This window comes from Budorcas taxicolor, chromosome 4 (assembly GCF_023091745.1).
Source record: "Budorcas taxicolor isolate Tak-1 chromosome 4, Takin1.1, whole genome shotgun sequence".
In the NCBI taxonomy this organism is placed as follows: Eukaryota; Metazoa; Chordata; class Mammalia; order Artiodactyla; family Bovidae; genus Budorcas; species Budorcas taxicolor.
In genome coordinates, this window is record NC_068913.1 from 121,469,196 (window position 1) to 121,541,127 (window position 71,932).

General features: G+C 47.3%; 1 protein-coding gene across 1 annotated transcript; it reads left to right on the forward strand.

Moving 5' to 3' along the window:
• Positions 1 to 38,388: 38,388 nt before the first annotated feature.
• Positions 38,389 to 39,990, forward strand: LOC128046997 (ubiquitin carboxyl-terminal hydrolase 17-like protein 6). Its single transcript, XM_052639183.1, has one exon. The coding sequence runs from the start codon at positions 38,389 to 38,391 to the stop codon at positions 39,988 to 39,990; it is 1,602 nt and encodes a 533-aa protein (XP_052495143.1).
• The last annotated feature ends 31,942 nt before the right edge of the window (positions 39,991 to 71,932 follow it).

A 71,932-nucleotide genomic window follows, 5' to 3' on the forward strand; every position in this document is an offset into this window, starting at 1 on the left:
GAGGGACAATCACATTTCACCAAATAAAGAAGGCGAGACCTTTTGGCGATAGTTCATGAATCCCTCCAGCTATGTTCAACAACCAAGGACAGCATAGAAGAAAGCAGAATGTGAGGGAGATGGACATGGAAGTAAAGACAGTGAAGGGTCCTCAGGGCCCCCCAAGAGCATTGTTGGACTGAGTTGGAGGCCGGTGAAGCTAGAGTCAGAGGACGTGGACTGCCCTGGAAAGATGAAGAAACAAGGCATCATGATGCGGGGAAGTGAGCACAAGTTTAAGGTCACCAAGAGACAGACTTCAACAAAGTTCTGGGTGTGAATGAGGAATTTTCAGTACGCAAGCCTGAATGGTTGGCAGCTTCAAATAATGGGTGTGGTCCGAAGGTTGCCCTAGACCACAGTCGAGGCTGCCTGAGCGGCAGGAGCAGTCCCACTGACGTGGGCCTGACAGCCGTGACCTCAGGAGGGTGCGCGCTGAGCCAACCAGACCCGGGCTTCAGGACAAAGAGGCTTCTCGTCCTCAGTTTACCTCATGATACCACTGAGATGCAGGCTATGGATTGAAAGTCAAGGACAGTCTCTGACACCAGGACTTAGAGGTTTGCTCTGCTTAATTGTGCTGGCCTCATGACCCCACACTCCCAGTGGCCCTTAGGATGTTGCCATGCCAGTAACTCACAGATCAGGGACCTCCAGACGGGTGGGCTTGCTCACTCGCTCGGCCCAAGCGCTCTGGACTGAGCGTGACTGCTGGTCTTTCGCACCCCCGCACGCACCTCCTTTCCTCCAGAGATCTGGGTTTTGGGACAGGTCAGTGCAGACTCTGCTGCAGGCACGCACACTTGGCTTCTGTTTCAAAGCACCCAGATCAACTTGGTGACCCTGAGGGACCCAAAAAGTGTCTGTTAATCAGCTGGCAATCAGCAGCCCTGACCCTGATGAACAGCAGAGGGTGGCCAGGCTATTCCGGGAAGCCCGGCCTCTGCTTGGAACACTTGAGATCACAGATGCTCCCCATGTACAAGCACGCCAGCTCACTCCATCACTGGAGACTAACTGCCCTCAAACTGTCACTCCTTTTCCTGAATCATCAATTTTCTTGGAAAAAATAATTAGACCCATAAGAAGAAGAAAAGAAAAGAAAACAGTATGAAAGGCAAGATAAGCCAAAATGAGCAAAATGTTTCCAGTCAAAGAGAAGGGGAAGTAGGCTTTGTCAGCAACCCCTCAAAAATAACATGATTATGTTTTATTGCCCCCTTCTTTTTTTCCTGGCATTTCTGATGTAAATACTTTGTATACATTAGAGAAGTTGTAAAAAAGAATATTTCAGAGTGCTGTAGCTTCCTACTGGGGACAATGTAAGTCTAATCTTGCCAGCAGGCAACAGGCAAATTACTACACACACTCCAAGCTTTCTGTGATGCTTAAAAATAGATGCTGAGAAGAGCTTCTGAATGCTTCTTCTCAGGAACATAAGAAACGTTGAAATCATTATGTGGTCATTCAAAATATAGGCTGCCATATAATCCAAGCTAATAGAACTTGCTATGTTTATTTTGCTTTTAAGGCATAACCAGCATAAGCACATTCTGCTCTAATGGCTTGCCGTTGCTATACATAACAGGCATAAATAGCAATTTTGGAAACAGTATGTTTTCACTTGATTAACACCAAGGAAGAGCTCCAAATATGAAAATGAACTAAATGAAAAATGAGATTGACCTCTTCATGAATAAAAGATGTATATGTTTATGAATTTAAAAATGAGCCCTCAAAGACAGATTATTAAAGACTTTCATATTTATCATTATCTTCTGGATAATAAACCTGGAATTAAATTTAACTCCTATAACATAGAAATTCACCATAAAGGAAAGGCATTAATAAGAAAAATAATATCACACAAAATATCTGATAAATGTTTGATGGTTGCAGAATATAGCTTGTGTTGAGGCTTTTTTGTCTTAGAAATCTGTCAAGCTTTCTCTACTCAAAACACGCTGCTGAGGTGGGGAAAGCTCTCAATACTGTGCTTTGGGAAGTATTCCATTCAAGGAGGAGTGAGTCTCCTCTGTGCTCTGCACAGTGAGGGCTTGGGGGAAACCTTCCTGTCACGTCTCCTGAGCACCAGCAATGCGCACAGTTTAGATGCTTTAAACAGACACCAGACACCACGTGGGGAAACTGGCAGGGGCGTCTCCACAGGGCCCGGCATTCATGAATGCACCTTATGGTGAGAGGCAGAAGTGTCTGCAGATAAAGGGGTCAAGGTGTGGACAAGTGGCAGATGTGGAGAAAAGAGAGACAGAAGATTTGGGGTCCAACAGCAGGGAGGAGAAGAGCCCTGAGGCAGCAGAAGCTGCCGCTCAGAGTCCTGCGAGCTCCGCTGGGCTCAGGGGCTTGGGTCAGATGCAAGACCCATCTGGGAAGTTTTATTTTGAAAAGCCAGATCTAAAGTTTCAATTCCAACTTGCACTGATGAATTAGGTTATGCATATTTTTATATTGTCCACAGTTTCAAGCAATGAAAAATTTAAAAATATTACAGGAGCCATTGATTGAGCACTCATTCTGTGCTTTATGTCAGCTTTAAAGTCTATTCTCCCAACAATCACATTATCACATTTTGTACGGAGAACTGAGGGCTAAGAGAGAAGGAATACCTTGCCCAGTGTCGTGCAGGAATATTAATACCAAAATTGAGTTTGAACCCAGTTCTTCCCGACTCTGAAGATCACATAATTAAATGTGACATTATGCCAAATTATTTCCGTTCATAGATTAAAATATAATGCTATTTTTGGTCCTAAATTCAACCTGATTCAAGTCTCTAGCAATTTAGTCAGAATGACTATATTTCAGGTGTGTACATTATACTCACACACACACAGCAGAAGCCTAATTGCTCATCGTCTGGTATCTGCCTACACTTTTGTAATTGAGCAAAATATCTACAATCTGATTTTTAAAAATAAAGAAAATCCCACAGAAGGAAAAAAATGATCATTTTCCATATAAACCTTGATGGAGTTGGGTTTACTCCATGGTGTGGTAAAGGAAGACGTCTTGTTCTTTCTGTAAATTGCTTTCCAGCGTTCAGGGATCCTGCCTGCAGGGTAACCTTCAGATAACACCTCTCGGATTTTTATCTGCCATAGTATTATTATGGCACTCTTTATTTATAATCAATTAGGGGAAAATGTAAAGAATAATGTGCTTCAAATGTTTTTTGAAGTAGCGCCAAATCTTCACATATGTTCCTGGCAGATTACTCCTCTCTACAGAAGGGTATCAGCACACGGGACTTCCTCGTGTGACATCTGCAGTCACACTCCACTTTCCTGCTAACTGAAAGAGACTAAATGGCTACTTTTTGCCTCATGCTACCAAATGCACAGTTGAGAACAGAAGAACCCTTATTTTCTGATGCTGCTTTCAAGACATTGACGGCCTTGAAGAAAGTTCACTCAAGGCTGAAAAGTCCTTCCCAGCTGTGAAATGGGGCAGTCACCACAGAATTGCTGTGGCCTCTCAAATTCTTGCAAGGAGTTGTGTTCTCTAAATCTGCCACCAAGCTCAAAGAATCTTCATTCTTATAAAAGAAAATGTAAACAGTACAGGAAAATGATAAATCTGTTACTCCCTGAATCTGTCCTCACCATTAACGCACAGAATTGCTTCCGACTCAGCCATCCTAGTGCCCCTCCTCCAAAACTAACAATTTCCTTTTGGTAGGTCAGCTGAGCCCACGTGGCCGTTCACCAGCTACCAACAATTGTCTATGTATGTGGAAGCTACAGCATCTGATAATTGTTGCTGGAATTCTTGGTAGGAAATTTAACATGCCTAGACATTTCTGAGAATAATATGTATCAATAAGTTCAGATACAAAAGACCTAAAGAGATGCTTCCCGAAAGTAGACACACAAATTGCAAATAGGTCTATGAGAAGATGCTCAACATCATTCGCCATCAAGGAAAGGCAAATTAAATCCATGAGATTCAAATTTTACGTGCTTTAACTTGGCGAAAATGGAAAGGCCATACAAGTCTCAGTGAGAATATGGAGCACCTGGAGCCCTCATGCACGGCTGACGTGAGGCAGCGCCACTGGCTAGCGAGCCAGTTTGGCAGTCTCTTTAAAAGGTAACATGCTCCTCAGTTCAGTTCAGTCACTCAGTCCTGTCTGACTCTTTGCGACCCCATGGACTGTAGCACGCCAGGCCTCCCTGTCCACCACCGACTCCCAGAGTTCACTCACACGCTTGTCCATCAGGTCGCTGATGCCATCCAACCATTGCATCCTCTGTTGTCCCCTTCTCCTCCCACCTTCAATCTTTCCCAGCATCAGAGTCTTTTCCAGTGAGGCAGTTCTTCTCAGCAGGTGGTCAAAGGATTGGAGCTTCAGCTTCAGCATCAGTCCTTCCAATGAATACTCAGGACTGATTTCCTTCAGGATGGACTGGTTGGATCTCCTTGCAGTCCAAGGGACTCTCAAGAGTCTTCTCCAACACCACAGTTTAAAAGCATCAATTCTTCGGCACTCAGCTTTCTTTATAGTTCAACTCTCACATCCATACATGACTACTGGAAAGACCATAGCCTTGACTAGATTGACCTTTGTCAGCAAAGTAACGTCTCTGTTTCTTAATATGCTGTCTAGGTCAGTCGTAGCTTTTCTTCCAAGGAGCAAGTGTCCTTTAATTCCATGGCTGCAGTCAGCATCTGTAGTGATTTTGGAGCCCCCCCATCCCCCCCGCAAGTGAAGTCTCTCACTATTTCCATTGTTTCCTACTATACAGCAGAAACATTCCCCTTCTGGATTTTATAGATTTGTATATATATATGTCGTCCATGACTGCTCATTGCAGGATTTTTGTTTTTGTTTTTGGCAATAGCTCCAAACTAGAAGCAATCCAAAAGCCTGTAAACAGTGAATGGGAAGCAGATAGCTTCACTTCATATAGTGGAATGCTACCCAGAGATAAAAAGGAGTGAATCATTGATAGATGCTACCACATGGATAAACCCCAAAAGCCACTAAGCTGAATGAAAAAAGTGAAGCAAAATGAGTACATACTGCATGGTTCACTTACAAAACATCTATAAAATGCAAATTATGACTCCCCTAGAGGACATTTGTGGAGGACAGTGTTCCTAAGACTTATGCAGAACCAAGGGAATGCCCACATACTCTAACATGTTGCGTGCAGAAAGGCATTTGTTGAAACTTAAGGCCCATTCCTTATTTGTAAAGCATATTTTAAGCAACTCTAATCTCACCATCCCAAATATTACTCATCTTTCAAGCTCCAATCAAGCCTAGGATTCTTTCTAGTCCTGTCTTTAAGACAGGGAGTGCGCAATTGTTGGCCAGTTGCGTGGCTGCTTCCGTTTGGCCTTCTCCCCAGAAACGATGCTCACACCTAGGAGAGGTCCTGACTCCCAGGCCACAGCCTGTCAGTCCAGCCTGATTGGGACCAAATTCCAGTGTCCTCAGCATCTCTGAACACTGGCGTCTGCTCGGTGCTGGCCTCCCATGGCTGTTCTCTCAGGGCCCCGTGCGTCTGCTGCTCTGAGTAAGCCAAGGGCACACGAAAACCACACAGACTTTTGGACTCCCTTCCCTGGAGTTCTGTGCTCTCCCTTCCCTAAATCACAGCCACTTAGCACTGAGTTCTGGCCTTCATTTTTCTGTCCAGAGAGCCTGTGGTCTCCACGTGGGCTCCAACCCCTGTGCTAGAGTCTGGAAGATGTTCTCAGGGAGAAGCAAGGACGAATGTGAGGCTCACATGTGTGCTTCTCTCATCTTGGGGATCACAGCCTGTGTTTGTTGTCAAAAGCCTGCAAAGAGCAGCTTTGAATATTTAATTTGGCTTTTCCACTTGTTCATGGCAGGATAATAAGCCCAATAGCATCCATTCCATCATGGGCAGAGCATGGTGAGATCTTTTATGTTGAGAATATTACACTTGGAAACTAGCTGTAGAAATAATTTGTGTCTTAGGAGGACACTGTCTTCTCTCTCAGGGGTATTTTTTGGTTTGCTCAGCCATATGTCAGGTTTCCAGGGCTGAGCTGGGTCACAGCTAGGTGGTGGTAACCATTGCAGTCAGCTAGTTACTTCCAGTTCTCCTTGTTCCTGCGGGACTGATGCTGTAACCCTCTGGGCCCTGGACATCAGCACCCCCTCCAACCCAGGGGCTCAGCCCCACAGGCTGTCCCAGGGGAAGAAAGGCCTCAGAGCCTGGGCACTTCTCATGATTCCACCCTCTCAGGAAAGTTGTGTACACCGACCTACATGTACATCAAATGTTTGCATTGATTCAGCTTTTCTTCTCATCTTCAGCAGGGGACTGTCACGTGATCTAGACCAGGGCTTGGCAACCTTTCTGTGAATGGCCAGATGGTGCACGTCTGAGCCAGTGGGACACACTCACCACCACGCCCCTCGACTGTGCTGCGCAGCACCAATGCAGCACAGAAATGCGTGAGTGCAGCTGCGCTCCAACAGACCTTCACATGCATTCAGGCGTGGGCCGGAGGCCACTTTTCCCTTATCCAGGGGGCTGTTACCAAGGCCCCAGGTTTCTACCTTTGTTGGTATGGTCTCCTCATCTATGAATTAGTTGAGAAATGAACCGTGTTTCCTATTTCTCTGGCATCTTCTTTAAGCCGATGCTCAGAGGGACACACGCCATCTGTCCTATGGACACTGTTAGCTGTTCAGGAAGATGGGAGGGCGCAGGTGTCCAGTTGTGGCTAGAATCTAAGCTGAGAAAAGTGCTGTGTAATGGGAAATCAAGTTTAAAATGGTCAAGCCAAGATCTTTTTCGAGATTTTGAAAACTCAGGGATTAAAACTCTCAAGGGGTAATCCTGTTCTGTAGATTTGAACCAATTAAAATTCAAGAAGGAAGAGTAGGCATTAAAATGTACTATAAAGGTTTCTTATCAGAAGGCTTGAAACACATGCAGTCACGCATTCACCTTCAGCTGTTTGTAGTTTACTGGTTTAAGAGTTATCAGCTCCAATCAGATATCAATTGCATATCGAAAGACTGAAGTGCTTTCAGAGCTACTTTATAAGTGTGAATAATGTCTGTACTTCTTTCCTTGGATAAATTCAATGGTTAAAATACATTCAGACTACAAAATTGGATAGAAAAGATACTGTTAGTGCTGTTTATAAAGTGAAAGAGCACTAATGGGACATTTTGAAATGGGACCCGATAAAGTGGGTAAAATTGATATCTCTTTGAATCCAAAAAACGTTTACAAAATTTAAAAGCATTGAGCTAGCTTGGTATTGAAATATTTACCTAAATAAAAACAGCTATAATACAGTGAAAGTTCTTGAATTAATAGGAATCATTTTTTCTTGTCATCATAGTGATGAGGCAGAACATGGCTTGAAACCTAAATGCATTTTCAAACTCTAAATCCTTGCCATTTACCTTAATTTGCTTTTACTTAGTTTTGCTACTTCTACTTTGTAGCTTAAAATAAGGCTGTTGAAACTGTTAGACGCGTTTTATGTTCCTTTTTTTTGGCTATGAAAATGGAAAATATTAGAATAAAGTGATATCCAGCATTAGAGTTTGAGTGAATGCTCTGACACATGGATGTAATCTTTCTGCAGAACAATTTGTTGGGGCATAGCAAAAGTCTTGGAAAACTAATCATCGGCTCTTTAACCCAAATTTATTATTTCTAGGCATATATCCTAAGGAAACATCAAGAAAATTTAGCTTAGGTAACAATAATATTATACAACCATAAAATCATACCATGGCAGTGAGCTTATGAACCTGAACAGACCTTGTGTGGGTTAGTTCACTCTACGTCATCCTATGTCTTTATTATTAGACACAGAAATGGAAATCAGTTAGATGTCCAGACTCCCTTGCAGCTAGGAATCCACATATAACCTGAGGTCTGCCAAGAAAGTCCACCCATCTCGAACTGGATGCAGGAGGGAGTGATGGGAAGGGACACAGTGAAATGTCAGCAGTGTTGACACTTGCTTGTCCCTGAACTCACGTGGCTGGCTGGCTTCATAGGCAGCTTACAGAGAATGGCCAAGATCATCTCCATTCCAACTGCAGGATACTCAGGGTCCATGAGCACGTGGTGATCTGCATAGTCGGCATTCTTTTGACTGAAGCCAATGCCATATTCCATCAGCACAGCGGATAACAGAGTTACAGCCTTGCACCTCCAGGGAGGCTGTATCAGTGACTCAGTCAGGAGGTGGAACGTGGAAAGCAATCAGCTGTGCCCCACAGGCCTCAGTCGTATGAACAGCTCTGAGTCACCAGCTGGTGACAGCTTTCTCTTCAAGTTCACAAAGTGGAGTCAAAGTTTAAACCAGAGCAGGAGGCGGGGGGCAGTGCTCAGGAGAGGAAGACTCTTTGTGACAGACTCTAGTCACCAGCAAGCGACCCGACAGCTCCCCTCCCACCACAGCACGTGGTGCAGACCCTCTGCCTAGGCACCCGCGTGTGCCTGAGGGTGCGTGTGCATGCACTCGCGTGTGCGTGTGTGGGTTTGTGCACAGACACCCAGGCTCAATTTGAGAAGTGGTTTTCAACATTAAACTGTATAAATCTGGCCAGAGTTTCAGTTAATGATTTTTCTCTAGAGAGCCTTTCTGATATCTGACAATTTCTCAGAATACCACCCTCTTTACTGGGAAATAATGCAGTATGGAGGTATTTCCTCTTCATTACAAAAGCTGGATTTTTAAAAATAATAGTACTGTATATAAAACATAACTAGTAAGGACCTGCTGTATAGCACAGGGAGCTCCACTTAATATTCTGTAATGGCTTATATGGGAAAAGAGTCTAAAAATTAGTGGATATATGTATGTTGTTGTTCAGTTGCTAAACTGTGTCTGACTCTTTGTGACCCCACGGACTGCAGCACGCCAGGCCTCCTTGTCCAACACCATCTCCTGGAGCTGGCTCAAACTCATGTCCATCGCGTCGGTGATGCCATCCAGCCATCTCGTCCTCTGTCGTCCCCTTCTCCTCCCGCCCTCAATCCTTCCCAGCATCAGGGCCTTTTCTAGAGTCAGCTCTTCGCATCAGGTGGCCACAGTACTGGAGCGTCAGCATCAGTGCTTCCAATGAACACTCAGGGCTGATCTCCTTTAGGAGTGACTGGTTTAATCTCCCTGCAGTCCAAGGGACTCTCAAGAGTCTTCTCCAGCACCACAGCTCAAAAGCATCGATTTTTCAGCACCCAGCCTTCTCTACCGTCTAACTCTCACATCCGTCCACGGCTACTGGAGAGACCATAGCTCTGACTATACAGACCTTTGCTGGCAAAGTGATATGTGTGCCTTTTAACACACCAAGTTGGTCATAGCTTTTCTTCCAAGGAGCAAGCGTCTTTCAATTTCGTGGCTGCTGTCACTGACTGCAGTGATTTTTGAGCCCAAGAAAATAAAATATGTTCTATCTTCCACTTTCCCCCTTCTATTTGCCATGATGTGATGGGACTGGCTGCCATGATCATCCTTTTTCTAATGTTGAGTTTCAAGCACACTTTTCACTCTCCTCCTCTATGCTCATTAAGATGCTCTTCAGTTCCTCTTCACTTTCTGCCAGTAGAGTGATGTCATCTGCTTATCTGAAGCTGTTGACATTTCTCATGGCAATCTTAATTCCAGCTTGTGGTTCATCCAGTCCAACATTTTGCATGATGTACTCTGCATGTAAGTTACATAAGCAGGTATATGTTTATGTATAACTGATTCACTGTGCTGTACAGCAGAAAGTGACACAATATTGTGAATCTATTATACTACAATAAAAAGTTAAAATAATAACAATACTTAACAGTTGTTGGATGGATCCTTTGTATCTGAAGATGTTCCAAGTGCATACCTAATAATTTCTGCAGCATTAATAACAGCCTTGAAGTAAGTAGCATTATTACTCCCTTTCCAGATGAGAAGCGCCTCGCCTGAAGTCCAGACTTACTAAAAGGCAGGGCTAGTTTCCTCCCATATCTGGAAGGTGCGCTCCTCACTGTGACGTGCCCAAGCAGGGCATAAAGGAACACTCCTATACCCCACATGCTCCTTGTAGAGCTGTTTCCACCCTCAAGACCCAGACAGCCTTTCTCACAAGTGCTTCCGACACATCCTGAGAACAGCTCCAATTGGAGCTAGTTCCCCTCTTCCTTTCTAGATGGGACAAGGGAACGCCCACCCCCAGCCCCCCCGCCCCCGGCCTTCCTATCCCCAGGTCACTGGACTCCACTCCTCTGAGTCTAGGTAACCCTGACCTGGTAGATGTCAGGCCGCAACATGCCGAGTGGCCTCGCTTCACTTCTGACCACAAACCCTATGTGTTTTCCACCCCCAAGGCCACCGTCACCCCCCTACCTTTCCTGTGCTGGACTCAAGCAATGTCTTACTTTTATTTCACAAATGAAACAAGAGCAATCAGACTGGAAGCTTATCTCCCAACCAAGAATCTGCCATCTGGTTGTACCGAAGCCCACGTGGCCAGCCTGTGGCCAGGCTTGGTGGATGAATCTTGTGTCCCTTCAAGACAGCAAGCTCCACACACCTGCTCAAGGACATCACCACACTCTCTCCCACACCTTTCATCATCAACCATCGACTTTTTCCTTTAGGTAATTGTGTACCCAGGTGCTCAGGCCAAAAGCATTTCCCCAAATAAGGGAAATGCATTTCCCCTCCTGGCTCACTGTCAGGTCCTGGGGTGATGCTCCAGAGCCTGGTTTGGCCAGGTCGTGTCTCAGCAGCTGCTTCTCTGCCCAGACTGTGGATAAGCCTCCTGACCATGTGTCCTGTCTCCCCCATGGTGCCCAGAACCCCAATCCTGGAGCTGGCATCACAGCCCGGCTCTGCCCTGAAGGCGTCTGAATGATCCCCCTGGAACACTGAGGATAAAAATGCAGTCTTCGCTGAAGCCTGTCCTGACGTGCCGGCCTCCTCCCACCCCAGCCCCTGAGGCTTTTTTCCCGGCCTTAGAACTCTCCCCAAGCTCTGCACAAGATCACCTTCTCGAGCTCACTGTCTCCTCGGCAGTCTCAGGGATCCTCCTCCTCCCGCCATTGTTTCTCCCCAGCACTTATTCCCATGAGCAATGCTATTATTTATTTCCCTCTTTGTTAGTTTGTCTCCTTCACTAGAACAAAACCTCCACAGCAGGGGCCACCAAATCTGCCTGTTCACCACGTGTCTTCAGTGAGCACACAGTAAGAGCTCAGTGAATGCTGGTTTGAATTAGGTAATTAACCTGGCCCAGAGCCATGTGCACCTCCACACTGCAGGTTTGACACGGGGAACCCTGGGAGGGAAAGTACATTTCCCAAGAGAAGTCCATGTGCCTAGGAAGTTCCTATGTGCTGGACTTCTCTGTCATATATATTTTTGCATCAAGAGACAAGGCCAAAGTATTTTTTTAAAGGCATTTACAACCAGTCTATCCTGAAAACTATAAAGCTTGAAACAATGTACTTTCTCTAAATGGCAGTCCACTCCAGCATTCTTGCCTGGAGAATCCCATGGATGGAGGAGCCTGGCAGGCTATTTATTGTCCATAGGGTTGCAAAGAGTTGGACATGACCGAGTGACTTGGCACTTTGAGACACGTATAGCTAATTTTGCAGCTGATGCAGACTATGGAGGGATTTTGAAAGCAAATTATTATCCTGGAATTAGTTCTTTGTTTTTGGTTAATAAAAATTTATATTTGACATTTCCAGTAAGCTTTAGATTGGAACTCCCCCAAAAGACATAAACAAATTAAATCTCACACATAAACTGGGTTCTTGAGAAGCAGCCCAGTGTCAGAGCATGACATGCCCACTCCCTGAACGTGGTTCTAGGGGTGATGCTTCAAGGCAACAGACTCCCTGGGCCTTTACTCACAGGGCCCAGCACCTTTACTGGGCCCTGCTGAAATAAATCTTAGGTATTTACGGTCCATTTTTCATGGATGTTAAATTAGTAGTGAGTTGTTTGGGGGAAATAGACAGCTGTATTATTGCAATTATTTATGATAAGAATTTTTTGTTTAACACTGACAGCATATTCCTCTTCTACGTTAGAGAATTTTCCAGAAAACCAAAGCATATTTCCACTCATGTACATGCAAGTCTTCTCCATCAGAGAACACTGATCACACTTTGGACTTTCCTTATAACTCACAGTCATTATAATTTAAATTTTTTATAAAACTATAGTTTTATTTTTATAATTTTTAATTAGGCATTGACTATTAATAAAGTGCAAACTTAATTAATTCTTTAGTTTAGTTGGATGGTGAGACCCTTTCCATTGATAAAGTTGCTGCAGCAAGTCTCAACTGAGAGAGAAAAGCTAGGAACAGGCAGAAGGAGCTTAGACTCTGGAGACGGAGAATGAAGAGGATGTGGTGCAATCCAGGAAAATGTCACCGGCTTACAATTTGCTTCAGGGGGATGGGGTGAGAGGGGTTCATAAAGGAACCCAGAGAGGAGACAGGATGCAGACCGAGCAGCCTCACTCTGTCAGATTCTCCAAGGGTCTAGAAGAGCTTCTGTTTCCAAGATGGGCACACTTTCCCGGAGCTACAGCCTTCATTCCCTCGGCGGCGCTGTTAGTTGCTTCCACGTTAGTTGCTCCACGACCTCCCCATTGTTAGATACGTACAGAAAGTTATATAAAATGAAAAACAGGAGCTTGGGCGCCGATGATGGCATCCTATATTTAAATAGTACTTGCATACTTTAAATGCATTTTAGTAAACTCATGAGCTTCCTATTTCCTAAACTCTAATAAGCACGAAAACCTAGAACATGATAGAAAATCTTTGTAACTGAGGAGCTAATCACACCGTCTCTACTGCATAAAATGCTGTACTGCTCTAGAGTGTATGAAAATTAAGGACGCAAAAAAAACGTAGCTCTTCCTTCAAACAGCTTGTGACTTCATTGATGAGATAACGCAGAGAGAAGAAAGCAAAAAGCCATAAATAATAGATGAGTTTATGGTTAAGTTCTGTGGGGACTGTCTTGGGATGAGCTTCCTCCAGAAGGAGACCCGGAGACAGACGTGTATGCGAGCAATGTGTTTGGAGCATGTTCTCAGGAACCGCCCCCAGGAGGAGGGGCAACGTGACCAGTGGGCGGGAAGAAGAGCTTAACGGGGCTCAAGCCTCCACGGGACTTTGGGAGCTGCTACAGAGCAGGCTGCCCGCTCCCGGACAAGGTGCCCCAGCTGGGGCATTCACCGCCAGCTCATGCCGCTGCTGGGTGGAGCTGCTCCCAGGAATGTCGGGGGGAGTCCAGAAACCAGACAAAGGCTCTGGGGACGTGGTGAGGACCCACAGGGTCTGCCTCCAGGGTGCTCCCTAACAAAGAAAATGTATCTCAGAGCTTGGATCATTGAGGAAGTCTTCTTGGGGACTTACATCTTAAAAAATAGTTCAGATTCTGAGCAGAAAGAAGAGCGAGGGCAACAGTTTGGACCGCTGGCTGGTGAGAGCCAGAGTCGGCAGCAGCAGGCAGCATCTTGCCAAGGTTCTCATGGAGACCAGAAGGAACTGAGGGTACACTCTGGAGGAACCTGAGTTCACACGGGTCTGTGGGCAACTTAAAGACTGAAAGTAGACCGCAGCTCCTGCACTGGAACATTGGCAGAACTGCTGATAAGTTTCCTACCGGGAAAGAGACTACCTCAGGGGTTATTTCACGGTTGAGCTGCTCTCAAAATTCTCCGACTACCGGGGCTGGCAGTGGGCCTTGCAGTGCTGGGTACTGCCTTCTAAACGTACTAGGCCATAAGTCTGAGAGGTCTATGTGTTTTTAAAGTGCTTTAGCGATAGATGTATGTCTGAGGGTCTTCCCAGGTGGCTCTAGTGGTGAAGAACCTGCCTGCCAGTGCAGGAGACATGAGACCTGGGTTCAGTCCATGTGTTGGGAAGATCCCCTGGAGGAGGGCATGGCAACCCACTCCAGTATTCTTGCCTGGAGAATCTCACGGACAGTGGAGCCTGGTGGGCTACAGTCCATAGAGTCACAATGAGTCAGACACACCCACATATGTCTGAGAATTCAGAAGCACTAGGAATCTTGGTTGGAAATCTGCTTAAATACACTAGCAGAGGGCTGTTTTAGCCTCTGGGCTGTCCTCTCTGGGATGAAAAGAGAAGCAGAGGCTGAGGGTGGGGAACTTTCCCAGGCTCAGCTCAACATCTCCATCCACACTGTACCCCAGAAACCATGACTTCAGCCTCCAGATCTGCCCCTATTTTCTTTATGTTATTATTTTTTTTGGTAGTGTTTGTCTTTTCCCTGTGTAGCAACTGGATTGCCTGTGGGAAGCAGTTATTTTTAGAGCATCACAAGGTTTTCTTTGGAGCCAATTCAGTGACTTGAAGTTCTCCAGTATCCAAACCAGGAGGAAAAAATCTACTTCTCTTTGTTGGGGGAACCTGCTGAGAGGCCAGCTCTGCCTCATTGGGTTACGTCTCCACCATACTCTGGGGCTGACTCGCCCCAGAGGTGGAAGCCTCCAATCCCTATGCCCCAGGGTCTGAGCTACTGAGGCTCCTGGCACACAGCTGAGCTAGAAGAAGGTTGCAGGGGCCCTGGTCTCTTTTCCCCTCTGCTGTGACCTCAGCACAGTTCCGGACATGGTTGTCAGCCAGACTGGATGAAGCACAAGCTGGAATCAAGATTGTCGGGAGAAATATCAATAACCTCAGATACGCAGATGACACCACCCTTATGGCAGAAAGCAAAGAAGATCTAAAGAGCCTCTTGATGAAAGTAAAAGAGGAGAGTGAAAAAGTTTGCTTAAAGCTCAACATTCAGAAACCTAAGATCATGGCATCCGGTCCCATCACTTCATGGCAAATAGATGGGGAAACAAAGGAAACAGTGAGAGACTATTTTCTTGGGCTCCAAGATCACTGCAGATGGGGACTGCAGCCATGAAATTAAAGATGCTTGCTCCTTGGAAGAAAAGCTATGACAAACCTAGACAGCATATTAAAAAGCAGAGACATTACTTTGCTGACAAAGGTCCAGCTAGTCAAAGCTATGGCTTTTCCAGTAGTCATGTATGGATGTGAGAGTAGGACTATAAAGAAAGCTGAGAGCTGAAGAATTGATGCTTTTGAACTGTGGTGTTGGAGAAGACTCTTGAGAGTCCCTTGGACTGCAAGGAGATCCAACCAGTCCATCCTAAAGGAAATCAGTCCTGAGTATTCATTGGAAGGACTGATGCTGAAGCTGAAACTCCAATACTTGGCCACCCAATGTGAAGAACTGACTCATTGGAAAAGACCCTGATGCTGGGCAAGACTGAAGGCAGGAGGAGAAGGGGACGACAGAAGATGAGATGATTGGATGGCATCACTCAGTCGATGGACATGAGTTTGAGCAAACTCTGGGAGTTGGTGATGGACAGGGAAGCCTGGTGAGCTGGAATCCATGTGGTCACAAACAGTCAGACATGACTGAGTGACTGAACTGAACCAAACTGATGAATGGGAACATGGTCTCTGTGAGGACAGATATAAGGAAAGGGGTCTTAGGACATGGAACCTGAGCCAAGGCCCAGTGAGATGAATTATCCAGGAAGGATTCTGGGAGTGAGGGAGCAGGGAGGGAAGGAGCAGGGCAGGGTGAGAGGTCAGAGAAGCTCAGAACAAGACAGGGCAGCTGGGCTCAGAGTAGGTTCTGCCTCTGGGCAAAAGCACTGGCGTCTTGTTCCCTCATATCAGATGGTGCTTGGTGTAGGCAGGAGGCAAGTGGACATTTCTGGCAGGTTTCTTCTTTGGGTGATGCAACTTCACATCTGGAGCATCTTCTGAGTGAACAGCCACAGCAGCCAGGTCTGGACAAGCAGGGCCTGTGGGGGCCTTGGCGGGGTCAGCAGTTCTGCTTGGAGCTTCTGTTTAGAATTTGTGGGGATTTACTGAAGTACAGTTCATGTACCTATTACATTGGTTCAGGTGCACATAGTGATTCGACATTGACTTCACTGTACATCGATCACCGCTTTGCGTCTAGTGACAGTCGACTCTCATACAGCTAATACTGCATTACTGACTCTGCCTCACTGTGTATTTTATCTCTGTGACTTGTTTATCAGTTCAGTTCAGTTCAGTCGCTCAGTCGTGTCCGACTCTTTGAGACCCCGTGAATCACAGCACGCCAGGCCTCCCTGTCCATCAACATCACCCGGAGTTCGCTCAGACTCAGGTCCATCGAGCCCGTGCTGCCATCCAGCCATCTCATACTCAGTCGTCCCCTTCTCCTCCTGTCCCCAATCCCTCCCAGCATCAGAGCCTTTTCCAATGAGTCCACTCTTCGCATGAGGTGGCCAAAGTACTGGAGCTTCAGCTTTAGCATCATTCCTTCCAAAGAAATCCCAGGGCTGATCTCCTTCAGAATGGACTGGTTGGATCTCCTTGCAGTCCAAGGGACTCTCAAGAGTCTCCTCCAACACCACAGTTCAAAAGCATCAGTTCTTCGGCACTCAGCCTTCTTCTCAGTCCAACTCTCACATCCATACATGACCACAGGAAAAACCATAGCTTTGACTAGACAGACCTTAGTCGGCAAAGTAATGTCTCTGCTTTTGAATATACTATCTAGGTTGGTCATCACTTTTCTTCCAAGGAGTAAGCGTCTTTTAATTTCATGGCTGCAGTCACCATCTGCAGTGATTCTGGAGCCCAAAAACATAAAGTCTGACATTGTTTCCACTGTTTCCCCATCTATTTCCCACGAAATGATGGGACCAGATGCCATGATCTTCGTTTTCTGAATGTTGAGCTTTAAACCAACTTTTTCACTCTCCTCTTTCACTTTCATCAAGAGGCTCTTTAGCTCCTCTTCACTTTCTGCCATAAGGGTGGTGTCATATTCATATCTGAGGTGATTGATATTTCTCCCGGCAATCTTAATTCCAGCTTGTGTTTCTTCCAGTCCAGCGTTTCTCATGATGTACTCTGCATAGAAGTTAAATAAGCAGGGTGACAATATACAGCCTTGACGTATTCCTTTTCCTATTTGGAAGCAGTCTGTTGTTCCATGTCCGGTTCTAACTGTTGCTTCCTGACCTGCATACAGATTTCTCAAGAGGCAGGTCAGGTGGTCTGGTATGCCCATCTCTTTCAGAATTTTCCACAGTTTCTTGTGATCCACACAGTCAAAGGCTTTGGCATAGTCAATAAAGCAGAAATAGATGTTCTTCTGGAACTCTCTTGCTTTTTCCGTGATCCAGCAGATGTTGGCAATTTGATCTCTGGTTCCTCTGCCTTTTCTAAAACCAGCTTGAACATCAGGGAGTTCACGGTTCATGTATTGCTGAAGCCTGGCTTGGAGAATTTTGAGCATTACTTTACTAGCATGTGAAATGAGTGCAATTGTGCGGTAATTTGAGCATTCTTTGGCATTGCCTTTCTTTGGGATTGGAATGAAAACTGACCTTTTCCAGTCCTGTGGCCACTGCTGAGTTTTCCACATTTGCTGGCATATTGAGTGCAGCACTTTCACAGCATCATCTTTCAGGATTTGAAACAGCTCAACTGGAATTCCATCACCTCCACTAGCTTTGCTCGTAGTGATGCTTTCTAAGGCCCACTTGACTTCACATTCTAGGATATCTGGCTCTAGGTGAGTGATCACACCATCGTGATTATCTGGGTCATGAAGATCTTTTTTGTACAGTTCTTCTGTGTATTCTTGCCACCTCTTCTTAATATCTTCTGCTTCTGTTAGGTCCAGACCATTTCTGTCCTTTATCGAGCCCATCTTTGCATGAAATGTTCCCTTGGTATCTCTAATTTTCTTGAAGAGATCTCTAGTCTTTCCCATTCTTTTCTTTTCCTCTATTTCTTTGCATTGATCACTGAAGAAGGCTTTCTTATCTCTTCTTGCTATTCTTTGGAACTCTGCATTCAGATGCTTATATCTTTCCTTTTCTCCTTTGCTTTTCACCTCTCTTCTTTTCACAGCTATTTGTAAGGCCTCCCCAGACAGCCGTTTTGCTTTTTTACATTTCTTTTCCATGGGGATGGTTTTGATCCCTGCTTCCTGTACAATGTCATGAACCTCATTCCATAGTTCATCAGGCACTCTATCTATCAGATCTAGGCCCTTAAATCTATTTCTCACTTCCACTGTATAATCATAAGGGATTTGATTTAGGTCATACCTGAATGGTCTAGCGGTTTTCCCTACTTTCTTCAATTTGAGTCTGAATTTGGTAATAAGGAGTTCATGATCTGAGCCACAGTCAGCTCCTGGTCTTGTTTTTGTTGACTGTATAGAGCTTCTCCATCTTTGGCTGCAAAGAATATAATCAATCTGATTTTGGTGTTGACTATCTGGTGATGTCCATGTGTAGAGTCTTCTCTTGTGTTGTTGGAAGAAGGTGTTTGCTATGACCAGTGCATTTTCTTGGCAAAACTCTATTAGTCTTTGCCCTGCTTCATTCTGCATTCCAAGGCCAAATATCCCTGTTATTCCAGGTGTTTCTTGACTTCCTACTTTTGCATTCCAGTCCCCTATGATGAAAAGGACATCTTTCTTGGGTGTTAGTTCTAAAAGGTCTTGTAGGTCTTCATAGAAACCGTTCAACTTCAGTTTCTTCAGCATTACTGGTTGGGGCATAGACTTGGATAACTATGATATTGAATGATTTGCCTTGGAGATGAACAGAGATCATTCTGTCGTTTTTGAGATTGCATCCAAGTACTGCATTTCGGAATCTTTTGTTGACCATGATGGCTACTCCATTTCTTCTGAGGGACTCCTGCCCACAGTAGTAGATATAATGGTCATCTGAGTTAAATTCACCCATTCCAGTCCATTTTAGTTCACTGATTCCTAGAATGTTGACGTTCACTCTTGCCATCTCTTGTTTGACCACTTCCAATATGCCTTGATTCATGAACCTGACATTCCAGGTTCCTATGCAATATTGCTCTTTACAGCGTCAGACCTTGCTTCTATCACCAGTCACATCCACAGCTGGGTATTGTTTTTGCTTTGGCTCCATCCTTTCATTCTTTCTGGAGTTATTTCTCCACTGATCTCCAGTAGCATATTGGGCACCTACTGACCTGGGGAGTTCCTCTTTCAGTATCCTATCATTTTGCCTTTTCATACTGTTCATGGGGTTCTTGAGGCAAGAATACTGAAGTGGTTTGCCATTCCCTTCTCCAGTGGACCACATTCTGTCAGACCTCTCCACCATGACCCGCCCGTCTTGGGTTGCCACGCAGGCATGGCTTGGTTTCATTGAGTTAGACAAGGCTGTGGTCCTAGTGTGATTAGGTTGACTAGTTTTCTGTGAGTATGGTTTCAGTGTGTCTGCCCTCTGATGCCCTCTTGCAACACCTACCATCTTACTTGGGTTTCCCTTACCTTGGGCGTGGGGTATCTCTTCATGGCTGCTCCAGCAAAGTGTAGCTGCTGCTCCTTACCTTGGACGAGGGGTATCTCCTTACCGCCACCGTTCCTGACCTTCAACATGGGATAGTTCCACTAGGCCCCGTTCGTATCTCTTAACCTCCTTCACTTGTTTCATGTCCCCACCTTCCTCCTGTGTATAATCTTGCCCCCTTTGTTGTAGATTAATTAACCATGTACCTGTGCATTTATTTCTCGGCTCCATTGCTGTCTCTTTTGCTCCAGTGACAGCGTGTCTTGACTACTGTAACTGTGCAGAATAGTCTGAAGTCAGGGGTCTTGGTGCCACCAGCTCTGCTCTTCTTTCTCAAGATTGCTTTGGTTATTCAGGATCTGTTGTGCCTATTCTAAATCTTTTAGAATTATTTGCCCCAGTTCTATGAAAAATGTCATTGCTACTTTGGTAGGGATTGCGTTGAATCTGTAGATTGCCCTGAGTATTCTGGTCCTTTAACAACGTTGATTCTTCCAATCCACCAGCACAGTTTATCTTTCCCTTTATTTGTGTCATCTTCACATCCTTCGTCAGGTCTTACAGACACGTCATATCGCCATAGTGCACAAGTCGTTCAGCTTTTTGGTTAGATTCATTCCTAGGTGTTTTATTCTGTTTGATGCAATTGTAAATGAAATTATTTTCTAATTTGTTATTATTGTATAGAAGTATTACAGATTTCTGTGTATTAATCTTGTATCCTGCAACTTTATGAGTTCATATATTAATTCTAATAGGTTTTCTGGTGAGGTCTTTAAGATTCTATATATGTCGTTGAGTCACTAAGTTGTGTCTGACTCTTTGAGACCCAGTGGACTGTAGCACACAAAGCTTCCCTGTCCTTCACTATCTCCTGGAGTTTGCTCAACTTCCTGTCCATTGAGCCGGTGCTGCTATCTAGCCATCTCATCCTCTGCTGCTGCCTTCTCCTTTTGCCCTCAATCTTTCCCAGCATCAGAGTCTTTTCCAGTGAGTCAGCTGTGTGTGTGTGTGTGTCTGTGTGTGTGTGTGTCTGTGTGTGTGTGTGTCTGTGTGTGTGTGTCTGTGTGTGTGTCTGTGTGTGTGTCTGTGTGTGTGTGTGTCTGTGTGTGTGTCTGTGTGTGTGTCTGTGTGTGTGTGTGTCTGTGTGTGTGTGTGTGGTATATTGTCATCTACAAGCAGTGACAGTGTGATTTCTCCCTTTCCAATTTGGGTTCATATTATTTCTATCTTTTTTTCCTTGTCTGATTGCTGTGACTAGCACCCCTAGTGGGCTTCCCTGGTGGCTCAGATGAGTGGTGAGAGTGGGTATCCTTGTCTTGTTCCCAGTCTTAGAGGAAATATTTTCAGCTTTTCACCATTGATGATGTTTGCTGTGGGTTTGTCATATATTGTTTTTATTATGTTGAAGTATGTAACCTCTCTACACAGTTTGTTGATAATTTTTGTAATAAATGGATGTTGAATTTTGTCAGGAGCTTTTCCTGCATCTATTATATGATCACATGATTTTTATTCCTTAATTTGTTAATTTAGTGTATCTCCCTGATTGATTTACAGATAAACTTGCTTCTCTGAGACAAATACCATTTGATCATGGTATATGATCCTTTTAATGTATTGTTGAATTTAGTGTGCTAATATTTTGTTAAGGACTTTTCAAGTGAACACTGATGCACCTGTGGTCATCAGTATTATGGGTCTGTAATTTTATTTTTTCTTTTCTTTTGTGGTGTCTTTGTCTAGTTTTGGTATCAGGGTTATGATGGCCTCACAGAATGAGCTTGGAAGCATTCCTTGCTCTTCAATTCTTCTGAACTAGTTTGAGAAGGATAAGTGATAAGTTCATTAAATATTTTGTAGTATTTACCTGTGAGGTCATCTGGTCTTGGACTTTGTTTGTTGGGAGTTTTTGATTATTGATTCAATTCCATTACCAGTAATTGGTCTGTCCTTGTTTTCTCTTTCTTCCTGAGCAAGTGGGAGACTACACATATATAGAAATTTATCTATTCCTTGTAGGTTGTCCATTTTGTTGGCATATTTGCGTTTCTGTGGTGTCAGCGGTAACTTCTCTTCTTTCATTTCTAATCAGCTGCCTAAGACATTGGATAACAGTGGGGCAAACAACAGTCTGACCTGAAGCATGAAAGGAAAAGAAGCCCATGAGATGCGCACAGGGGTTTGTTAGAGCTCTGTGAGGACCTCCCTGGGAATTTAGACGGCCACACACATGCCCAGGACTGTGGACACGCTGAGAATGAACCCGAGCCTCTGAGCCGGTGGGAGGTGAAGCCACGGCAGAGTTCCTGACTGCCTGGCTGCGTGCTGAGGGCCTGCCACGGCACAGAACCTTGGCAGGGCCTAGAGACTTCGCGGTTCCAGGTGTTCGAGAAAACCAGTCCAGTTGTTTTTGACCACTAAGCTAGCTGGGCAGAGACTGTCGTGGCCACACAAGAAAATAGATTCACAGAATTAGTTCAGAAAAGTCACCAGAAAAGCAAACAGCGATGAAAAGTGCCACTACTGCACAAAAGACAGCAACAGCAAGCGCTGTGCGGGGGGCGAGGCTGACTCAGTGTCTCCACGTTACATTACTTACAGTGCCGCTTACAGGACAGGCAGAGAAGCCAGAAAGCCCCGCCCACAGGACATGCAGAGAAGCCAGAAAGCCCCGCCCACAGGACGTGCAGAGAAGCCAGAAAGCCCCGCCCACAGGACATGCAGAGAAGCCAGAAAGCCCCGCCCACAGGACATGCAGAGAAGCCAGAAAGCCCCGCCCGTACACAGGGGGCAGCACTCACAGAGACTCCTGAGGACGCCCATGGTAGAGTTACTAGTCGAAGCCTCAAGTCAGACATTTTAAATATGTTAAAAAACTAAAGAAAACCATGCCTAAGCAACTAAAGTATGACTGTAATGTCTCATCACAACGGAGCACATCAACAGTGAGATTGAAATTATAAATACATGTTTAAAATTTAAATTGTATGTTTAAAAGTTTTTTAAATTTGAAAGTTAATATAAAATATAAAAATACATATTAAATAAGTGAAAGAATATAAATACATGTTTCAAAATAGAAATTGTGGACTTAAAAGTACAATAACTGAAATGAGAAGTAATAAACATCTTGCACATAAATCCTCACAATCTATTGCTGCTTTGCCTCAAGCTGCAACAGTTAGAAGTGCATTTATTTTTTGTGATATATTCACTTTTTTAAGTATAAATATTCGGAGACGGTTAAGCCACCCCTCAGCCCTGCCACAGCGTGACTCAGCTCCTGCGGGGCACAGAGGCTGATGGCCCTGGGACTCGGCGCTGGGGGGACGGGAGGGAGGGAGCTCTAAGCACCGAACGCCCTCTCCCGAGGACGCCAGCCATCAACCGCTCCAGGAACGGGAGGGCAGACAGTGGGCAACTGAGCCGTAAAGCCGGAAAGAACACAGGGAATCAGCGCTGGGGCACCAGGGACAGGAGCCAGTCTGACAGAAGCCGCGGTAATTAGACCGTGCGCGCTCACATTCAGCGCCATTAGCGTAAAGTAAACACAGGAGAACAGACATTCGTAATCATAAAGCAGTCTCTTCCCCAAATACAGCGCAAGGCAAATATTTAAAGTTTCCAGTTGGAAGTGCTGTGCATGGCCCAAGAGGTGGGCTTGGGTCACAGGTGGGCTTGGGCATTCTGAGAGGCCAACCTTCGCTTCCTGTCCTTGGAGCTCTTAGCGTTTCTAAGCGTTATAGATGGGAGAGCCTAACAGAGCCGGTAAAATGTGTTTGTGGAGAAGAGCCAAAGCCAAACCCTGAGAACAGCTTATTTATACATCGTAGGTGAGCACCTAGGCTCTGTGCTTGTTTCACTGTTGACAGCCTCCTGCTGAAAGACTTTAGATTACAGAAGTTACATGCTTGATTCAGTTCTGACCTCCGTCAGCTGTATGACGCAGGCACACTAATCAAGGTTTCTGAGCATCTATTTTCCCATTCCCCCCCTGCCCAAAAAAGAAATACTCGTTTCCTAAGGTTCTTACAAAATAAGAACTTAAATGGTATGTTGTTTAAAAAGGACGTAGGCCAGACGCTGGTGTAAACACAGACTCAAAGACTGGTGGTGCTGTTACTGTTCGGAACGGCAAATCTGCCAGTTCTCCCCGAGTGCCTGAAATATGCAACGCTGCAGAGCTACTGTTCCGGGCCTGTACGCTTGTTCCCAGAATTTCTCTTTTAAAATGTAAATGAGTTTAGGAGGTGGTAACTTATCTAGCCAGTGTAATTACTAAGACCTTGGTATTTCTTAATAGCTGAAAATTTGATCTCCAATTATTTAGGAAAAAACCAAGCTCTGAAAGAGATGGGAATACCAGACCACCTGACCTGCCTCTTGAGAAATCTGTATGCAGGTCAGGAAGCAACAGTTAGAACTGGACATGGAACAACAGACTGCTTCCAAATAGGAAAAGGAGTATGTCAAGGCTGTATATTGTCACCCTGCTTATTTAACTTACATGCAGAGTACACCATGAGACATGCTGGACTGGAAGAAACACAAGCTGGAATTAAGATTGCCGGGAGAAATATCTACAACCTCAGATATGAATATGACACCACCCTTATGGCAGAAAGTGAAGAGGAGCTAAAGAGCCTCTTGATGAAAGTGAAAGAGGAGAGTGAAAAAGTTGGTTTAAAGCTCAACATTCAGAAAATGAAGATCATGGCATCTGGTCCCATCAATTCATGGGAAATAGATGGGGAAACAGTGGAAACAATGTCAGACTTTATGTTTTTGGGCTCCAAAATCACTGCAGATGGTGACTGCAGCCATGAAATTAAAAGATGCTTACTCCTTGGAAGAAAAGTTATGACCAACCTAGACAGCATATTTGAAAGCAGAGACGTTACTTTGCTGACTAAGGTCCATCTAGTCAAGGCTATGGTTTTTCCTGTGGTCATGTATGGATGTGAGAGTTGGACTGTGAAGAAAGCTGAGCGCTGAAGAATGGATGCTTTTGAACTGTGGTGTTGGAGAAGACTCTTGAGAGTCCCTTGGACTGCAAGGAGATCCAACCAGTCCATCCTGAAGGAGATCAGCCCTGGGATTTCTTTGGACGGAATGATGCTGAAGCTGAAGCTCCAGTACTTTGGCCACCTCATGTGAAGAGTGGACTCATTGGAAAAGACTCTGTTGCTGGGAGGGATTGGCGGCAGGAGGAGAAGGGGATGACCGAGGATGAGATGGCTGGATGGCATCATGGACTCGATGGACGTGAGTCTGAGTGAACTCCAGGAGATGGTGATGAACAGGGAGGCCTGGCTTGCTGCGATTCATGGGGTCGCAAAGAGTCGCATACGACTGAGTGACTGAACTGAACTGAGAAAAATTTAAACATAAGCCCAATAAGCTTTTATGGAAGTGAAATCTCTTTTGACCATCTCCTGCCTAGGAAATGGGACCAGACTGTGACTCCTTGGACAGTGAGGGACCAGTGTGGAAATGCTGATATCTCGGAGTGGAAGGGGGATGAAGACGGAGCAAAGGGTGGTGGATCCCTGTGTAGCTTTGGAAGCCCATGGTCATTGGAGCAATTCTTGCATGAGATGGAACTTTCAGTTCAGTTCAGTTCAGTCGTTCAGTCGTGTCTGACTCTTTGCGACCCCATGAATCGCAGCACGCCAGGCCTCCCTGTCCATCACCATCTCCCGGAGTTCACTCAGACTCATGTCCATTGAGTCCGTGATGCCATCCAGCCATCTCATCCTCGGTTGTCCCCTTCTTCTCCTGCCCCCAATCCCTCCCAGCATCAGGGTCTTTTCCAATGAGTCCACTCGTCGCATGAGGTGGCCAAAGTTTGGAGCTTCAGCTTCAGCATCATTCTTTCCAAAGAAATCCCAGGGCTGGTCTCCTTCAGAATGGACTGGTTGGATCTCCTTGCAGTCCAAGGGACCCTCAAGAGTCTTCTCCAACACCACAGTTCAAAAGCATCCATTCTTCAGCACTCAGCCTCCTTCACAGTCCAACTCTCACATCCATATATGACCACTGGAAAAACCATAACCTTGACTAGACGGACCTTGTTGGCAAAGTAATGTTTCTGCTTTTGAATATGCTGTCTAGGTTGGTCATAACTTTCCTTCCAGGACAAAGTGTCTTTTAATTTCATGGCTGCGGTCACTATCTGCAGTGATTTTGGAGCCCAAAAACATAAAGTCTGACACTGTTTCCACTGTTTCCCCATCTATTTCCCATGAATTGATGGGACCAGATGCCATGATCTTCATTTTCTGAATGTTGAGCTTTAAACCAACTTTTTCACTCTCCTCTTTCACTTTCATCAAGAGGCTTTTTAGTTCCTCTTCACTTTCTGCCATAAGGGTGGTGTCATATTCATATCTGAGGTGATTGATATTTCTCCCGGCAATCTTGATTCCACTTGTGTTTCTTCCAGCCCAGTGTTTCTCATGGTGTACTCTGCATGTAAGTTAAATAAGCAGGGTGACAATATACAGCCTTGACATACTCCTTTTCCTATTTGGAAGCAGTCTGTTGTTCCACGTCCAGTTCTAACTGTTGCTTCCTGACCTGCATACAGATTTCTCAAGAGGCAGGTTAGGTGGTCTGGTATTCCTATCTCTTTCAGAATTTTCCAAAGTTTCTTGTGATCCACACAGTCAAAGGCTTTGGCATAGTCAATAAAGCAGAAATAGATGTTCTTCTGGAACTCTCTTGTTTTTTCCATGATCCAGCGGATGTTGGCAATTTGAACTCTGGTTCCTCTGCCTTTTCTAAAACCAGCTTGAACATCAGGGAGTTCACGATTCATGTATTGCTGAAGCCTGGCTTGGAGAATTTTGAGCATTACTTTACTAGCATGTGAGATGAGTGCAATTGTGCGGTAGTTTGAGCATTCTTTGGCATTGCCTTTCTTTGGGATTGGAATGAAGACTGACCTTTTCCAGTCCTGTGGCCACTGCTGAGTTTTCCAAACTTGCTGGCATATTGAATGCAGCACTTTCACAGTATCATCTTTCAGGATTTGAAACAGCTCAACTGGAATTCCATCACCTCCACTAGCTTTGTTCATAGTGATGCTTTCTAAGGCCCACTTGACTTCAATTCCAGGATGTCTGGCTCTAGATTAACTTGGGTTTAATTAAATGGAAGATTCACAGAGTGTGAGTCCAGGGAGTTCAAGAAATTACACGGAGCAAGAGAAGACAGAATCAGACCAGCAGAAAGAGAAACCAAAATCACAACCGCGTCTCAGAAAACCGCCGGCAGTCAGTGGGACCAGCCTGAGGGTGAAGGGGCTCTGTGTGGTCTGTGACCCAGTGTGCCATCTGCACTTCAGCCAAGTCTTGGAATCCAGACACACTCAAGCTGTAGCTCTTGACGCAGGCTGAACTCTGGAGCACTAACCAGTGTTGGACTGGCGAGCTCAAGTCCTGTTTGAACAAATCAGTTTCCCCTTGTCAGTCCTCGTGGCTTTGCCCTCATGAGCCTGAGGCTTTGGGTGGCGAGATCGTTCTCTCCAGGGCTTCTCCCACCACCCGCCTCCGTGCAGTCAGTCCTCGTGCTCCTTGCTGGCCCCCTGAGCCTCGCTTTGCTGGCCACTCTGCAAGCACCGCTGTGGAGACCCTCATCTCTGCTGTGGAGTCAGGACCTCCAGCCAGCAGTAAGCTTGGATTAGCACTGCTATGTCTCAGAGTCTCTCTACTTGAAAATAGAAGTTCCTGCATCTGTCTCCCTCATTAGAGATGTGTCCTAAGGGGGTTGTGAATGTCATCTTGCCAGTATTTAGAAGTGTTTCAAAGCACAGATGGTCTGTGGAAGCAGTTTTGTCCTCGAGTCAGCATTGAGCCTTGCCCTTCAATCAGCTGACTCTTGCAGGAACATGCAGAGCGAGGTAGAAAGCGCAGACGGTGAGGTCAGAGCAGAGACAAGGTGAGGAGGACTGCGAAGCAGCAAGAGGGTGAACTGCTTGAGCAGAGCCGTGTCTCAGTTACCATCCATGGGCTTAGTTTTTCTCCATTTGAAAGTTCTCTCAAAGCAAGGTCACACTGACACACACGCCAGGAATATAACCTGACTGCTCATGTGCTCTGCTCTACAAATTTGTAAATCTTCTGTATGATTTTTACAAACACTTCAGTCTAGAATATTCAAAATGTCTCAACAGTTGCTTTCAAACAAGTGAAACCTTTGCTCTGTCTGGGCATTTCCCACTTCTTTGCTTTGTAAGGTCTAGAGAAATTGAATACAAAAATAAGTAACCTGGAATGCTCAAGTGTTGACTGTGAGTCATACCGTTCAGTTCAGTTGCTCAGTCATGTCTAACTCTTTGCGACCCCATGGACTGCAGCACGCCAGCCCTCCCTGTCCATCACCAACTCCCGGAGCTTGCTCAAACTCATGTCCATTGCATCAGTGATGCCATGCAAGCATCTCATCCTCTGTCCGTCCCCCTCTCCTCCTGCCTTCAATCTTGCCTAGCATCAGGGTCTTTTCAAATGAGTCAGTTCTTTGAATCAACGTATTGGAGCTTCAGCTTCAGCTTTAGCATCAGTCCTTCCAATGAACATTCAGGGCTGATTTCCTTTAGGGTGGACTGGTTGGATCTCCTTGCAGTCCAAGGGACTCTCAAGAGTCTTCTCCAACACCACAGTTCAAAAGCATCAATTCTTCAGCAACAGACAGAGTGCCAGAAGACCCATGGATGGAGGTTCATGACATTGTACAGGAGGCTGTGATCAAGACCACTCCCAGGAAAAAGAAATGCAAAAAGGCAAAATGGTTGTCTAAAGAGGCTGAGAAAAGAAGAGAAGCTAAAGGCAAAGGAGAAAAGGAAAGACATATTCATTTGAATGCAAAATTCCCAAGAATAGCAAGGAGACATAAGAAAGTCTTCTTCAGTGATCAGTGCAAAGAAATAGAGGAAAACAATAGAATGGAAAAGACTAGAAATATCTTCATGAAAATTAGAGATACAAAGGGAACATTTCATGGAAAGTTGAGCACAAAAAAAGGACAGAAATGGTCTGGACCTAACAGAAGCAGAAGATATTAAGAAGAGATGGCAAGAATATAAGGAAGAACTGTACAAAAAGTTCTTCATGACTCAGATAACCATGACAGTGTGATCACTCACCTGGAGCCAGACATCCTGGAATGTGAAGTCAAGAGGATCTTAGGAAGCATCACTATGAACAAAGCTAGTGGAGGTGAGAGAATTCCAGTTGAGCTGTTTCAAATCCTAAAAGATGATGCTGTGAAAGTGTTGCAGTCACTATGCTAGCAGATCTGGAAAACTCAGCAGTGGCCACAGGACTGAAAAAGTTCAGTTTCTATTCCAATCCCAAAGAATGGCAATGCCAAAGAATGTTCAAGCTACCACACAATTGCACTCATCTCACACGCTAGCAAAGTAATGCTCAAGTCATACATCTGCATATATTGAATGTATCTATATTGTTTATATGGATACTTTGTATAAATTAAAATGAAAATAGCTGTCAATAGCAACTGGGATTGCAAGGCCATGTAAAATTGCCTGTCTTTTGGCAGATTTTCACTTGGTTTCATTATTTGCAACACTTAAACTAGGCAATTGTGTTGTTGGCTGTGATTGGTAATCTGTGACTATCTGTCATTTTAAAGAAGTTTTAAATAACATGTTATGACAAAAATAGAACACAACCAAAAACCATTGAAATAGATTTATAACTGTAGCTGAGATATTTATAACTGAAATAATTATAACTATATTTATAACAGATATATCTATAGCTGAGTTACAAATTATAACTTAGAGAAGACTAGAACTGAATTTCACTATCATTGTAAAAGTGGAAAATGTTTATTTTCCCAATAATTTGTCTGACATTCATCAGTCAAAGCTAATGAACATCTGTGAATAACACTCTGTGGCCAGGAATTGTGGGAAATTCGATGTCTGAACATCAGAGTCTTGGGTTTTAGGCCAGTTTGGTCACTGACCATTCGTGCAGACCAGGCAAAGCCTTCCTCTGTGATGATATGCTCACCACGTTTTCACAACCAGAATAAAACACAGTAAAGGAATTCCCAAATAATTATGTTTAAAAATAAAAGATAGAAAAGTAAAGCTGCAAGATTGCAGTTTCCAAACCCTGCCTTAGGAAATCCTCGGGGTTGGCGGGAGAGGAAGTGTTTGGGCCCCGCTTAGCACCACCAGCTTCCCAGTCTCAGCTCACCACCCACTTCCCCCCAGCCCCACCCCAGGCCTGCTCACCATGTTCTTCCTCTGTGGTTATCACAGTGCACACTTCCCTCTCTCTTTCTGGCCAGTCAAAAATTATTGCATATAAGTAGTAAACAGATGGCATTTTCTCTCCACATTGAAGAAGGCTTCTGTCTACTTGGGGATGCCAAGGCTTTTATTACAGGAACTGATTGTAGAGGATGAGATAGATGGTTAGATAGCATTACTGACTCAATGGACACTGAGCAAACTCCGGGAGACAGTGGAGGACAGAAGAGCCTGGCGTGCTGCAGTCCATGGGGTTGCAAAGTGTTGGACATGACTTCGTGGTTGAGTGTGTACGTAGTAAACAGACGGAACTGTCTCCCCACATTGAAGGGGCTCTGTCTCTTGGCGATGCAAAGGCTTTTAATTACGGAGTCTTTAAATGCTAAACCACTCAGATCTTAAAGTTCAGACAAAGAAGGATGAAGACAGGCTGGAATACTTAGGCGACTGGTGCTGGAACAATGTGGTTTGAGGTGAGAAAAGTCAGCGGAGAAGGCCGAACTCTGAGTCAGGACAGCATGCCCCACCCCGGAGAAGCCTTTCTCAGGACATGCTGCCCCTACTGAGGTGACCAGGAATCTCTGCATGCCCTGCTATTCTGGACCAGCTTCCTTAATCGTGGAAGGTCAGCTGTCTCATGCCCCTTCTCTGAAGACTCGATCACCAGTTAGGCTGACTTACTGCCTTTTAGCAAGAGAAGTCAACACCTAAACAATACGTTTTTCTTAGCTCACTTGAGAGGAAAAGTAAGCATGTATTCCAAGAAGCTGGGGAGCAGAGCCAAAGGTCCTGACGTGGTACCTAAGTCAAAACATCTTAATAGTCATGATTTATCTTTAAAGACGATGAAAAATAAACTTGCTGTGTTGCTCTCCCCCAGATAGCCATGCACACGCCTTGCTCCCCCTTCACTGGGTCTTGGTTCAAATGCCACCTTCTCAGAAGGTCTCTGACCTGGCATCGCTGTGCAGGGCTGCCCCTTGTGTGCGGCTCCCTGAGCCTGGGTCACTTTGTGGGAATTCCTCCCTACTGCCCACTGGTTCTTCGTGCCTCACACTATTTGCACAAAGTGGACGCTCAGTGTTTGTTAATTAGATAGGTTTTACTCTGAGATATGCATGGCTTTCTTTTTAAACAAATATAGCAGAATTTTAGTAGTGAACTTTTATCTACCCAGTGTATATCTGAAGGGACTTGATGCTCCAAGAGCATGTATCTGTTGATCCTGTGGTTTTGTGACCTTCTGTGTCTGGTGCTCCTACCCTGAGCTCCCCGGGGCTCAGGCTGCACCTGTAAAGCCCAGCTTAGGACCTGAGGGTGAGCTCTGTGAGGCCCTGGGATGCCTGGGGGTGCCGTCCTGCTGGACGCTAGGTGTCCCCGGGGGCAGGACTGAGTGGGCACCCACCTCTGTCTGCCTGTGTTTTCCATCTCCCTCCTCCCTCTGCTGATGTGTGGGTTTCCCACCACCCAGGGGTGGTCTCACACCTTGACATGGATGCAGCTGAGCTCTCTATCCACCTCACCAGCTGGTCACAACCATCTGGAGGTTTCTCTGAGGCTGCCTTCTCCTTCTGTGTGGAGGGTCACCATGTGGGTGATTTCAGCTCTAGTAAAGCCACTCTGGGGACTTCCCAGGTGGCTCAGAGATAAAGAATCTTCCTGCGATGTCGGAGCTGCAGGAGATGTGAGTTCAATCCCTGGGTCAGGAAGATCCCCTGGAGGAGGGTGTGGCAACCCACTCCAGCATTCTTGCCTGGAGAGTCCCACGGACAGGGGAGCCTGGCGGGCTGCAGTCAGACACGAGCCAGACACGACCGAGTGACTGAGCATGCATGCACAGCCACTCTGGGAACCTGGCCGAGGCCCCTCGGATCTCAGCGCAGCTCAGCCACCAACTCCAGTACAACTGTAGGCAGCTACTTATTTTGAGCGCTGGGCTCTTCACTTGCAGAATTAGGGAATGCTTTAGATTAAGGTATCTGTTCCATAGGTATTTCTTGACCTACTTAGGTTTCAGGCCGGTTCCAGGGTTGCTTCCACTTCCCGAGTTCTGACCCCGCCCTCCCCTCCCGTCCGGATCCCTCTGTCCACACCGCAGGCCCTGAGATGCTCCCAGTGCCGCATCGGGCCAGCATGTGTCTCGGCAGGGGGTGCCCGCCTGCTGCTTGTTGTGGCTGAGGGGCTGAACTTTGGTGCTTTGTTGCTCTGAACTCAAACCCAAGGCTTTGGCTAGTCTGCCTCAGGCCGTCTCAGCAGCAGCACCTGGATCAGGTCTTCCTCACAGCAGGTGCAGGACGGGCTTGCTGGGCTCCACCTGGGTCCAGGACTCCAGCCCCGATCCTGGGTGTGCTCCGAGACCCCGAATAACTAATGTGATGCAGCCAGTGATTATAAATCACGGTGGAAGATGTGAAGCTCTGGTTTCACAGAGAAGGACAGAATCAAAGAACAGAATGTGAGTTCCGAGAAGCCAGCTGGAGAAGCCAAGGGGAGTCTGGGAGGAAGCGGCCGTGTGTGCACAGGCTGTGGGCCCTGCCTGATGGATGGCCCCCGAGGGACCTCCAGGAGCACTCGCGCTGCCGATGCCCCGCAGACTCGAGCCTCCAGCCCCGCCGGCGAAGCGCAGCGCCTCCTGCAAGCACTCTGGCTGCTTCTCTTCCGTGGCTGTGGGTTCCTGGTTCACTCTCCTCTGACCAGGACCATGCCCCATGCTTTCATGCTATCCAGACAGTCCAGTTCAGTTCAGTTGCTCAGTCGTGTCCGACTCTTCCCGATCCCACGGACTGCAGCACGCCAGGCCTCCCTGTCCATCCACCAACTCCTGGAGCTCACTCAAACTCAGTCCCTTGAGTCGGTGACGCCATCCAGCCATCTCATCTTCTGTGTAAGGCCGACCCTGGGGACCATGATGGGCCGCCCCTCCTCTCCCTCCCGCGGGCAGGGCAAGTCCCTAACGGAAGGAGCCTCCCAGATCCTGGAGACCAAGGGCAGCACACTTCGCCAGCTAAAGCTGCCCCACCCCAGCCACGTAGAAGGACCTGTCAGCCCGCGACGCCTCCGAACTCCAGTCCATCTAGCCTGACCATCCCTCGCAACGAACGTATAAAAACCACCCCCAACATGGTCCGGGGGCGGACTTCCTCCACCTGCCTCGTTCGGGTCGGGAACGCCGCCCCCGAGCGCTTCCCCATTAAAGCCTGTTAGACACTTTTCGGCGTCCTGGTCGTCTTTACCTAACACTCTGTCGTCCCCTTCACCTGCCCTCAATCTTTCCCAACATCAGGATCTTTTCAAATGAGTCAGCTCTTCACATCAGGTGGCCAAAGTTTGGAGTTTCAGCTTCAACATCAGTCCTTCCAATGAACACCCAGGATTGATCTCCTTTAGGATGGACTGGTTGGATCTCCTTGCAGTCCAAGGGACTCTCAAGAGTCTTCTCCAACACCACAGTTCAAAAGCATCAATTCCTTGGTGCTTGGCTTTCTTTATAGTCCAGCTCTCACAGCCATACATGACTACTGGAAAAAACAGCCTTGATTAGATGGACCTTTGTTGGTAAAGTAATGTCTCTGCTTTTTATTATGCTGTCTAGGTTGGTCATAACTTTCCTTCTAAGGAATAAGCATCTTTTAATTTCATGGCTGCAATCTCCGTCTGCAGTGATTTTGGAGCCCCGCCAAAATAAAGTCAGCCACTGTTTCCACTGTTTCCCATCTATTTGCCATGAAGTGATGAGACTGAATGCCATGATCTTAGTTTTCTGAATGTTGAGCTTTAAGCCAACTTTTTCACTCTCCTCTTTTATCAAGGGGCTCTTTGGTTCTTCACTTTCTGCCATAAGGGTGGTGTCATCTGCATATCTGAGGTTAACGATATTTCTCCCGGCAATCTTGATTCCAGCTTGTGCTTCTTCCAGCTCAGCGTTTCTCATGATGTACTCTACATATAAGTTATATAAGCAGGGTGACAATATACAGCCTTGATGTACTCCTTTTCCTATTTGGAACCAGTCTGTTGTTCCATGTCCAGTTCTAACTGTCGCTTCCTGACCTGCATACAGGTTTCTCAACAGGAAGGTCAGGTGGTCTGGTATTCCCATCTCTTCCAGAATTTTCCACACTTTGTTGTGATCCACACAGTCAAAGGCTTTGGCATAGTCAATAAAGCAGAAATAGATGTTTTTCTGGAACTCTCTTGCTTTTTCGATGATCCAGCGGATGTTGGCAATTTGATCTCTGGTTCCTGTGCCTTTTCTAAAACCAGCTTGAACATCTGGAAGTTCATGGTTCAAGTATTGTTGAAACTTGGCTTGGAGAATTTTGAGCATTACTTTACTAGCATGTGAGATGAGTGCAATTATGTGGTAGTTTGAGCATTCTTTGGCATTGCCTTTCTTTGGGATTGGAATGAAGACTGACCTTTTCCAGTCCTGTGGCCACTGCTGAGTTTTCCAAACTTGCTGGCATATCGAGTGCAGCATTTTCACAGCATCATCTTTCAGGATTTGAAACAGCTCAACTGGAATTCCATCACCTCCACTAGCTTTGTTCATAGTGATGCTTCCTAAGGCCCCCTTGACTTCACATTCCAGGATGTCTGGCTCTAGGTGAGTGATCACACCATCGTGATTATCTGGGTCGTGAAGATGTTTTTTGTACAGTTCTTTCATGTATTCTTGCCACCTCTTCTTAATATCTTCTGCTTCTGTTAGGTCCCTACCATTTCTGTCCTTGATCGAGCCCATCTTTGCATGAAACATTCCCTCGGTATCTCTAATTTTCTTGAAGAGATCTCTAGTCTTTCCCATTCTGTTGTTTTCCTCTATTTCTTTGCTTTGATCGCTGAGGAAGGCTTATCTCTCCTTGTTATTCTTTGGAACTCTGCATTCAAATGAGATCTTTCCTTTTCTCCTTTGCTTTTGGCTTCTCTTCTTTTCACAGCTATTTGTAAGGCCTCCCCAGACAGCCATTTTGCTTTTTTGCATTGCTTTTTCTTGGGGATGGTCTTGATCCCTGTCTGCTGTACAATGTCACAAACCTCCGTCCATAGTTCATCAGGCACTCTGTCTATCGGATCTAGTCCCTTAAATCTAGTTGTTATTCACTGTATAATCTTAAGGGATTTGATTTAGGTCATACCTGAATGGTCTAGTGGTTTCCCCTGCTTTCTTCAATTTAAGTCTGAATTTGGCAATAAGGAGTTCATGATCTAAGCCACAGTCAGCTCCTTGTCTTGTTTTTGCTGACTCTATAAAGCTTCTCCATCTTTGGCTGCTAAGAGTATAATCAATCTGATTTTGGTGTTGACCATATGGTGATGTCCATGTGTAGAGTCTTCTCTTGTGTTGTTGGAAGACAGTGTTTGCTGTGACCAGTGCATTTTCTTGGCAAAACTATTAGTCTTTGCCCTTCTTCATTCTGCATTCCAAGGCCAAATATCCCTGTTACTCCAGGTGTTTCTTGACTTCCTACTTTTGCATTCCAGTCCACTATAATGAAAAGAACATCTGTTTTGGGTGTTTGTTCTAGAAGGTCTTGTAGGTCTTCATAGAACCGTTCAACTTCAGCTTCTTCAGCGTTACTGGTCGGGGCATAGACTTGGATTACTGTGATATTGAATGGTTTGCCTTGGAAACAAGCAGAGATTATTCTGTTGTTTTTGAGATTGCATCCAAGTACCGCTTTTGGACTCTTTTGTTGACCATGATGGCTACTCCATTTCTTCTGAGGGATTCCTGCCCGCAGTAGTAGATATAATGGTCATCTGAGTTAAATTCACCCATTCCAGTCCATTTTAGTTCACTGATTCCTAGAATGTCGACGTTCACTCTTGCCATCTCTTGTTTGACCACTTCCAATTTACCTTGATTCATGGACCTGACATTCCAGGTTCCCATGCAATATTGCTCTTTACAGCATCGGACCTTGCTTCTATCACCAGTCACATCCACAACTGAGTGCTGTTTTTGCTTTGGCTCCATCCCTTCATTCTTTCTGGAGTTATTTTTCCACTAATCTCCAGTAGCATACTGGGCACCTACCGACCTGGGGAGTTCCTCTTCAGTGTCCTATCTTTTTGCCTTTCATACTGTTCATGGGGTTCTTGAGGCAAGAATACTGAAGTGGTTTGCCATTCCCTTCTCTAGTGGACCACATTTTGTCAGAACTGTCCACCAAGACCTGTCCGTCTTGGGTGGTCCTACATGGCATGGCTTAGTTTCATTGAGTTAGACAAGGCTGTGGTCCATGTGATCAGACTGGCTAGTTTTCTCTGGCTGTGGTTTCAGGGTGTCTGCCCTCTGATGCCCTCTCTCAGAGCCTACTGTCTTACTGGGCTTTCTCTTACCTTGGACATGGGGAATCTCCTCTCCACCACTTGCCCCTTCAGCGCTTGACACAAATTCTTTCTGAAAATAAATGGGCTGTAAATCATAGTTTTTTCTAAATTAAACCTGAATATATTCAATTATGATCTATTAGCTCTAAGACCAACCTGAGAATTTAAAAAGCATATTAATAATTTAGCAGTTTCCAAATATTTGGTTATTTTTTATAAAAAAGTCATACTTTAATAGTCTATAAAAGTAATCTGTAGACATTGAATGAGCCGGGTTTTACCTCACGAAGAGCAGGCTTTGTGTCAGGGTTGTGCTAATGTTGATTCACTGTCGCCCCCATGTGGCCATTTCTAGACAGCACTTTGCAGAATTTGTTACCATTTCATGGCTGGCTCAGAAGTGCGGAAAACCTGGGTTCGGTCCCTGGGTTGGGAAGATCCCCTGGAGAAGGAAAGGCAACCCCCTCCAGTGCACTTGCTTGGAAAGTCCATAGACGGAGGAGCCTGGTGGGCTACAGTCCATGGGGTCGCAAAGGCTCGGACACGACTGAGCGTCTTCACTGTCGCTGCTCCACTCTTCACGGCTCACATGGTAAAGAATCTGCCTGCTGGGCGGAGACCTGGATTCCATCCCTGGGTCGGGAAGATCCCCTGGAGAAGGGCATGGCATCCCACTCCAGTATTCTTGCCTGGAGAATTTCACAGACAGAGGAGTCTGCAGGGGCTACAGCCCATGGGCTCAAAGAGTCAGACATGACTAAGCAACTAACACTTTCACTTTACACTTTTTCACCATCAAATTGAAAGGAGGATAAGAACAGGGTTGATTTCTGCGTCTCCTGGCTCCTAAAACTCATCAGACAGTTTATGAAATGTGTTGTGTGTTAGTCACTGTCATGTACCACTCTCTGTGACCCCATGGACTGCAGTCCACCAGGGTCCCCTGGCCACGGTATTCTCCAGGCAGGAATACTAGAGTGGGTTGCCATTGACTTCTCCAATTTATGAAATGACCGTATTCCAATTCAGAGTAGATCTTTACTAGCAACATTACATATTTTAGATTAATACCAATTTAATTACGATTTTAAAATTTATCATTCCAATTTGAATGGCTCCAAACTTCTAAATAATCTAATAAATATCTCAACTATTTGGAGACAGTATAATTCATTGACTAAGCTCATGGGCTCCATAGTCAAAAGATCTGGGTTTGAATAATAGTTCTTCTGCTTCCAGTTGGGCCTCAGTTTGCTCAACAGTAAAATGTAGATAATAGTGCATATCTCAGGAAATTATCTTGAAGATTAAATGAGGAAATACACTTCCAATACTTCGAAAGGCATGTGCCTGGCGGCCATTTGGATAAGAATTCACACTCCTGATGCAAGGAGGCCAAGTTTGCTCCATGGTAAGGGAACTAGATTCCATATGCTGAACCCCTGAATTGGAAAGTCGACTCTATAAGTCAACTAGTGCATTTAAAATAGAAAAAGAGAATAACAATAAAATGAACACAAAATAAAAAAGGAAGAAATAAAAAAGAAAGGGAACGCCCCCCCCCAAACAAAAACAAAAGGAAGAAGAAAAAGGGGGAAAAAGGCAACAGAGAGATAAAAGGAGCTGAAGAAATGAGTCCAAAGTTGCAAGAAGCCCAAGCCTTTGGAAATGAGCTCGCTTTGGGGCTTGACCAAGGGCCCTGAAGGGAGAAAAGCATATGGGCCACTCTCCCGGCAACTTTTGGTTCTAGGAGCCTGAACGCTCGAAGAGTGTCCAGTGAGAAAGCCTAGAATTCGGAGTGGACCTCACTGGAGAGCCAAGTTGAGGCAAGGGTTTCTTGTTGTCTGGGGAGCGGTTGTGTCAGGCAGGGGTCTGGGGTGGGGAGACCCCTAAAGGGGAGAGGGTAGGTGGGCAGATATATGTTTGCACAAGTGTGTTAGAATGTGAATGGTGAGCCCACGGCATTCCTCTGCAGCCCATATTTGTGTGCTGAACTTAGAAGGCCCGCAGTGAATCTCTAGCGGGCGAGGCTGGAAGGCCCAATGGCCCCGAATCATTTGCATCCGGAGCCCTTTGGTCCAGGGGGCCAGGTCGGAAGTGCGTGCGGGGCTTCCTCGAGGGGAATTCCCCGAGAAAAGTGGGAATTCAGTGGTTGGATGGCGGGAGTGGGAGTGGGCAGGCCCTCGGCCTCCTCGGCGAATGAGGAGCTTGCACGTGCGGGGGTGGGGCTGCGGGAACGCCCCCAAAGGACCGAGGGGGCGGGGCCCGGGCCCTTTTTGGAGACGACGGTCTGAGGGAAGGAGGCACCGGCGTGCAGCTGCAGGTAGGAGATGGAAACCCTCGTGGGCCTTGTTTGCAGAGCCCCGGGGGCTGCTTCTGAGCACGGGGGAGGTGCGCGTCCGGCTCCCTTCAACGTCTTGGCCGGAGGGCAAGGTTGTCGGGCCAGCGCCGCTGGTGCGGATGCCCTTCGGGGACCCTCTGTCCCTGAGGGGCCGTCGCCGGCGGTCGGGCGCCCCCAGCGGGGTGACTTGGCTCCTGGGTCAGCGGGGCTGGCGCGTGGCCAGAAAGTCGCCCTGAGTTGGAGGGGGCCGTGGGGGGTGGGCGCTGGGCTTCGGAATCTGGGGAACACGTGCTACGTGAATGCGGCGCTGCAGTGTCTGAGCCACACGCCGCCCCTGGCCAGCTGGCTGGTGTCCCGGCAGCCCGCCACCCTCTGTCCGGCCGGCGGCTGCTGCACGCTCTGTGCCATGCGAGCTCACGTGACCCGAGCCCTCCTTCACGCGGGAGAGGTGATCCGGCCCCGCAAGGACCTGCTGGCGGGCTTCCACAGACACCAGCAGGAAGATGCCCACGAGTTTCTGATGTTCACTCTGAATGGCATGCAGCAAGGGTGCCTGAGTGCATCCCAGCCATCGGGCCACGCCTCCGAGGACACCAGCGTCGTCCGTCAGATCTTCGGCGGGACGTGGAGGTCTCGGATCCAGTGTCTCCACTGCCTCGGTGTCTCGGACACGTTCGACCCTTATCTGGACATCAGCCTGGATATCACGGCGGCTCCGAGTGTGGAGCAAGCTCTGAGAGAGCTGGTCAAGCCCGAGAAGCTGGAGGCGGAAAATGCCTATGACTGTGGCGTTTGTCTCCGGAAGGTGCCTGCCACCAAGAGGTTGACTTTGCCCAGCACGTCCCAGGTCCTGGTGCTGGTGCTGAAGCGGTTCACACAGCTGAGCGGGGCCAAAAGGGCTGAGGAGGTGCGCTATCCCCAGTGCCTGGACGTGCAGCCCTACACGTCTGAGCGGAAGGCAGGGCCCCTGGGCTACGTGCTCTATGCCGTGCTGGTGCACTCCGGGTGGAGCTGTGAGCGAGGACACTACTTTTGTTACGTCCGAGCGGGCAACGGCCAATGGTGTGAGATGGACGATGCCAAGGTGACCGCCTGTGACGAGACTGCTGCCCTGAGCCAGGGCGCCTACGTCCTGTTCTACGCCCGGGAGGGTGCGTGGGAAGGGGGCGCTGGGCGAGGGGCAGCGGCCCCCCTCGGGGCTGACCCCACAGACCCCGGGCAGCCTGCAGGAGACGCCAGCGGCAGAGCTCCTGGGTCGCAGGAGTCCCCGGGGGACACAGAGGCCGAAGGGATGAGCTTAGAGCAGTGGAGACGCCTGCAAGAACACGACCGACCGAAGCCGGCCTTGGAGCTGCGCGAGATCCAGGCTGCCCTGCCTGCCGGCGCAGTCGTGATTCACCGGTCCAGACACGGAGGAGGGAGAAACCGCCCGCCGCCCGCACAGGAGCACCACCGGCTCGACCGGCCCAGCACGGACACCCCGGCTCCGGGGCCGACGGACGTCGGCCAGGGCCCTTGTGCCAGCGGGAGGGCCAGAGCGACCAAGGGGAGGAACAAGAAGCCGCGGCCATCTCTGGGGCTGTGGCGGTAGGCCGGCTCCGATGCACATGCGTGCAGACGCCCAGGCACACTCTGTGTGCGGCACGCCCTGGGCGACGCAGCAAGAGTGCCGACGAGGAGCGAGTTCCTCTCTGGCGGTGAGGACGATGCGGCCTCCGGGGAAAAGGCGGGGCCTGGAGTGAGCCCGGGGTCTCGGCGTTCCCGGGGAACGGGTTCGTGCCCGAGCGGCTCAGCTCTCGAGGGCTGGCTCTGCTGGGAAGTCGCCGGAGCGAATGGGGTGCGTGAGCGGGTCTGAGCACGGTGCGAGGGCCTCCCACTTCTGCGAGGCTGGGAGAGTCCTCCGGGGATGGGACTTTGGGTGTGGCTTTGCCTTTCTTCCCCCGTCTCCAGTCCCTGGCCGCGCCGCTGGCCTCTGGTGAGTGACGGGGCCTGGAGACGCCTCACAGAACGCTCACAGCCAGCCGAGCAAGGAGACGATCTCCGGAGCCCTTCGGGGCCGGGGGTGGGGGTGCAGGGAAGAGCGGATGCAGGTCCACGCACCGTGTCCTTCCGGCCGGCCAGGCTCTCGAAAATGCCCCAGACGTCGAGCAGCGTCTGCGGAGAAGATGGGCAGGCGGTCTTTATGGGTGGCTGCCCTCGGGAGGCCTCGTGCTCCTAGGCAGAGTGTCCGGCAGGAATGAGGCGGGGATCCGTGTGTCCCCGACAGGACGCTCATCCGCAAAGTTCCCTGGGGCTCCATTGCCGGTGCAAGGAGTATGCTGGAGAAGCGCCGAGTGCCAAACAGGAGAAGCGATCCACGATGCCATGAGCACCACCGACGGCACCGCCAGCACCGACACGAAGGTCGAGGGGAGAAAGGCGAGCCAGCTAGTCCCAAAGAAACCTCTCCACCAGCATTGCACCGGGGCCTAGGTGGAGATCCGTCGCGCAGCGTTCATTTCTGAAAGCAAAGGTCCTCCCTGCACCGAGGAAAGTCCCGAGCCTACCCTAGATTGGGATAGCAAGACAACTGGACTTCCGACTCTGCCCGTCCTGCCTGGCAGTCAGTGGTCTCTTCCAGCTGGGCCCCGGACAAACGCCGCTGGACGCGAGGAGATGCGGCCGGCCTCCAAAGTGCCCGGGGCGGTGGGGGAAACTCTCCTCCCCTAGCTGCTTTCTCGACTGCCTCATGATTCCCGTGACCCGGTGGAGGGGGGCCTGAGGACCTTTACCGATCACCTCTTGCGTTTCTTCTGTTTCTTGGCTGACGGCTGCGAACCCCAAACCCTCCAGCAAAGGGCAGACCGGGAATGTGCGGTTTAACATCTCAGACCTCGAGGGACAACTCTGGCTGCTGACTGCGCGAGTCGGCGTGGCCAGGAACAGAGAACGTTCCGATGGCTCGTTTTCCCCGCGTGGTTCCCTACAGCGCACCATGCCCTCCACACGTGGAGAGGAAAAAGAATGATGAGCGGTATCTTCCCCCAAGAACACGAACAAGCGTGCCCCGCGCGAGGACGTGGAGCCACCCACAGCCCTCCCTCATCATCACCACCCATCTTCCTCCGCCCCATCGTCTCCAACGCACTTGCTGCTTGCCCCACCCACCCCCTCTGGAGAAGAGGAAGGAGGAGACGGAGGAAAAGGAGAAGAGTGGCGACTGGAGCGGCGTGGCAGAGCGAGTGGGAAGGTGGCCTTACGCTGGGGCAAATCCGTGCCAAAGCGAGAAAGATACTGGCTGATCTCGCTTCTCTGTGCCAAGGGAAAGAGGCAAGAGGACAGCAAGGGTGTGAGCACCTGGACGACAAAGCACAAAGCGGTAGGGTCCTGGGATGGGATGGGGAAGCGGGACGTGGGAGGGGTGCAAGAGGCTAAGGAAGAAAGCGGGGTCAGGGCCGTTCTCTCCTAGGAAGGATCAACGGAATCAACGCTTCAGCTACGTATGTGAAACACGTGGACCGTGAAAGCCCCATCGTCCTGGAAGGCAAGCATAATGTCCAGGACGGGAGAGCAAACAAACACACCTGTCCCACACCGAGAAGGAAAGCGACAGTCATCCTCCTCCAGGAGGGAAACCTTTTGTATACCTTGAGTCATAAGGCGTCTTGAGCCCTGGAATGGGAAAGACGACTGTATGAGTCCACTAGTGTATATAAAATAGAAAAAGAGAATAAAAGCAACAAAAAAATAAAATGAACACAAAATAAAAAATAAATAAATAAAAATAAATGGAAAACCAAAAAAAAAAAAAAAAACCCTCAAAAAACCCAAAACAAACGAAGAGAGCAACAACAACAACAACAACAATCAGAACAAATGGAAGAAGGAAAAGGAAGGAAAATAGGCAACGGAGACACAAAAGGAGCTGAAGCAATGAATCCAACCAAAGTTGCAGCAAGCCTATGCCTTTTGGAATGAGCTCGCTTTGGGGCTTGACCAACGGCCCTGAAGGGAGAGAAGCATATGTGTCCCTCTCCCGGCAGCTTTTGGTGCCAGGACCCTGAACGCTAGGAGAGTGTCCAGTGAGAAAGCCTAGAATTCGGAGTGGACCTCACTGGAGAGCAAAGTTGAGGCAAGGGTTTCTTGTTGTCTGGGGAGGGGTTGTGTCAGGCCGGGGTCTGGGGTGGGGAGACCCCTAAAGGGGAGAGGGTAGGTGGGCAGACATGTTTCCAGAAGTGTGTTAGGATGTGAATGGTGCGCCCTTGGAATTCCCCTGCATGCATGAATTCATTCATTTCATTTCAGTTTGTAGTAACTACTGTTCCTCTCTTGGCAACCCTGTGGACTGCCACTCGGCAGGTTTCCGTACCTTCGCACAGTCTCAGAGTTTTCAGTCTAACATCCTTGGTGTTGTTGGCTCCATCCTTCGGTCTCATCGTCTGTTGTCTTCTTTTCCTGCCTCAATCTTTCCCAACATCAGGGTCTTTTCAAATTAGTCATTTCTTTTCATCAGATTTCCACATTATTGGAGTTTCACCTTCAGTATCAGTCCTTCCAGTAAGCATCCAGGACTGATTTCCTTTAGGATGGACTGGTTTTACCTCTTTGCAGCCAAGGTACTCTCAAGAGTCTTCTCCAACACCACAGTTTTCAAGCATCAGTTCTTTGGTTCTCAGCTTTCTTTGTAGTCCATTTCTCTCGTTCATACATGCCTATTGGGCAAACCATAGCCTTAACTCAAAGAACCTTTGTTGGCAAATAATGTCTCTGCTTTTTCATATGCTGTGTTGGTTAGTCATACCTCTTTTTCCAAGGAGCAAGCATCTTTTAATTTCCTGGCTACAGTCACCGTCTGCAATCATTTTGAAGCTCCAAAATACTATAAGCTGAGTTCTCCGCCACAGCAGCAAGGAGACGTTGAGGCAGAAACCCCCAAGTAAGCCATTTCTGGCTCACAGACTGTGAGCAGTTTAATAGGCAAGGTTGAAGAGTGCAGTCTTGGAGTAATGCTGTCAGAGAGGAACGGAAAGCACAGTCTACCAGGAACCAGGAACTGACCCCACCCCCGAGCACCGTCGCCCACCAGCCTCCCTCCAGACACAACGCCCACATTCCCAGCCTCAGCTGGCGGCTCACTGCGGCCCCCATGTCTCTGTGTGAGGGCCGCCTGCTCTCAGACGCGCCTCTCCTAGAACTGTGCCGGCCCAGCGCCTTCCCTTCAGCCTGGTCCCCGCAGCAAGGCGCTTTAGACCCTCCTGACCAGTGACTCCAAGCCCTCCCTCACAACGCCCTTTTTTACTTTCTGTAGATCACTCGTTCTTTTCCTTCCCCTGTCTGGGTTCCATACTTTTCTCTTTCTTCACTCCAGACCGAGAGCTCCTTGAAAGGCAGGGGCCGCTGGTCATTTTCAGCACTGTCCTCGGTACCACTGAGTCACCTGGCATAGTGAGTACTCACAGCCTGGGTGCTGAGTAAATAAACGGGAGGTCCTGGGACTCCCCTTCCCCTTCTGTCCAGGTCAGTTTCTTGAGATGATCACTCTTACTAGGAAGCACATGCTGTTTCTGAGGCGGGAGCATGGCCACAATGACCTCCGCCATCCTTTTTCTCTCTCCAGTTGCTCCAGCAAAGCTCAGCCAGCAGCCCCGACCCGGTGCCTCCTGGTGGCCCGTGCTAGCATTGCAGGACTAACCGGAACCTTCATTCGAGTCTTCAAGGCGGAGGCTCTCCAGAGTTCCAGAGATGAAAGTGTGCTTCAGGCAGGCTTCCAGGGCTGTGGAGAGACCCAGGAATCGCCTTCTGATGTTTCATTTCCTCTCCTCTCTTTGGCGTTTAGTTCGTTCATGTTGCATCCTCGGCTCACACAGGACGATGATTTCCTCCTGCTTTCGGATGAGAACCTCTAGAACCCGGCTAGGGCTGGTCTCCTTTCTGGAACCCTGACTCGGAGTCCACAACTGTGCCCTCTCCTGCCCACCACAAGCCCTTGTTCCTTCAACTCCTCTCTCGTCTGAGGGGCCTCTGTGAGTGGAAAGCATTTTTCCAAGCTCTCAGAACACAGGGGCCAAAGGTGGAGAACCAAGGTCGACAGATTTCCCAAGCGTACTGAGTGAACCCTTGGGGGGTGCAATAGCAAGCACACAATGTTTAGGAAAGGAAAGCAAGTCCTTCTGTCCTGTAGCACCGTCTATAGTGGGGAACGGGGTGTGTGCTCGGCCTGGGTTTCAAAGCCCGGAAAGGTGGACTGTGGGACTGAGCCAGTGTTCACTGGAGAACACTGTGGAGAGGGCCCACGCCCGGGCAGGACTCAGGGAGCGTGGAGAATCCCCTCGCGCTCTGGGCTTCTGGACGCTTCGCCCATTGCCAGGCGCGGGGTGTGCAGGCCCCTGCTCCATGGCAGAGCTGCCTCCAGCCCTTCCTGCGCTCCCAGCACTGACACTGTGTGCTCTCTTCCTTTACCATCTCACATTGCCCCCCACCATGGCCCCTGTTTCTGCTTGTGCCTGCTTGTGTGAGCATGAAAATGCACAGAGAATAATGGCCCAAATGGGGCCAGGTTGGGAGAGTTCACCAGGAACTTAGGGTCTCTCACTTCCAAAGCAAGCATGAAGGATAGGACTGCGAACTGGCTTAGGGAGCTGGGGTCCTCGCCTTCCTACCGGCCTCTGCTCACACACTGTGTTCCGGACAATCTGCCTCTTTCTAGGCTTTAGTTTTCAAACTGTACCGAGAGGGCTTGGATCAGAAGCTGCATAAGCGCAGGCACAGGCAAACGTGTCCTCTGACTCCAGCAGCAGTAGGCGGGTCGTTGGCCCGGGTGGTCTCAGGAGGCCTGTGCTGCTGATGTGGGCAGAGGCAGGCGAGCTTGTAGCAGGATGGCCAGGACACCTGCCCCGTCCCAGCGCCAGCCAGAGGGCGTGTGCAGGCCCGGGGACAGTGAGCGCACCTGTGCCCCGCCTCCCTGCACAGGCACCAACACTGGACCAAGGGCTCTGCTCAGAAGGTGAGTTCTTTCAGATACCCCACCTGCAGCCTCTAAAAGGCACACATTTTCTGGAGCCCTAAGGACAGATAATTCACATGGAAGTGGTTCCCAGCAAGTAAATGGAATGTGAAAGGGGTGTTTGCCGTGTATACGCTCAGGCTATGGAAACACGCCCCGTGATGTGCCATACATTTCCCCTTTACGACCGAATGAAATAAGCCCAAGGAACACATGTTGATGATGGAAAATCCACAGATAAAGGTTGCTGGTCCCAGAATCTCTGACTGGAGGAAAATCAACAAGAAGGATCACTTGCCATTTGAAAGTGATTTTAATTTTATTTTTATTGAGCTGTTAAATGAAGAGAGCTTGCCAGGTGGTGCTAATGGTAACAACTGAGAGTGTTAGCAGCCTCGGTAGCGAGGCCAGGGGCCCCAAAGCAGCAGGAAGAAATAAGCTGCAAGTGACACCTGGTTCTGTCTGAACTTAACTTTTCTCAAACCTTGAGCTAAACAATGCGTTTTTCTTATGGAAATATTTTTCTTCAGCTATGCTAATGAAACTATGTACTTGCTTTGGGATCTCACTTTCTTCAAGTCGGTTCTGCCTAAGACTAACTTTTGTCTCAAACGTTGGGTTGATAATGGCTCAATAAATCAGTGTTCATGTCAGTTGTTTTATGGCTGGGGATGACACACCTTGTGCCATTCTATCTCAGAAATGCTTATTGTGGGAGAGGGGTCTGGTGAAACTCCCTCAGCCTGAGGCGTCTCTCTACCTGAGATGAAGTCTGCCCAAACCCATGTCCATTGAGTCGGTGATGTCATCCAACCGTCACATCCTCTGTCATCCCCTCCTGCCCTCAATCTATCTTTCCCAGCATCAGGGTCTTTGCAAATGAGTCAGCTCTTCGCATCAGGTGGCCAAAGTATTGGAGTTTCAGCTTCAGCATCAGTCCTTCCAATGGATATTCAGGACTGATTTCCTTTAGGATGGACTGGTTGGATCTCCTTGCAGTCCAAGGGACTCTCAAGAGTCTTCTCCCTCAGGACTATGTAACTGGTAGCCATGGGGATAAGATGTCTTTGACCGAACTGGCCTCCCAGACTGTCAAACATGAGATTCCATACCAAGATTTCCCATTGCCAAAAAGATTGTAATACTCCCCTCTACAGTCAGTCACCTTTGTAAGCTTTATGGCATCCATTGGTGTAGGCTGCAATGTCTCACCAGCTGACTTCTGGTTACGAATCATGGCTGTAACCTGACTGTATCTCCCTTTAACACTTCCCAGGCTAGGTTTAAGGAATTGGGGGATGAGTACACTTAAGGTATATAAGGTTTTCACAAAAGTAGGTCGGGATCCTTGGCTAAGAGGAGACTCTGGCTTTGGCCTGCTGGTGTAATAAACTGCACTCCACTATCTGCATGCCAAAGCCTTTGACTGTGTGGATCACAAGAAACTGTGGAAAATTCTGAAGGAGATGGGAATACCAGACCACCTGACCTGCCCTTGAGACACCTGTATGCAGGTCAGGAAGCAACAGTTAGAACTGGACATGGAACAACAGAGTGGTTCCAAATAGGAAAAGGAGTATGTCAAGGCTGTATATTGTCACCCTGCTTATTTAACTTATATGCAGAGTACATCATGAGAAACCCTGGACTGGAAGAAACACAAGCTGGAATCAAGATTGCCGGGAGAAATATCAATCACCTCAGATATGCAGATGACACCACCCTCATGGCAGAAAGTGAAGAGGAGCTAAAACGCCTCCTGATGAAAGTGAAAGAGGAGAGTGAAAAAGTTGGCTTAAAGCTCAACATTCAGAAAACGAAGATCATGGCATCCGGCCCCATCACTTCATGGGAAATAGATGGGGAAACAGTGGAAACAGGGCCAGACTTTATTTTTTTGGGCTCCAAAATCACTGCAGATGGTGATTGCAGCCAAGAAGTTAAAAGACACTTACTCCTTGGAAGAAAAGTTATGACCAACCTAGAGAGTATATTCAAAAGCAGAGACATTACTTTGCCGACAGAGGTCCATCTAGTCAAGGCTATGGTTTTTCCAGTGGTCATGTATGGATGTGAGAGTTGGACTGTGAAGAAGGCTGAGCGCCGAAGAATGGATGCTTTTGAACTGTGGTGTTGGAGAAGACTCTTGAGAGTCCCTTGGACTGCAAAGGAGATCCAACCAATCCATCCTAAAGGAGATCAGCCCTGGGATTTCTTTGGAAGGAATGATGCTAAAGCTGAAATTCCAGTACTTTGGCCACCTCATGAGAAGAGTTGACTCACTGGAAAAGACTCTGATGCTGGGATGAATTGGGGGCAGGAGGAGAAGGGGACAGCAGAGGATGAGATGGCTGGATGGCATCATGGACTTGACGTGAGTCTGAGTGAACTCCGGGAGATGGTGATGGACAGGGAGGCCTGGCGTGCTGCGATTCATGGGGTCGCAAAGAGTCGGACACGACTGAGCGACTGCACTGAACTGAAAGAGCTCATTGAGAAGACTGGAGATGTGCACAATGTGATAGTTGCCAAGCTAAACTTTATTTGGGGCAAAATGAGGACTGCAGCCCAGGAGACAGTGCCTCAGATTACTCTGAGAGTCTGCTCCAAAGAGGCAGTGGGGGAAGGTCAATATATAAGATTTTGGTGAATGGGGAGTTCAATGCAATCAAGTGCTTATTTTACAAAAGGTTTTCTGCTGGTCACGATGTCACCATGAAGGGATTTAGTGGTTTTCTAGATATGAAGAAATGTGAGAATTGGGATCAAGAAATCAGTTCCTGAAAGTATCTGACTATCTAAGAGGCCTGTTCCGCCAGTTTCCCTGGGGCAGAGTGCCTGCTTCTCCTCCCTCAGTCCCCCTCAGCGGATGCTGAAGGTCAGCACCTCAGCAGCACAGGGTTCCGTCTCCGCTGAGGCAGCTGGCAAATCCCCTGCTGCGGGTCAGTCCCTGGCGAGTGCTCTTTACAAGTGCCGATTTGTAGCTGACAGTGATACCGTGTGGAAGTAGTTGAGAAACTATTGAAAAGGTAGAACTGAGCTGTATTAAAACGCACTAGGTTAGGTTTGTCAGCCGCGAATGGGCACTTGCAATGGTCACGTGCCTTCTGCCTCTGCAAGGGTTAAATAATGTGCTGCTGCAGCTGCTGATTTTCAACACCCCCTGAAAGGAGTTCAGGGTGGAGAGCAGGAATGAAGCCTCTCTGCTGTGGGAAAAGCTGGTGGAACAAGTCTTCAGATAGATATTTTCAGGAGTCAAGTTTATAAGGCCAATTCTTTATCACCTGGTATCTAGAAAAGTGCTAAAATCCTTCATGGTGGTTGAGTCGGCAGGTTTTATATTTTAAGGAATCAGAATTTATTATACGTTTGCCTTCCCATTGAGAAATGGAATATTTCCTGCCATAATGAAGAAGGAATTCATAGGGCCTGGACTCCATCTTACGCCTGTTCATGCTGGTCATGCTCAGCCACCTTTCCAATGGACTCTGAACTCTGGGTTTAATGCCTATGAAAAAAAAAGCAGAAGGATAAGACCCCCTCCAGACAGGGGAACTGTGAAGATCCTATCTAGGTTACTCATCGCCTAAGAGAAAACATACACTATCACCCCTTCCTCCAGACAGGCCATAAAATCTTCTGTATCGGAGTGTAACCTCGGGCTTATTGATATTTGGCTTATTGTTTGACTCTTTGAGGACATGAGCACATAGCACGTGAATGATGGGGTTATTGGGATTGTATTTTCCTTGGTTTATGTACATCTCAAGGAATTTGGAGTGGTGGGTTCAGACACGTACACATGGGGTATAAAAGATTTTCACAAATGCTGGTCGGGGTCCTTGGCTAAGGGGAGACTCTGCCTTGGGCCCGCCGGTGTAGTCAACTGCACTCCAGTATCTGCATTGTCCTGAGTGAGTTTGTTTCCCGGGATGAGTGGCTACAAGAATATCAGTAACAAATGATTTCACAGTCATCAGTGCTACAGCCGCCAGCCAAAGCTGAGCTGGTGACGCCCCGAGGGGACTCGGGAGAGAAAGGCTAGCTGCCCTTTGGCAGCCTTCAGACTGCAGCTGTGCCCCATGGCGAGCCCCGAGGGAACTCAAGATGGGAAAATGCGGTAGGATAGAGATGGGTCCCAGGCTGGACACCTGGTGATTGTCACGGGGAGTCAAGTTGAAGCTTTGCTCTCACCCAGACACTCCCAGGACAAAGCTAGTGGCAAACAGCGAGCTCTGCTGAAGTAAAGAGATACAGTGCCCTCTCCTCAGGAGGACATCCTGTCCACGCGTGTGCAGGAAGGCTTGTTGAGGGTCAGAAAGGGAGGGGAGTCCTGCACCATAAGTGTGGACATACACCTACTGGCCTGTGTGGTGGAATCCATATTAGCAAAAATTTGCACAAGCATCTTAGGGTCGAAGGACCAGCCAGGTGTGAGAAAAGAAACAAAATAATTGGCCAAATGTAAACAAAGACCCCATATAAGGGCACTCCTACATAAGTGCTTTAAATCGGCTCCTGACTGCGCTCCCCGTTCAGCACACCCGTGCTCCTCTCCCAGTCTGTGTTACCGTTATGCTTCTGACATAATTAATTATTTCTCTGCGTGCTCTCCTACATGTTGCGCTGTGTCTCTCTATAAAAAGCTTTGCACCTGTTCTGCAGTCTTTCCTTCCTTGAAACATTTTTGCTTTCAAATGGAGTCAGGATCAAGGAACTTAGCCTGTAGCCTCTAGCCACTGGTGGACTGGCAGCTAGGTTCATTTCCTAGATGGGGAAACAAGATCCTACTTCAAGACTAAGACAGTGCCCCCCAGTGCAGGGGGCCCGGGTTCCGTCCCTGGTCAGGGACTTAGGTCCCACATGCCACAACTAAAATGTCCCACGTGCCACAACTAAGTCCTGGCACAGCCAAATAAATAAATAAATAATGACTGCTATTCCTTCCAGAACAAAACTACAGGATCCTGTCCCCAAACAGCTGAGATGCATATCAAAGGAGTGATTTCAGTGAGCCCAGCCTCTTGCATCTTCCCACACATAGAAAAGTGCTAAATTCATTCACTTGAGATATCTGGCTTTCTTTTAATTAACAATAATCGCTGATGTTCTGACTACTTACCCTTTGTGCAAAACTTCTACATAACCTGGCTTCCCCCTCACCCCAGAGCAGCTCCCTCGGGTTTTCTTGAGGTGCTCTCTCCCTGTTTTGAAATCCTAAAAATTCCTGCTGAATAAAACATAACTCTAAGCTTTTAAGTTGTGCATAATTTTTAAGCCAGCACTTCACTGTCTTTAAGGGAATAAAATTATTTGTAACACATGTAATATACACTTCTTGGGGGCTTCTGTGGTGGCTCAGATGGTACAAAATCCACCTGCCAATGCAAGAGACCTGGGTTTGATCCCCGGGTCAGGAAGATCCCCTGGAGAAGGAAATGGCAACCCATTCCAGGATTCTTGCCTGGGAAATCTCACGGACAGAGGTCTCAAGGGGTCAGACACAGCTGAGTGACGTTACAACAACATCATCTGCAACAACAACGACATCTGCTTAGACTTGCTTATGTCCTATCTGTCACGTTATCTATCCACGGAGAAGGTTTTCTGTAGACCTGAGATGTGTATTCTGGTTCCATTGGGTGGAATGTTCTCTATATGTCTCTCAATTTAATTTAGTCTAAAGTCTGGTTTAATTCCAACATGTCATTCTTGATTTTCTGTTTGGATGATCTATGCATTGCTAAGAGTGAGATGTTGAAACCCCCTACATTTTTGTAATGTTGTCTATTTTTTTCCCTATAGATCTGTTATTGTTTGCTTAAAATACTTAGGTGATCCAATGTTGTTTTATATGTTTGCATATGTATGAGTGTGTGTATGCATACTTTTTGATGTATTAACCCTTTGTCATACAATGGCCTCCTTGATGTTTGTATTGTTTTTTCTTAAAGTCTATTTTGTCTGATATAAGAATTACGACGCCCCCTTTCTTTCTGTTTTCATTCCTGTGAAATACCTTCATTTATCCCCTGGCTTTGAGCCTTTCTGTATCCCTAAAGCTGAAGTGAGTTTCTTGTAGACAGCATATAGTTGGGTCTTATTTTTCATAAGCATCTGTGTCCTTTTGTTGGTGCACCCACTCTGGTTGCATTTAGACTGGGTGTGGATGTGTGAGAACCGACTCCTGCCATCTGAGTGATGCTTTCTGGTTGTTGTTTGTCTCCATTGATTCCTCTTCCCTTCATTTCTGACTTTTGTAAACTGGTGGTTTTCATCAGGGTATTGTTTCCCCTTTCTATGTTTCCTTCATCTACTCTAGATTTTTACTGTGGTTACCATGAAGCTTACATTAAAATGTATACCTAAAGCCGTTTCTCCTGTGCTGATTGCAGCCTGTCTTTATTAGCCAGTTAAGTGGCCCCCATTCACCTCTTCCTCTGTAAGGCTTTGACGGTCCCGTTCTCCCTTTTATGCTGTGTTTGTAATAAGGTGGATTAGCTGTGGTTACTCTTAGTCATCCTTTCCTTGAGCCTTTACACTTGAAGCTGTTCATATAGCCCTCTTCTAAGTAATCGGAATTAACTAAATCTGACCATATACTTTTACCTTGCCTAGTGTGTTATATACTTTTGTGTGTGTTCGTGTGTTGCTTTGCATCTTTTTTATTCTCTTGAACTTCTTCAGCTTCTTTGCAAGGCAGGTCTGGTGGTGATGAACTCCCTCAGCTTTTTTAGGAAAGCCTTTCTTTTCCCTTCATATTTGAAGGATAAGTTTGGTGAATAGAGTTTTCCTGGTTGACAATTTTATTGCTCTGCCCTCTGAATATTCCATTTTACTCTCTCCTGGCCTGTAGTTTTCTTCTGAGAAATCCCCTGATAGCCTTGTGGGGTTTCCTGTGTCAGTTACAATCATCCCTGTAAGTAAATCAGACATTCCTATTTTAGATAGGAAAATTTAATCAGTATTTTGTAACAACAGTAAGGAAAGTTGTCGTGGTCTGGGCGCTGGTTGGAAAAGAATTTCCTGACATGAGACAGAGTGAGAGGGAAATAAAGTTTATTCGAGTGGGAGATGCTATTAGAGGGCCAGCTCAAGAGAGAACCGTCTTTGAACAGGGGCCCTTAGTCCAATTTTATACCCAGGCTACAGGGAGCAGGATAGGGGTCTTGTGGGTCATTTGCTGATTGGATGAGAAGGGCACGGTGGGGAGTAAGGCAAGGACCTTCTCCCTAAGGGCCAGGAGGGGAGACAGGTTATACTGCTCAGGAGGACCTGAAATCCATTAGTAGGTACATCATGGGGGAGGGAAGGACGGTCAGGGCGGGTCCTCCGTTCCTGCGTTCCCTTCCCCTTGGTCTTCTCTGCTCTTCTGTCCTCGGGTCTCCACCTTCCTCCCTCTCTTTATTTTTAGGGCCCATCCTTTGGCCCCGTTTGATTCCCTGCTCACGTCTAACTATCTACCTATTTCTCTTCTCAGGCATTTGGGAATCTGGCCTCAGGGGGAAAGGGGATGATGACCACTCTGGCTTCTTCAGGCTGTAGGGGCGTCGTGGGGCTCTAGGTTCCCTTTGCCTGCTCTCTGCCAGGGTGCCTTTACGGAAGGAGATGAGAGTCCATGGAATGATAAGGCGGCTTGTTTCAGCGTTGTCTGGGTGTTGGCCAGGGAATATTCTTGTCAAACTATCAGTTGGAGATTTGTTGTATTCTAGAAGAAGCAAACTTAACAAGAAAGCTAAAGATACATGGCCCAAAGATTGAGAGAAGCAGAAAAGCTCCCGAGGAACTGGGGGAGAACCAGGATCAGACATTGGGCCACGACATTAGTGTCTCTCTAGGTGCAAGAGGCGAGAAGCTGGGCTCGTAAAAACCTTTACCTGAAAACACCCACTCTCTGCAGGCCGGTTCTTCTGGGTTTTTCCCAGAGCACAGAGTGCCTCATTTCTGATCTCCACCCTGAACTCCTTTCAAGGTCAGCAGCTTGCAGTGGTCATGATGTAATCTTTGTTGAGACAGCTGGCAAGTGCCAACTTCCAGTCAGCAGGGTCCCTTCATAGCCACAGATCTGACCATGCTTTGGGGGCATTTCACAGCCCTTGTGTCCCGGGTCTAATGAAGATTCCATTGACAGGCCACTGTGTGCTGTTACTGGACCAGACCTTGCAAGTAGCAAAAGTCTCAGGGCCATACCTGTCTTACTAGCCTCTTGGCCCAGGAGAATATTTCCTCTTGTTGCTTCTTCCCATATCTAGAGTTGCATTATTACAGTCATTGACATCATACGGGACTGCATATCAGCATTTTATCACAGGTCAGTCACACATTGAGTAATGTAAGAAACAATCTTCTGAAACAGGCGACAGCAAATAACAGAGCTAGCAGGTATTAGTAAGGTCACAAGCAAGAATGTATGCCGAGAACTTTCATTAGGCAGAGCCCAGTATACCCCAGGCTATCTGACTTAGTTAAATGATCATAGCCGGGTGTTAATCTCCTGGTTGTACACCATGGAGGACCTGACCTTCATCCAAAGATTGGTTACGAGATAAGCTTTAGAAGCAAACTTAGAGTGTCCTTTTCAGTAACTTAATTAATTAAGCCTTTTAGCAATATAACATAACAACAAGGAACCATCTCAGAAGTGAGTCGTAGTAAATACAGACCTTAACTAACAAAATTTCACTTAATAGTAAGTGAAATATAATTTTTTTGTCATTGTGAGGGCATTAACCCTGTAGCCAGGGAAGGCTTTAACCCATCAACTAAAAAGAGGTTTGTCAGGGAGCCGGGAAAAGCCAAGTGGCCGCCTTGGATTTCCCATAGCCCTGACTCTTTGATTTACAGCTACTGTTCATGCATTTTTAATTCCCCATTTTAGGAGTAGACTGTTGCCATGTTTTAAAGACATCAGAATAGCAAAAGTCTAACAGTGAGGGCTTATTTTTTTTGTGGAAGCAGAATGAGCTTTTACAAGTTCCATAATCTTGAAAGTGAAGTCGCTCAGTCGTGTCTGACTCTTTGCTACCCCGTGGACTGTAGGCCACCAGGCTCCTCCGTCCATGGGATTTCCCAGGCAAGAGCACTGGAGTGGGTTGCCATTTCCTTCTCCAGGGGATCTTCCCCACCCAGGGATCCAACCCGGGTCTCCCACATTGCAGGCAGATGCTTAAACCTCTGAGCCACCAGGGAAGCTCCAATCTTAAATAATGCTTATTTACTTTACCAAATTAACAAAAGATTTTAAAAACAAATGTAAATCACTTAAAGGCAAAGAAATTCATAATCTGTTTTTGAAAGCCTCATTCTAACAAAATTTTGTTCTCTTAACACAGAGAAGACTAACTTCCAGTCTGGTACCAGCTTACCAGATAACAAACAAAATGTGTTTATTGGTGAATCTTAGAAGTCTTTTCCATAAATCTTGAAGTAGCAGTATTGTTGCAAAGGCATCAGAATGAGACCATAGAAGGCATGCTTAAAATCTGATTAAATTGTAATCGACAAAGTAGCCTGGTCATTGCTGTGATATGTAACACTTTAATATGATAACTAGAATTGTAACTGACACCATTTTACCAGGACATATCAGATTTTCATGAATTTCACATACCTTCTAGGATATCTATATTAGTAACATCAACCATACAATATAACCTGACAAGATTCATCACTCCTCCAACAATGCTTCCCATGTAATTTAACATGTCAAATGAACTCAGGTAGTTTAATATCTCTCTTTGGGATGTCTCAGGGGCCCTCTGAAGCACCCCAAAGTTAGCTAGAAGTCAAATGATTTTGGAAATGTTTTCAATAAATATCAAACGGGTTTATAACACTCAGTCGGATTGGATCATATAAGTCACTATGAAACAATTGTTAACTTAGCCAAAGTTAACAAAAGATTTCAAAGGTAAACATAGATTACCTCAGAGATAGAGAAACTTAAAATCCATTATCAAAGGCAGTTCAACATCTCAAGAAAACTTGTATTTATGCGCAAAACTCTTCCCTTGGGGTCCACTTCCCATAAAACCTTCTCATCACGTTCTGTATCAATTACTTTGTTCTCCTGAAGAGCCTGAAACAGCCACCTGTAAGTCAGACCTACTTCTTTCTCCCTTCATAAACTGTAATTTCATTTCTCATATCTTTTTTACTGAAAACATACATCCTGCTTTCCTTAATCAACCAAGAACTTACCTTTATATTAGCATTCTATAGATCGGTGAACATAATTACCAGTGATAATTTCTACGGAAAATTCTAGAGAACACCTCAGGATGGCATCAAACATCATTCATTAATAGTCCAAAATCTCTAGTTTCTCTCTAAGAGGAAGTTAGTGTTCAGTAATGAATGTTTGAGAATCTCATTTTATTTGGAAATGACCTAGCTATTCAATAAGCTTCTGTCACTTAGTTTAGCACACCCCTAGAAACTCAAGTTACCCCAATCTGGAGAGTCTATTTTAGATAGATGTTCCTAAAATATAATTATTCTTAATAGCGTATCTAAAAGTTCATATCTCATTTACATTTCTTAGGAGTTTTTTTTTTTTTTCCTAGAGTTTTCCTTGTTGACAAACTTGTAGCAGATATAACAATATAACAATATTTAACTTATAATAAACCTAGGCACAATGAAAACATTATGCTTAATGTTAATGCCTCTTAGACATGTCTACATTAGATTAGCAAACAAACATTAATACTAGATATTTAATATTGAATATTTCCCAGTTCATGTGAATCTGATATTCATTTAGGTTAATTTCACTTGTATTTAGAATTGTCTGATTTGTAAGTACTTATTTTTCTTTGAAGTGAAGTGAAGTCGCTCAGTTGTGTCTGACTCTTTTTGACCCCATGGACTGTAGCCTAACAGGCTCCTCTGTCCATGGATTTTCCAGGCAAGAATACTGGAGTGGGTTACCATTTCCTTCTCCAGGAGATCTTCCTGACCCAGGGATTTAACCCGGGTCTCCTGCATTGTAGGCAGATGCTTTACCATCTGAGCCACCAGGGAAATGTGACCCTCAAATATACGGCCAGCTGACTTGCAACAAGCATCCTGAAAGGACGGTCTTCTCAACAAGTGGTGGTGGAACAACTAGCGAGCCATTAAGTGAAACCAACCAACTACCCCCAACTCTTACTTTACGAATCTTTATTCTTCAACTTTTCTTCAGGCCAATTATTGGAACTCATTTCCCATTTTGGCAATATTATTAAAACAAACAAAAGACACACACTGAGACATACACAAATCCAGACAGACAGACGGACGGACGGAAATCTCATAGGTTTCCACTTGATATTTAAAATGTCTCTTTGACCCCACCCTCCTTTTTTTGAAGTTCTAATTTGCCCAAGGCTGAGGTCTCAGGCAAAGTGGGCTGTGTATTTCAGGGACACAAAAAGGGTTAACTTCAAGCTTTTCCCTAGGCAGGCTTTTTAACAAACTTGTTTTTAATGAGTCTAAAGAACATCGTGGCCATCTTGTGTCAGAAAGTGGCCTTTCCTTTCTGTAGTCACAGTTTCATACCTGAAGTGAAAGTGAAGTCACTCAGTCGTGTCCGACTCTTTGCGACCCCATGGACTGTAGCCTATCAGACTTCTCAGTCCACGGGATTTTCCAGACAAGAAGACTGAAGTGGGTTGTCATTTCCTTCTCCAGGGTATCTTCCTGACCCAGGGATCCAACCCAGGTCTCTCTGTACACTTTAGCTCTGAGCCACCAGGTTGATCCCTTTATACCTAAATTATAGGCCAAATAGTGCTCAAATTGACTCTGATATCAGGGGCAGATAAGCTGATGAAAATCTTGGATTGTCCCTCCGGTGGGAAGGGGGGGTCTTTGTCCCATCAGAAGGATCTGAAGAGTTAAGGGAGTTTGCAGGAGTGGGGGAAGCTTGGTCCTTCCCCATCGCGAGAAACAGGAGTAGTTACAAGGGATTTCTTTCGGATGTTCAGGGGTGGGGGAAGCTTTGTTCCCTGCCCACCTGAGAGACAAGCATAGTTAGAAAGGGATCTTCAGAATGTTAGGAGAGCTTTTGATCCTTCAGGCTTTTGAATACAGAGAAAGACCTGGACCAAAGGGAACCTCAGAACCCTTTCCTAGAGATCATGTGGGCATGAAAGGTCGAGTAGGGGTCATCTAGGAAACCTGATGGAGAGAGACAGAGCGGGGACGGGGGATAGGGAGACAGAGGGGGACGGGGATAGGGAGGCAACAGGAAGACACACGGCATGAGTCCCTGAAATCCGGATTCCGACTGAGGGCCACGAAGGACTGAAAGTAAGGAGATTCTGAGTTCTCTCACTGCTTTTGGCAAAAGCTAGTGTGCCTTTCAGAGGCCATCTTTTTGGGGGGTCCCCCACGGCGTAGGAGTGCGGTGGCTGTGACGGTGCAGGAGTGCAGCTGGGAGGAGCTACCGCACGTCCAAGGTCAGGGGCGGCAGCTGAGAGGAGCTACCTCACATCCGAGGTAAGGAGCAGCGGCTGCGCTTTGCTGGAGCAGCCGTGAAGAGACACCCCAATTGCAAGGTAAGAGAAACCCAAGTAAGACGGTGGCACTGAGAGAGAGCCTCAGAGGTCAGACAGACAGAACCACAATCACAGACAACTAGCCAATCTGATCACATGGACCACAGCTCTGTCTAACTCAGTGAAACTAAGCCATGCCGTGTGGGGCCACCCAAGACAGGTGGGTCATGGTGGAGAGGTCTGACGGAATGTGGTCCACTGGAGAAGGGAATGGCAAACCACCTCAGTATTCTTGCCTCGAGAACCCCATGAACAGTATGAAAAGGCAAAAAGATAGGATACCAAAAGAGGAACTCCCCAGGTCGGTAGGTGCCCAATATGCTACTGGAGATCAGTGGAGACATAACTCCAGAAAGAATGAAGGGATGGATCCAAAGCAAAAACAACACCCAGTTGTGGATGGGACTGGTCTCAGAAGCAAGGTTTGATGCTGTAAAGAGCAATACTGCATAGGAACCTGGAATGTTAGGTCCGTGAATAAAGGCAGATTGGAAGTGGTTAAACAGGAGATGGCGATGAAGGAGGAAACAGACAGAACAGGCTCCAGCTTGAAAGCAGGACTCCATCTTGGGCCAGACCATGGACTTTGAGCTATATTCCCAATATCTATGGAAACGACATACCAACTGGAAAACCAGGCCCCCTGGATGGAAGAGCCCCAGGGCTCGTACCTAGACTCTCGGTTGCCTAAAAGAATAGCCTAATTATCTGTGTAACCAAATAGAATCATAAATTCTATTATGCTTATTGGGGTATGACCTCAGGCCTATTGATAATCGTCCACTGTTAACTACCTGGGCTTAAGGCATATGAATTATGGATTAACTTTGTATTTTTCTTTTTCTTTGTTCAGACTAGTTTCAGGGAATTTGGGGAGATGGGTTTGGACACGTACACTTAGGGTATGTAAGGTTTTCAGAAGAACTGGTCAGGGTCCTTGGCTAAGAGGAGACTCTGCCTTGGGCCTGCCGGTGCAATAAACTGCCCTCTACTATCTGCACTGTCCTTCTGAGCGAGTTTGTTTCACAGAATGCGTGGCTACAACAGCAAGAGTGAACACAGAGTTGGACCATAAAGAAAGCTGAGCGCCGAAGAATTGATGCTTTTGAACTGCGGTGTTGGAGAAGACTTGTGAGAGTCCCTTGGACTGCAGGGAGATCCAACCAGTCCATCCTAAAGGAGATCAGTCCTGGGTGTTCATTGGAAGGACTGATGCTGAAACTGAAAGTCCAATACTTTGATCACCTCGTGCGAAGAGCTGACTCATTGGAAAAGACCCTGATGCTGGGAGCGATTGGGGGCAGGAGGAGAAGGGGATGACAGAGGATAAGATGGTTGGATGACATCACCAACTCAATGGACATGGGTTTGGGTGGACTCCAGGAGTTGTTGATGGACAGGGAGGCCTGGCATGCTGCAGTTCATGGGGTCGCAAAGAGTCGGACACGACTGAACGAGTGAACGACTGAACTGAACTGAGTTTGTTTTGGGGCGAGGCCTTTTGCAGGGCTAAATTTTCCAGTTTCTGAGAATGTAGCCAAGGGGTGAGTCTGAGAGTGGCTCCCGGGACATACCAGAGCGCACTCTTGGCCTATCTGCCATAGAATGGGGTACTCAGAGTCAGCGGCTGACAGAAAGGCATCCCTTTTGTCCCAGTGATCTCCCCTGTGAGTAATGCATGAAAATGGCCACCCGACCCCACAGCCGCGCCCGACAGTGAGAGGTTACCCCTGAGAACCGTGCAGCTAGGGCACCGTGTGACCCGGGCAGAGACAGACAGATTCCATATTTTTCACAAGTGCACGGGGAACATTCTCCGGAATTGACCATATGTTAGGCCAGAAAATAAGTCTACTGTAAATAGACTCAAATCATACAAAGGAACTTTTTCCTGTCACAATGCAATGAAATGAAAAGTTAATAGTAGAAGGAAAACTGGGCTAAAAAGCAATAATAATAAGGAACTTAGGAAATACCTGGAGACAACTCACGATATAAACAGAACATACCAAAATGTATGGGATTCTGCAAAAACATCACCAACAATGAAATGTAAAGCTGTTAATGCATACATTAAAAAGAAAGCTCAAGTAAGCAACCTATCTTTACACGTAGGAAGAAAAGGGAAATCAAACCAAACTCAAAGCTAGAAGGAGAAATGAAAATAGTAAAGATTAGCTCTCAGGTAAATATACAGAAGAGGAAAACCAAAGAAATCAATTTTAAACAAAAGTTACTTCAACCAGGTTTAACATAAGTAACAAATCTTTAGCTATATTTGTAGGGAACAAGGTATAAAGAGGGTTGAGAAGTGCTTGCAAACGAGACTCTCAACCAGGGCTGCACATTCTTGCAAACGAGATGTTCAGCTAAGAATCCTGTTTGTTCCCGTGGGAAAAGAACATTTCTTGCACACAAGGATGTTTCTCTGATTCCTCAAAAGGAACAGACCCAGGGACAAAACGGATTCTAAGTTGATAAGGAAGTCCCCCAAAACAAAGTCTTAGCTGCAGTAAATAAGTCCAGGTAAAGGTCATCCCGCCCTGCGCCTGCGCACTGAATAGTCTCTGAATCACAGTGCTTGGCAGCTTGCCCTGCAGGTTGTTGTGCAAGGGATATAAAATAAAGCAGCTGTAAGAAGCAAGTGTTAAAATATAAAGATTCAAACCACTCTGCAGTGTTGGTGTTTCATTCCGTCACCAGCATATATTGACTAAGAAAAAGACAAGTAAAATCAGTAACAAAGGGGAAACATAACTGCTGATACGACAAAGCAGAACACTAAGGGAGAACTCTGAACAGCTGGATGCTATAAGGTTGGATACCCTAGATACAACTCTGTTATTTAAGCCTCAGTCTGCGGTATTTTATTCTGGCAACCCTAGCAAACTAGCATAGCTTTATCCTCTTTCTTGCAAATAAAAGTTATGAAAATAGTGCCAAAACCCACAAAGTATACAAAGTATCTGAAAGGAGGAAAAAAGAAAAGGATGAACTACCTAGGGTGTTGAGAAAAGTCTTTCTCTTTATCAAAGTTAAAATAAAAAACATCAAAACCACCACAAAAAACTCATGAATAGACATTTTAGAGAAGCCCAACAACAGCCTTGGTAAAACAAACCCGAAATCCATTCAGTTGGTAAAAACAGTAAAATAATATCGTAAAATAAAAATAGTAAAATGCATTTTATTCTTTGGAGGTTTTACAAATTCAATTTCCTGAAAATTGCGAAGAGGATATAATACAGGTACCTGATATACTTGGCCTTAATTTGTGCCTCCTATCATTTAAGCCTCTGTGTCCAGGGCCATCTCCGCTCCACAGGTAGTATTTTGTTTCTTACGGATCCTTCTAGAGTTCCCTGTAAGCAAACATGAAAGTATATTTCTCCTTCATGCCCTAACTAAAAACACAAATATGGTATGTTATGCATGCTCCATCACGACATACTTTCCTGCACAGCAGTGCACTGAATGGATGATGTGCTATTATAATACACTTTGCCCATCCACATTGGGATGAGCACTGATATGCAAGAAGATGGACACTGGGATTCAGGAAAAAAAAAAATTATCCACAGTATAAGCTGTGGGAAAATTTAGTGTGATTTATTACACCAACAGATCTTGTGAAAACAGGAGCAAAAATTGCCTCAGTGACTTGATAGTACCTGAAGGACTCAAATTCAGAGACTCCTAAGACCTTACCCAGGATTTATCGGCATAAAGTTCTTCTAGGGGGTGAGGAAAGCCACCGAAGTGTGTCTCCTACTATTTCATTTTATTTTAACATGTTCATGAGCAAAACAAAGAATATGATACAAAAGACACCTTCAAGCATGTGTGGTTAGGGGATTTTAAATTATTGATGCAAAAGTATACTTTTCTCTTAAAATGTGATTTCTGCTTCCAAATAAATACGAGTGTCTGGACTTCCTCACCAGTAGTAACTGGTAATTAGAAAGCTGAACAAAATACATGAAACGAACCCTGAGTCAGAATGCTTGGCCAGAGACTGCCTGAAAACCAACCCCATCACCATAAAACCTGAGACTGCAGGTCACGTGGCGGAGAAGTCCGTGGGCTTCCTCAACCTCCTGCTGTCCTCCTGGGCGCCCCTTCCAGTCAAGTCTCTTGCTTTGTCAGCAAGTGTGAGCCCACTCTAGGGCCCTGGAGAGGGTTCCCCTTCCTCCAACGATAATAGCAACAGTGTCTAACTTGCTCACCTACCATTGGGAATTAGAAAGCTGAACAAAACAGGAAACTGTTCTCAGACCCTGAACAGCAGGCAGTGTGGGGGTTCCAGGGCTAGGTTCCTCCCGTGAAGGTGAGCACATACACCAACCTGATGACTCCGCACCTCTCTGCCTTCAGGCGGTCTTCAAGTTGCAACTGCAGGCAGAGGAGCCCATGAACATTCTGGCAACCACGGAGGCTATGATCTGTGTGGCAGGGCGTCAGAAAGGAGGGAGCTACTCACATAAGAAGTTCCACAGCTGCTGAATGATCCCTTTGAGTCTATCAAATAGCAGTATCAATCGGCGAACACACAGGTGAGATTCCATAATGAATAAAAACACAAAAACATAAAATATTGGTCTCAAAGCAAAAAATAAAACAATTCCTTCCACATTAAATCTTTTTTAAGGTATGGCAATTAGATGAAGGCTAGTGAGCAGTACACACATACATAAATGGATATGTTTCTAGAAAGCAATTTTTTAAAGATGTCAGGAAACCTCGTCATGCCAATTTTAGAATACTGAAAAAATGCAGAGTAACGTGGCTATCTGTGTATACAAAAGGCATTGGAATAGCTTTACTATTGTTTCTTCAAAAATGTTTTTAACTAGTGGAAAATTGTTTTACTATTTTGTGTTGGTTTCTGCCCTACAATGCAAATTAGGCATAATTATTTAACATATGTATATATTTGTATATCAGTCGCTTCTTGAGCCTCTCTCCCCTCCTTGAATAGCTTTAGTTTCAGGATGGAAACGTTATAAGGAGCCCTATAAAATAGTAAAGAAATCGTTGACCACGTTACACACGTTTCTCACTCAACATTATGCTTCCATTATCATGTTTATAAAGATCTCAAAATACAGACCAGGAAGTGCATTTCCCCGCTACTATTTGCGTCGCAAGGGGTCAGCCAGCACCACTTGCATTAGGCTGAGGCTAGGGGTACGCAGAGGAGTGGTAGCAAAGCAGGAAGGCACGTCCTGCTCAGAGCTTGTGATATAGGAAAGGGGGAGGTAGGCTGCGGGGAAGAGAGGCGCCCCTGGGATTGCTTAGAGGAACATGTTCCCCCCGATTTGTTTCTAATTGGAAAGCACACGGGAGGAAACAGTCACTGACCCAGACCGGACCTTGAGGCCTAATGCAGCAGTCTGGGGATGTGGATTTCCAGGATGGTTGCTACGGGGCAGGGGGCAAGGTCTCGTGGGTTGTAGAGTTTTCTGTTTTTATATGTTTAGACATGCTGAAACTCCCCTTTGGTCATCTTCAACGGAGCAGCTGTTCTGTGGATAAACTTTATAATTACAGACAACTAACAGTCACAGTAACGTCGAGTAACAACAATGGTAATCTTCATTATAGACTTCACTGTCATCTACTAAAACCTGCTGCTGCTCCTACGTCGCTTCAGTCGTGTCCGACTCTGTGCGACCCAAAAGATGGCAGCCCACCAGGCTCCCCCATCCCTGGGATTCTCCCGGCAAGAACAGTGGGATGGGTTGACATTTTCTTCAGTGCATGAAAGTGAAAAGTGAAAGTGAAGTCAGCCCTCTCCGACCCCGTGCACTGCAGCCTGCCAGGCTCCTGCGCCCCTGGGCACTTCCAGGCAAGAATATTGGAGTGGGTTGTCACTACCTCCTCACTCCCGAAACCTACATTATAGTAAATTGTGAAACTCCAAAATTGCCTGGCCATCTGGTCGACGGCGATGACCCGGCTGCAACAAAGCGCGTAAACGCCAGCGGGACAAACCCGGATCGTAGGGAGGGGAAGGCACAGCATCGCCACTCCGCACGCGTTCCCTCCGAGTCCGCCGGAGGTTGCATTTCTCTCTCCCCCATCCTCAAAGGCTCTTCTGACTAAAGACCGCGCCCCCAGCGTCCTCCAACACACGGTCCCGGACACTTTCTCACACATGTTTGGCGCTTCTGACCGCAAAGCCCAGGCAGGACTGGAGCCGGGCGTTGGGCGACGTTCCTACTCGCTCGCCACGTTCCCTATTATCACTCGCGGTGAGAGAAGCCACGAGTGTGCGATCCAAGGCCGCAAAGGAAACAGAAGGAACCGCAGACAGTCCCCGTGAAGACGCAGCCCGGCCTCAGACGATCGCAGAGCCTGGAGAAACGACAGTGTGCGTGGGGGAGCAGCTTCCCCGCCTCCCGGCTCTGCTGCGGACCTGAGCCCCAGGCGGCGACAGCCGCCTTGTTCCGTGCATTCGTCCCGTCCCCACTCCCGGGGAGGTGGGAGGGGATCCAGGGACTGCCGGGGGAACCCAGCGCGGTAGCCGCCGGAGACACGGCAACTCTCAACTAAAGCGGGAAAACCGAGTAATGTGGCCCAGAACATCGCGCGGGGCACGCTCAGTGTCAGCCGCGAGTTATAGCCCAGGCAGTACACGAGACCAGAGGAAACGTCCCGACCGCTCTCCGGCTCCTAGAGACACGGCCCGGCCTCGCTACACAAGCCTGCCCGTTCAAGTCAAGCGAGAGCAGGACGCGTACCGGCCCGGAGACAGGGCCCCGCCGCGCCCGCCGACGGGTCCTCCGAGCAAAACTCGCGCGGGCTGGCCAAGCTCCGCAGGCTGGGGCGGGGTTATCGCGGAAAGAAAACGAACGCCCTAAACACTGACACAAGAGCCTGGCCGCCAAATCAGCAGCGCTCCGGCAAGAAAAATTCTCTCTGTCCGTTCTGAGGCACCGCATGTGGATGGGCGCGGGGAGATGCTGGTCGACCCGAGCGAGCAGCCACACCAGCCCTCTACCGCGGCGCCCGGCCACCTCCTGAAACCCTGCAGATCCAGTCTTCAGCAGGAGCAGGCGTGTCCAGGCCTCCGCAGCACCGGGGTTATCACCGCCAGTGCTGCCGGCCTCTGGAGCTCTCCTCCGCGTTCGCCGGCTGAATCGCAGCCCTTACGAAGGTCGCCGAAGGAAAGGAACGCTCTGCAAGCGGCCGCCGGGGGCGCACGACAACCGGTTCGAGCGTCCCCGGGACGAGGCGCCGTCGCCGGCAGGCCGCAGTGGCGCCTGCCGCCCGAACGCCCGAGCTCGCCGGGGTCCTCTGCCTCGGAGGGGGCTCCCCGCTCGGGACAGCACGGCGCGGAGCGGCCCAGGGCGGGCGGAGAGCGGGAGGCCGCGGCGGAGAGGCCCTCCCCGAGAGACTGCAAGGCCCAGGCGAACCTGAGCAAGGGAGATTCTGCAGGGGGCTGGGCTGTGTGAACTGTAGGCTGAAACAGTGACAGAAACACAAAAAAACAAAGCACGGAAGACATTTCATTCTGTAATTTCAGAGTCGAGATGCTGCTCAAGTGTAAAAGCCACGGCTCAGAAGCCATAAAGGAAGGGACTGAAAATTTGACTACGTGATTGGTGTTTTAGTCTTTACCAAGTAAAGTCAGATGACAAGAAATGGGTGTACGGGAACATGTGTGCAACTACACGTATAACAATGTTGACATCAGCATTACTTAAACACAGAATATTTAGAAAACACGGCAAGGGACCAGTTAAGTAAGTCTTCAGTGCATTCACATACCAGAATTTGCTTTTTGGTTTATTGCTGTTGTTTAAGTGAGTTAGATCTACAGGTGTTAGAAAGGTGTCTATGCCAGATTGTTAGATGAAAACAGAAAGTTCTAGCACTTCCAGCGGTGCATATATATATGCATTTCCCTTTTTAAAAAATGCAGTGGAAAAGTAAGGAGTTAGGATAGCTAAAGCGGTTTTAAAAAGCAAGAATCAAGTCTTCCCTATAGCCTGGTGTCTGGACAGAAAGACGTGCAGAAACAAAGCTGGGCCACACGACGTGCTCTTCTGCTCCCTCCTGCTCTAGTCTTGGGACAGGCAGCTGGCATCTCAGCCCCTCCACCTCTCTGCTCCACTAACACCAGAGCCCCTGCAGGCAATCAGAGCTCGGACTCTGCAGGCCTGGGATCCCTGTGTCCACAGTCTCTTCCTTCAGGTCAGGAGCCTCGAGCCATTCACTTGGCTTGCCCAATCATCCGTGCCCAGAGCTGCTGGCTCTAACACACACCTGTGTAGTCCTTCTCTCCATAAGCTTTGAGCTGATATCCCAGGGGAAGACCATTCCCCTCACAAAGCAGGTGTGAACCACGGGACCAACCGGAAGTTTGCACCTGGACCCATTATACAAACTCTATGCACACTCAGGTCCCAAAGACACTACCCTGTTCACCGCGCTGTTTGCGTGGCATGGCCACTGCTCACTTGAAGCATCCATACTCACTTCTGTGGCAGGAAGAAATACGAGGCACACACACAGACACACAAACACGTACACACACACAAACATAGAGGCACACACACACGCGCGCGCGCACACACACACACATGCGTGCACGCACACACACACGAACATAGAGGCACACACATACCCCAGGAGCCCCTCTGGACCCCTGCTAGGTCTGGCAATGGTGGGAGCAGGAAAGAGATCATTGTTGCTACTTCTCGGGTCCTCTGTGCTGACAGCCCCTGGTGGTTTTACTGATTTCACCGTGGAGAGCGCGGGCTGGGAGCGCCCTGGTCTGCAGTTTGCTGTCCAGCGCCCTGCGCTCTATTCCGTCCACTCTACCCTTTCTGCTCAATGCACAGTCAGCACTAAGAAATAAGAATCGACACACATTGCATTCAGTTTTCAAATCTGAGCAAAGTTTAAGAACACAGAGAAATTGTGAAGAAGGTAGTGAGAAAATTTTATCTGTTTTGTAGCTACCAAAATGTTCAAATATAGTCTATAAAAGCTTGATATTTTTTAAAATTAGGAAAAGTGAATAAGCCCTCATTACCCCTCCTTGCCCATCACCACCTCTGCCCCAGCTTCCATCACACTGAGCTCGCCTGACGACACGCCTGTTCTCCTGGTTGGGGACCTTTTTCACACTCATCACTGTCATCTATGCCCGCTGCACACCTGCGGCCTCGGGGGCCATTCCCATGGTAAATCAGGGGGTTTTTCTCCAGTGAGCCTGAGGGGTGTTTTTTTCTTTTAATAGAAACCTCTCCCATCTGTCCTCTAAAATCACAACCTTTACAGATGCTGTAACAAGTGGGTGTGAATGACAGAAAGAGGCTGTTTCCATATCAGTCCCTGAGCTGCCATATGCCTAACAGAGTGGTGGATGTCACTGGCATTAATATTTCCTGGGTGGTGTTAGAAGATCCAGGCCGAAAGGAGAAACCGGACAATTTGGCAAGACACAGATCAAACCAGGAACGAGAGCAAGTCCCTCTCGTTGTTTCAAGGTCAAGAACTCAGCCCCCACTGTCCTCCTCTGCATCCTCACGCAGGACGGTTGAAACTGACCAGATAAAGCTGAGGAGACAAAAAGCTGTCATGAGAGCCAAGCCTCTAAAGCCCTGCTGGATACTCCAGGCTGAGTCCCCGACACTCACCTGGGGGTGACCCCTGCCACCAAACCACGGGCATGCAGAGATAAGGGGAACCCTGCTCTCTCTGGGGTCAAGGGGAAAACACTATGGGCTGCTGCTGCTGATAAGTCACTTCAGTCGTGTAAGTCTCTGTGCGACCCCATGGACTGCAGCCCCCCAGGCTCTCCCGTCCCTGGGGTTCTCCAGGCAAGAACACTGGAGTGGGTTGCCATTTCCTTCTCCAATGCATGGAAGTGAAAAGTGAAAGTGAAGTCGCTCAGTCGCGTCCGACTCTGTGCGACCCCATGGACTGCAGCCCACCAGGCTCCTCCGTCCATGGGATTCTCCAGGCAAGAGTACTGGAGTGGGGTGCCATTGCCTTCTCTGAAAACACTATGGGCTACTCCCCACATAAACAAGGTAGTAATATTTCCATTTTACACAGAAAAAAATGAAAGTCATGAGCTGCTATACTCTGATTAGATCTACTTGTTCAGTTCATTAATATTCCATTCCTATGATTTACATCAAATCCCAGGAAACCCTCACAATGATCACTTGGGGAATCTTGACTCCACAGAACAAACACCACTCTCAAACATTTCAATAACTAATTCTTGATCAAATGCATCGGGCTTTGTTCTCCAATACCCACCGAAGTGGTTTACAGTTTCCCATCCTTCCTGCTGTGCCTTCCCCTGACCCTCTGGATGCAACTGTCTTCTGTCTTCTTGACTGCCCCCCATGTGGGAATCAGGCAGCTTTGGAGCCTTAACCTTAGTTCCATCATCCATGGCCTCAGATATGTGGCCAAGTGACTCTGAATCTTCTCAATGGTGGGTGAAACAATGTAAGGGGTCATGTCTTGGTGGAAGGTCAGGCACTCTGGTCGCACAGTTAAGCTCTTAAACCCCCCTGCACAGGAAAGAAGCAGGAGCAGGCACATCATGAGTCCCCCGGTGGGTGTCACAGCCCCACAGGGCAGACGTGCTCATCAAATGCAGAGGAAGCTCACTTTGGGGTGAAATCTAGTTGACACCTTCAGAGACATGGTGAAATACTACATGGATTTCTGCCCTTCTAAATATTATTGGCAGAAACAGTCATCATTTCATAATTTTTGTTTAGGAAAGTATTTGTCTTTAAGGAAGAAAAATTAAACTAATTATATTCTTCATTGAACAAATTTGTGTGCCCACTCAAAGCATATTCTGACATTAGTTGATGCTCCCCATCTTCCAAAAAGATAAGAAATATAGTCATTTGTTTCCTTTCAGCCTTCTCATCTCCAGGTTTCCCGTTTTCCCAGAAGGGTGTGCTTCCTCTGGGTACAAGTCCCACCTACTCTCTCATCTTCAGAAGAGAGCTCAGGCTTCAGCCATAAATTCAGCCTTTGAAATAAATACCTCAGATGACCTAGTGGCCCCAGGAGAATGAGAAGCTGTCCCTAACGTGGTGAGAAACCTTGGGTCTCCTCCCCAACTAATCTTCTGCCAAGCCTCCCTCCCGTCTGGGTTATTATCCTAAAGATGTCTGTGGGCAGCAGCTGATGTGAGAGAGAAGAGGGTCTCCGGAGGCCCAGCACCACCCCACCCTCTCCCCAGCAGCCCTAATTCTGGGTCTGGTTTCTTTTTTTGTTTGTCTCTTTTACCACGAGTGCTCTTTCCAGCCATCCTAGGACTTCCTTTAGAGCAGTTCTTGAAAGATTCCCCAAGCACCATTGGCCTCACTCGCCACTTCTGTACTTCCCTTCTGAAACTAAATTCAGTTCTTTCAAAAAGATTGAGTCCAGGGACGTCCCTGGAGGTGCAGTGGAGGGGACACAGGTTTGACCTCTGGTCTGGGAAGATCCCACATGCCACAGAGCAAGGAAGCCTGTGCGCTCCGACTCCTGAAGCGCACACAGCCGGAAGCAGGTGCTCCACAGCAAGGGAAGCCGCCACAGTGAGAAGCCCAGTACCACGGTGAAGAGCAGCCTCTCAGGCCATTAAGGCCAGAACCACAGAAAGCGGGTGTGCAGCAGCGACAGCCCAGTGCAGCCAGAAGAAATTAATTAACTAGTTGAATTTTTAAAAGACTGAGCCCAGAAAAAAAAGAGTGACATTTCATTTCTCTTTATTTTCATGCTTCTTCTGACATTTTTCACCTGATTCTGTTAGATATTTAGGATGCTTACAAAACTCCAGGTCACAGAAAAGGAGGAATTCTCAGTGTGTTCAGCGTCTCAGGGAACAGGCACACAACACTTCTGCTGAATAGTCCAAGGAGATGTGAGGGTAACAATGAACCAAGACCACCAGAAAACCCCAGGAGGAGAGCAGCCCATGGATCCCGGAGCTGTTGTCTGCGGGGCTCACTTGGGGCAGCAGAGGACCCACAGGGCGGCTGGGCTTCCTGAGCCCCCAGACTGCTGGAGAAGGCTGCGTCTTTCAGTGATGATTCAGACTCCCCATCAGGAAAAACAGGCGAGATCTCAGCATCTCTGACTCAGTAAATACCTCAGGACCCATCCCAAGTCCACCCTCTCCTCCTCTCTCAGGCAGAATGAATGCAGTGTGGGCGAGGTCGCTGATCATCCTGCGGTGCTAAGGCCAGGGCTGGCCACATAGCTCACCACCCGGGGATTCTCGGGGTCCTAAGGACTTACCTACTTCCCCATTCAGGGTGAGGAACAGCAGTGGCTGTGACAGGCAGGACGTCCCAATAAGGCAAAGGGGCAGGCTGAGTCAAGGAGAAACGACAGGAGGCTGTCCGTGCGGGAAGCTGAGCAGGGCAGCATGGCCAGCCCCTCTGTTCAGGGGCAGGCGGGCGCCCTTGTCTCCAGAAGCAAACGTGGTTCAGCCAGCTCACAGCAGGGATTGACACCAGCTTCTCGGTCCCTGAACCAGGCGGGCACTTGTGAATGTGGGGTGGCTACGGAGAGCCAAGCCAGGTGGAAGATCAGCCCATGGAGCCTGCAGACCTTGACATCCACTGGGCGGAGCCCAGAGAGAAGGGCTGACCGGTCACCAACTCTCAGTGAGGGGGAAGGCAGGAAGCTTTGGCCTGAGTCTCATTCCTGGGACCTACCTACAAGGGTAAAGACTGACCTGAACGTTACTAGATTCTTTTTAACAGAAGCCCAGGGTTCCTACTGCACCCAGTTTCTAATGGGCCAAGGTGAAGATGGAAGAAAACGTTAGCGTCATTCCTTCTTGGATTCAGTTGTAAATTCATCCAATATTTACCGGACATTTTTATCACTAGTGATAGAGAACAAAATCCCTCTTTGAGAAGCTCATTCTCTGCCGGTAAAACAGAAAGCAACCCCGTCACAGGGCAGTGGAGAGTCCACTCGCCCCGCCCAGGAGTCTAGAAGCCCTCATAGTCCCACGGGGAGAGGAGGTTCAGGTGAGTCTTTAAAAGTGAGAGTTTTTTTTTACCTGGAGGTGGAGACAACTAGTGTGAAGAACAGGAATGTTTGTGAAAATGAACCTCATTCCCCCCTTCTCCTCTCAGGTGCTGGACCACATGGGACCCCAGGCACCCCACCCCACCCCACCCCACCCCCAGTCACAGAGCATTTCCCTTCTCTCTGATTTCCCTGAAACACGCTTCTCTTCCAGCGACAGACAGCTCATTCCTCCACTGGCTTCAGGCCTTTACTTAAATGCTCCCTCCTGGGGCAGAGATCCCACACCACACATGGAAGGCATCAGCTCCATCCTTCTCTTCCACTTGTCCTGCCCTCTCGCGCTCTCTTATTTCTTGCATCTCTGACAGCCTCTAGGGATGGGGCTGTGGGTGAAGGGAGAAGTGGGGAGAGGGTAGGGTGGTATCTTCTCTCCACAGGCTTTGCTGGAAACGTAACTGTTTTTCTTCAGACAAGGCATGAATATAAATTGCAGGTAAATTGAAACTTAAATTGAAGGTGTTAATAAATTGAACATTAACTGTGAAAGACAACAAACATGAAACCTTTTGGAGCATACCTAACAGAATGCTATTATGATGTCTGGGGGGATGAAGAACTTTAAAAAGCCAAACAAAGGGGTAAGCAAAAGATGGATAAATATGATCATGTTACAAGTAACAACTGCCGCTCGTCAAAAGACATCACAAAATGAGGAAAGCAGAAGCCGGGGAGTGGGAGTGAATGAGCAACAAGTGTGGAGATCTTTCACCAAGAAATATCTTTTTAAGTAGATGTCAAAAACACGTTAACAGGCATTGCATGGAACGTGAAACATGGAAGTCCAAGGAACATTTAAAATGTGATCAATTTCATTTGTGATAAATTAAATATGAGTTAAAATGGCAACAAAACACCATCTCACAGCTCACGGTTGAGCAAACATTTGTGAGTGACTATGACAAGGCTGGCCCAGATGTGGAATAGAA

Bases quoted from the DNA above. Each gene is read 5' to 3' on its own strand.
- LOC128046997 (XM_052639183.1), top strand. From the start codon at position 38,389: ATGGAAACCCTCGTGGGCCTTGTTTGCAGAGCCCCGGGGGCTGCTTCT.